The sequence below is a fragment of the Clytia hemisphaerica genome, unplaced genomic scaffold, assembly GCF_902728285.1.
Source record: "Clytia hemisphaerica strain Z4C2 unplaced genomic scaffold, Clytia hemisphaerica genome assembly, whole genome shotgun sequence".
Taxonomy (NCBI): domain Eukaryota; kingdom Metazoa; phylum Cnidaria; class Hydrozoa; order Leptothecata; family Clytiidae; genus Clytia; species Clytia hemisphaerica.
This window is the reverse complement of record NW_027103728.1, coordinates 472,554-532,712: the sequence shown is the minus strand read 5'-3', so window position 1 is coordinate 532,712 and position 60,159 is coordinate 472,554. Positions and strand designations below refer to the sequence as shown.

The following is a 60,159-nucleotide window of genomic DNA, read 5'->3' as shown; positions in this document are numbered from 1 at the left end:
AAAAAAATTTCCCGAAAATCAATAAGCGGGGGGGTTGGAATAAGAATGTCCTGGGTGGAAAATTTTCGAAAAATTAATTAGCGGGCCCCCCCGGCTATTAGGTACCCGAGAGTATTTGCTCAACAGAAAGAGGAAGAAATATCACTTCAATTGTCTGTGTGTTTATGCACGAATGTCATGACCTTGGATTCAATAAGCCGCCAATTATCAACAACACCTGATATTGCGTCGACAACTAAAGCTAAAATGCGAATAAGGAGTGTACACGATCTTGCAGATAGCTTTTAATATCTAAAACCATTTGGAGTCAAATCTCACAACAAGGAATACGTCGATGACCATTGCAAAATTTACAAAAACTCTAAAGCCAAAATTCTTATGAATTTCAAGGAGTTTTTAAAATTTTAAAGGATGCAATGGTACCATGAAATGACAGGTGTTGGAAACAGAAAGGTCAAGGAACAGAAAAAAATTGCAAAAGAAGAAAGGTATAGAAGAATGTTAATCAGTAAATCTGGCTCCTACAAAGATGCTATTGACCATCTTATAAGTGTTTGACAAGCCATATATTGGTGTAACAATGCAATGCGCCAGCACTTAAATGCCGCATTTTGACAGGAATAACAATTGCTTGAACTATAATGTAAAATTAACTAGTAATGCCCAATAACTTCCTAATGGAAGTTTTTATGAAAAAAAGTAGTCGTAGTCCACGAGTATGAAAGGTTTTGTAGTGAACCAGCCAAACGTATGTGAGTTATGTTGGAACATATAAAAAGGATCAAAACGAGAAAAGGATCAAAGAAGAACGGGAATCAGTAAAGTTGGACAGAGATGGATATTGTATTACTTGAAATCCTACCCCATAAACGAGCTGGAACTGTTCGCAGCAAAGGAACACACTGCTTACTGTTAATGAAGAAATTCATGAAATTTCATTGAATTACACTCACCATCCAAGCCGTAGTGGAGACACGCTTCAAAAGTTGAAAAGAGAGGCTGTAAGCCTTACAGTCAAGTTGGTTAAAAATTTAGTAGCCAACATCAACGGCCAGAATCAATCAGGAACCGTCTTTGAATATCGATCTGCTTTTGATTTTCATAGAAAAATTACTTTTGAAGAGAGATGCGAGCTGTTGTCAAACCTTGGCAACACACACAAGGTTAAATCAATTGAAGCAGATGATATTGGAGTTACGATGTTTTGATAAAATATCCTTCAAAAATCGAATCTGTTGCAGATCTCATGACATTCTATCTTTCCAATCTGTATTCGAAAGTGGGCTGCAGGTGATTATGCTAAAGATCTCAAAACAGGAAATTTCTTATTCTGGAAATACATTTCCTCGATCGTTTTATACAGTAAGTCATCCAAACTTCTGCAAACTGCTGCATTTTCTCTACACCATCCCGTCCCCCACTTGTCCCTTAGAAAGGTCCTACTCCAAGTTGGCAAAACTCTACTACAAAGATAGAAATAAACTGACAACTAAGCACATGGAGGTGCAATATAAGATAGCATTACTGAAAGACCACTCGTTTAACTACGAGGCTGCACGAAAACACATGGAGTCTTCAGTCATTGCTTTGATGTGAGTTTGATCTTGACAATGATTGTTTGTGTTTTTGGCTTTGTATACACATGGCTCCGCCCCCCCCCACTTATTTGGGGGGGGGTGTAAATCTCAAATTGGCTTAAAAGTGGGTGGGAGCTGTCTCATTTTTTAAACTCAGGGGGGACCTAAAAAAGTGGGGGGAGCTGAAGGGCTACACTAAAGTTCTGGGGGGCTAATTAGGAAACTGTAAAATACCCCCTCACTATTGTTTTGGTTAATAAGTTAAGGATTTTTCTATTGAATTTATTATCTCTTACATTCTATTAAAATATAGGCTAAAATGGCAGATTTCTACCCTTAAAATTCCAAAATTTTCTCGTTGCCCAACCTTGGTGGGCAACATTTATTTAAATTTTCAATTTGGACCCCCAATTTTTTTTAACCCCGCATTTTAGTGATGTGCATGAATTCTTTCTTCTCTCCCTCAGTTGGTTGACGTCCCATGTTGATACGTAAAAAAACTAGTAATAATACTACCAGAAATGACAGTAGCTTTTTTTGCTGGGACCTGAACCTTGAAAGCAATTTTTGCAGGGACCTGAACCTTTATATTTCAACTGGGACCTGAACCTTTCTGAAAAGTGGGGGGACCTAAATCGTAGGAGGGACCTAAATTTGTTGGGGGGACCTAGAACCCCATTCGGAGCCATGATACAACTAAGAACAAACCCAACAAATGTTTCCACAAAAAGCAGCTATTTTGGAAATCCGAATTATAGCAACGTAAAGAAACTGAAACGGAGAAAATCGGGATAATCGTCAACGTGGTGGAATCTCACATTATAGAGATAAAAAAATTGCCTCTGAAAAACCCTGCAATTTTCGAGTAATTCGATGTTGAAAATCACATTTTACTCGGTTTAAATCGATTATTGGTAGTAATCAAGTTTTGCTTACACGAAGGGTTTTCTCAACTGTACTCAATGGAAAAAGAATAAAAAATACCAGAATGGATGATAACATTGTAAAGATCATTTCTATAATCATTAAAAGTCTCTGGAGAAAGCCTACTGCTGACGTCAGCACTTTTCCAACAAGGAAGTGTGCTTAAATTAGAATTAAAATCGCTAATCGATAGCAATCAAATCGAATCTTGCTTACACGAAGGGTTTTCTCCATGCAAAAACTTTCTCTATGGAAACTTTTTTTTGGTTCTACCACCCATAGAAGACATACACACGAACTTTGTCTGCAAATAACATTTAAAACAGATTCATGCCAAAAAGGCACCCTCGCATCATTGGAGAATAGCCTTTAAAACGTCAGCAAACTTACATACGAGATGGAATCAAGACCAACAGTGAAAAGCAACAAGTTAAAAATAGTTTGAAAGCCTATGGAAATTCAAGAAATTGAAGTAGAATCAAGCCCCTCTGAAAATAACAACCTTTTCTGAACAAGTAATGACAACAATTTAACCAGAAACAACTGCTCCAAATGAAACATTTGGAGCAACTGAAACAACTCCAGATGAGTTCATGTTAGTGTCAACTAATCAAGGAGCACTCAGGAAACACAAATGAAGATGGAGAAGGAAATCTCAAATTCTTTTACGTTGAAGGACGATATAATTAATTACTCTTGTCGGGAACTGCTAATCGAGTAGCTCAATATTGACCGCGTGGTTTGGAGGATACTTCACAGATAAATCATCACACATTTCACAGCGATTCTTGGAAAGAGAAACATCACTGGATTTTTGCATGTCGAAGTAAATTTGTAGAAATCATAATTTGCGATTCCTTACATCAAAGTAACAACTACCCAAAGAAAGTAATCAAAACACTAAGACAGATGGCCCAATGTTCCAAACCGTCATTAAAAAAGATCGCCCCAACCCAACGACAACTGAATCTTGTAGATTATGGGGTTTTTGCAATTTCAAAGGCCGTTGAATTTATCTTTGCAGGAATAGATTTTTCTGCATATTTTGATATTTTCAAAAATGAGACACCACCTACTTAAAAGAATCAAAGCAAAGTAATTCTCTCCATTACCGAAGACAAAAAAGCGAACACGGAAACGTCGCTCAGGGTTCATTTTCTACAATGTTTAATGTGTGTATGGAGACATATTCTTTGAAGATTATTCTAATTTTGATCATGGCAAGTTTATGGCAATGTGCTCTCTTCGCAAAGACTGGTTTCACAAAAGTGCCAGAAAATACCAAAAAGGTAGTTTTAAAATGAATAAAATAAGAAAATTTGGAAGTGCTTGGAATGTAGCTCATGATGCATGAATTGTTCGACTTTGTTCTTGATGTTTGAACTTTTGACGCTTTGGTAGTAGTTCAAGCTTGGGGAAAGTTGATTTTCATATCCGAGGCAATCTTTTGGATCTTTGTACAAGGTTGAAGGTCACCTTCCTCATGAAAATGATTTTGAAGGGAATGTGTTAATTTCAATACCTTTTCGTTTATCTCATCAACAAAAAGGACATCTTGCTTAATGTTAAGGCATTGTTCACTCAATATTCTGAGGTTACTACATAGTTCAGCTTTTCGCTTTCTGAAGTTTGTCCTGGCTGCAGGAAGTAGTGGATCAGCATTCTTTGGTAAAGAAATGTCGTCCTCGCGTGGAGTGTTTGGTTCATCTGGTAAATCGATATCATTTTCGGTGTTCAACTCGTGTGTATTCTGTTCATATTCTTCTGTTGATGATATAACAAGTTTCTGTTCAAAAATAGTATCGTCAATGATGTGGAGTGGATGGTTTCTAAAAATACTGGATACATCATCAAAACTTTCCACTCTGGCTGCAATGACAGCAAAGAAATGCTCACAAACTATTCTATTCCGTCTAAAAGCCGGGCAAGAACATCTGCAAGGATTTTCGTCATCTCCAAAGTCAAGAAGGTCATGGTCGTCTGTGATGAAAGTAGAATCACTTTTAACAGCGTACTGTTTAGAATCTGTGCTTATAAGTTTAACTGAGTTGATCATCCTCTGTGTAACTGATTGCTGCTTTTGCATTGCATATTTGACCAGCTCTTTTGGACGATTATACAAAAAGCTTGGAATGCTGGCATGGTAGCCTTTATAACCTTCTGCTGATTTGACATTGAGTTCAACATATTTATTGTAAATTTTGGGAATAAACGTGTCTATGATTATCGTCAACAGTTCACTCAAGGAGGAATTTGCGTAGCCATTCAATTCCTCGTACTTCAGGTCCTCGCTTAGGCGCTCGGTGCCATTGTTTGTATTGCAATGATATAAATCATCTGGGCGATATGCAAGGGTCCAATGTTTAATCACAGGCTCCCAAGTTCCTGGAAACGTAAACACAAATTACTCATTGAATAAAGCTAACAAATAATTCAACAAAGTTTCCTTTTTAATTTTGACGCAACAGCACAATTCACACTTTTAACAATTTTTTGGAGTATTTTCCCTGAACAGAAAGTCTCTTGACTAGGTGGACAAATAATTCTATATTTTATGAAAACCCTATAATTTACTGTTGAATTTTTATCTTTTACTAGTGGTAACACTAGTAATGATGATGATTATTTTCGTTAGCTTAATTTTGAATCTTGTTATCTTTTCCTTTCAGTGAGAAAAATAATATCTAACCAAAATCATAATACCCTTAAACCAAGTCTTCAATTTCCCTTTGAACATGTCCCATTCCTTCAATGATGCGACAGCTTCATCGATTTGACTTTGATTTACCGAGTGTGCAATCCTTCGCAGTCGACACTTGACATCGTCGACAATATTCGAGACGTTATTTTCGGATGCATTGACCCACCTATAAAAATTGATGCTGAAATTATTTTGTTGAACTTTGTCTGAGAGCGTTGCGAATATCAGAAATGTTAAATTAGGCTCTTCCAGAAAAAATCCGTACACGGGGGGTGGAGAGGGGTAGTGAAAAATCTACAAATTTTCCTTGTCCGGGGGGTAAAATTGCTCTGTTTGAGGGTAATTTTGAATGTCCGGGGGGTCAACTGATGCTAGTCCGGGGGTTAGACCTGCTGTCCGGGGTCAAAAGTCATGATGTTCAGGGGGGTAAATTTCAAAAAAAGTTATATCCTATTATAAATAGCCAAGGTTCTATAAAGCTAATAGTATAATTTGAAAAGATATATACTATTAGTTTAGTCGCAAACGAACTCGGTAAAAACGTGATCGCCTAGATAGATTGTCGATATTTTACGTGGATAGCCCAGTAATCTAGGACTTTTAGACAAGTCTTTCGATTGTTTTCACGGGGTTCACGGCCAGCCGGCTCGGCTATCTATGAACTGAACGAAACCCCTGGTTTGAGATGCTGAAGCCTTTGACCACTTGGCCATCGCTCGCCTTTGCCGAGAGATCTTTCCTATTATCAAGACAATAAAAATGTTTTGTTATCCAAAGGGTAAAACAATAACATCTACGTTATTTACAAAGATCAAAAAATATACCAAATCTTTTCTTTGTTTGAAGCGTATTTTTACCAAAATAATCAGAAACGAACAGTTGTCGTTTGATAGACATGAAAAATACTCAAATCTGATGAGATGTGGTAAAACGAGCCTCAAGTAGATTTGTTTGCCATCAGACGTCTGTATAAAGTTTAGTTGAAAATCTTTTGAACTGAGTTAAGACATCACACCAGACACTCTGGCTAGATTGTATATGGTAACGCCTACCTTGTCCACGATTGTTCACGATGGAAATCGCATAGAAATATTTGAATTCCTGGGAAGACTTCCTCAAGAGCTGTTATCTCTGCTGTATCATAACCCACCATTCCATACTTTGGACTGATATCTGGATTCCAACCTAGATTGGAATATTTGGATTGGATCAATTACAATCATCGGGCAAGTTGTGCAAATGAAGAAAAGAAACAAAAGAAACAGACTAAGTTATAGAAAATGCAAGTTTAGACTCAAATTATTCATACATTCTCTGTAAAATGATTTAAATATTCTACGAGATAATTTTTAGGTATTTAAAAAAGGATGAGAACGTAGATTTACCTTTCACAATTTTAAGGGCTTTCTTTATCATTGCAGTCGTTTCGTCTTGAGTAACAATAACAGCAGCAACCTTAATTAAAGATTTAGTAAATTAATCTTAAGAGCAATTTGTTTACACTTCAGAATGCCTTTGGGGGATAAATTTTAAATTGCCTTCCTTCCTGTACGATTATTAGTACGTTATGGTAATTCTAGAAGACAAAAATACTCATAATTAAATTAATAAACAGTGGTATCAGTACTGTGAATAAGCGCCCCCTCTATTTGTTATTTTTTCGAATTTTGAGAGGAAAATCTATATAAAATCTTGTATCATTATATACCCTTTTCGGTTATTAATATAATATGATATTGTGAAAATACTTATGACAATATAAAATCTTATTTTTGAAATTAATTCAAATTTGATTTTTGCTAGAGAATTCAAGCAAATCAAGCACTTCTACTAGAAAAATGGCTAGAACTAAGCAAACTGCTCAATTAAAGGGACATAAAAGTACTGACGAAATTTGTAAACAAACCGTATGCAGCGGGATACAAAATCAAAACAATGTCAAAATAAAAAATGAAAACAAATATGGCTGATTTTGATTGTTTCAATTGTTTTACAAGTTTGTTTTGGACACGTGATTTTAATTGTACTCTTTAATGACACGTGGTTTGCGCAATGTTTACATTTTACTACTTTTATGTCCCTTTAAGTAAGATCATAGTATTTTGATTAAACTTAGAAACGAAGAATTTAGATACCTGATAATTGACATTGGTCTGTACAACAAGAAAATATAAAGGTAAAGTGTATTCGATCGTCTTGTACATGGCGTCAAGTAGAACAAGTTGTTTTGCATAACGTCTATATATTCGTTTCATTTTTCTCGACTGGTAAACAAAGATCATCTTTCCTTCAGTCCTCTCATCGTTAGAAGCCAAATCTCCTTCAAATCTTTCATCGTTATGTTCATCGTTGTCTTGGTCATTGCCATTGTCTGTTACGATTTCAATCTCCACTTCTCTGATAACAGAGGTCCCAGACGTCCTAGAAACGTCAAATCAAGTCATTAAATTTTTGGGAAATTAGACTTTACCTTGCATTAAATCGACTCCGATCAATTTATGTACATTTTTAATTTACTTTAATTTAATTTACAGGTAAATAAATTTAATAGGTTTTAAATAAGAGTGATATTGTTTTCTTACTCATCCATTTTGATTTAAAAGCTTTTTCACATTGAACTGACACGGATGTTGAGTAAGATTGGTCAGAAAGTGAAAAGAAAAATATTTTTTGTTTATATCAACACAATGTAACAATAAGGAGACACAGACACCGTCCTGATATGAAACTTGTGTGTCTGATATGAACCGGGAACACTTATGTAAAAATAAATGCTTATAATTCTTCGGGATATATATTTTAGTTCTAATTTTTCATAATTCAAACTTACTGGGAATGTTTCAAGAAACTAAATTGATTACCAACCGATCTACCAATAATATTATGTTTACCTTGGTGTGAAAACAATATCAGCATTTTTCTGCCATATCTCTTTGAGCATCTCGATGTTCTTCTGATCAATTTTCGAATGGCGAAGCTCCTTTTTGACTCGTGTTATCATGTTTTTTACCATTTTCTCTGAAGGAAAGAATCTTCTCCTAAATGGATTGAATTCCTCTTCGTTTGAAAATTCTTTTAGCGCATATTCTTTAGCACGGTCTTGTAAGTCCCTTGGCTTTCGATTTCCAGATCTGATAAGAGATTTCAAATGCTCCGATACTAAAGGGTCTAATGGTTCAATAATTCCCGCAGCTTCTCCAGAGTTATGAAATTCATGCCCACCTGAAAAAGTAAATATTATACTCTATTTTATAACCGTAACTTTTACAAGCATACTGAAAGCAAAATTTAAGAAAAATTAAAAACACCTCGAGGCTTTATCAATATTGCTTCCATACTTTAGACAAGGACGAAATTCACCACTTGTTATGCTTATAAAAAAAGAGTGGCTTTCATAATCATAGTTTCATTCTTGAAATTCTTGGTAATCACTGGAAAAAGAGGAGAAAAGACAGAATGGAATTGATCATTGATACCTTTAGGGAATGAAACTATGTAGATGACTCTTCCTATGTCTTGGGATAATTGAGTATCTCCTTTCGTCATTCGCTCTAATAGAGTTGCTTTCAGTTTAGAAGTTGTGCTGGTGCGCAAATATCTGGTATTCTCAGAAACATTGAATCCATCAAATTTAAGGAGCTTCTTAACATCGAATTTGACGGGACAGCCAACTTTCTTGGATGGTTTGGAGAGCTTCTTAGTCTTCACAAATTCAATTTTCTGTTCTTGTTTTAGTTTATGTTTCTTCTTATTACCAATGTTGAAGTCTTGACCTTGGTGACATTGATACTGACAAGCACCAAGTTGGATATAAGGGATTCCATCATATTCAACATCACCTTTCTCCCAACATATCGAGGGAAGTTTGCTTGAATTCTTGTTTCTTAGTATGTCATCAATTCTGGTTACTGAAAGAAAGAAAAGCAAAATGAATTATTTTAGTAAGAGAGGTTTCATAAGCTTGAAATCTAAATGCATTGTCAAAATTGTAACAGTTAAACTCACCATGTTTGGAGAAATCTTTTGTTGCCATGACGATAGTGTATTTGGCGAATGTTGCACGTTCGATCTGGGATAATTTTTGACGGAATGCTTCATATGATGAAAACACCTCCTGAGAATTGAAAAGACAAATTGAAAATGGAAGTTTACCCGTATATTTTTGTAACAAAAGGAATGAGAGAAAAATAATATAAATTCTATACATAAGAATCTATCGTTCCCCTTCTGAGCTTTCTTCTTCACAAATTTGAAAACAGATACAATTAGATCTGATAGACTTGTCAAAAAATCTGCTAAATGCTACAAAACCAACATTTCAAGATTGCTCTTCGACTCAAGGAGCAGTTGGAGTAGAAAACGACTGAATGTATCAAGCTGTTTTTAATCATCAAGAAAGCACGCAAATATAAACGACTTTTAGAAGTACCTTTTTTTGTAATTTTCAAACACTCTTAATCTAAATGCTGCAAATCAACAATTTGAATATGATAAGACCCTAACTCAAAGTCCAGGTATAATTAGATTACCAAAGGCCTTTCTCAACTTCTCAATAAGAGCCCTGGATCTGGAACTGAATATCAAATATCGGCTTAAGATTGTTAGTCTCTGTAGAGCTCTTTGTTTATAGAGTTAATTTCAGCTTTGATGAGCAGATTAGAAGTGATTCCAAAGCTTGTTATTGACTTTTCCCTACAAATGGCATGGTATACTGATAGATTACCAAGATTTCTACTTGGCCATTAAAAGCACTAAAAGAAAGTCTCAAATAGCCAAAAATCTAAAAAGTCTTAAGTTTAGAGCAACCTTCAGCTACCCAGCAAACAGTTGACAGTTGTTTGTTAGGTTTCTCAGAAAATCATTTCCAGCTTTTCATTCATTGTGTCTAAAAATTCGACTAAAGTGCCGGAAAGTTTGTAATATTGATAGCAGACCCCCTAAATTTCTTGAAAATCCAGTTACTTTAGGGCCTAGCCAGGTTGAGTGAAAGACTTCAAATTTTCAACATTTAATATTTGTTAGTAGGTGACCTTTTGGCAAAAACAAAATTCCTAAGATACTCAAAGGCTGAGTAATCAAGGATTAAATTTTTTGAAAAGTGAGGTTTGTGCCATATTTACAGTAATGCCATGCATGTCCTTTACTTGACTTGCAACCAGAAATCTGCTGCAAAACTTCTTAAGTGTTTTATGAAAAAATAAACCGGCGCTTTTTAATGAAATCAACATTTTCATAAACTAAATTTTGAGCCATAGATGAAAAAAATTGAGCCAAGCCAACTTTGAGTTGAAAACTTATTTGAAGAACAACTTCTCAAGAAAAAGATCTGCAGGGGAAATCCGCACACCATCGGATAGGCTTTTTCCCAGAAATTTAGCCGGACCTCAAACACTGGCCCATTTACTTGTGCGGAATCATTTTTACTTCAGCATGTAATCAAGGCCTAACAAATCGAAGCGCTGTCTTGGGCATTGAATGACAAAATCAGTCATTTTGCAAGTTTTCAAGTTTTATTTATCTTGGGATCTTGAACTTGATTCAGGTAACTCTCAATCCTTGTTGCTACAAATACATCCTGTAGATGACTGATGTTATTTTTTATGAAAGCTTAAAATTTTGTACTGTGACTCACTGATCTAGGCTACCATTATAGAAAGTGTGATTAACGTCACATGGTTTTTTTTTGGATTTTTTGACACTTTACTGTGAGTACTCTCAGAAAATCAAAAGAAACTTGTGACCTTAGTTGCAACTTATATTTTCTCTCAAAGTCAGACTTTGGGGACAAACTAAATTAGTCACCACAATCCCTTACAAACCCTTCAAAAATTCTATATTTACAAATCTTTGGTTACAAATTTGAGATTCAAACACATTTACCTCTTGAGCTACTTTGTTTAGAGATGTGCAAATGTGCAAATCTTTGGGACATTCAAAGCGTAATGTGTAATCAGGACCACTGCGTGCTAATGAACTTTTCATTGCTATTGGTCCAAACTTTTGAAAGATTTTGAAGGTTTTGGCGTCCAGCCCAATTAAGTAGAAGCTCAAAGGACAAGGTAGGATTTGAAGCCGCTAAATTCTACCTTTAAAGGGGACAGCAGCCCAAAATTATACTATAGTTTTTTTTTTAACAATAAAAAAATTTAGAACGAGACGATCAAAATGAGCTATATATTAATGGAAGTTTTTTTTTCAATGCCCAATAATACACTTTTAAAAATTCCCCTTCTTTTTAAATCTGTGACGTAGCTTGTGTTATTTCAAAAAATGAGATTTTTTAAACAAAATTTGTTAAACAAGATTTTCGATCAAAAGAGAGAGTTTTCACCATATTTTTTTAAAAACGTTGGAATCGAAAAAGATACCCAGTACGAGAAAGGGAAAGATGCCTGATGAATCAAGTGATACTGATGATACTTTATCAACCAACACTTCGGATGAAGAATCTGAGGGGGAGTCAGACTTTAAAACTTCTGCAATCCAAAAAATTTCAAAAAGATTTCTCTCACTCTTCGTATTCCATTATAGACCAGGTGGATCTGGGGGGTCTGCGTCCCCCAAGAGGTGAAAAATATTTGATGGTGGTTTTGGGTTGCTAAGATGCTATATTTTCAGGAATGAGACGGTAAATAGGCTGTTAAGGGGTGTTTTTAGCCAAAATACCAATTTGTAAGGGATTTTGCTTGAGACTTGAAACACCATGGTAACTAAGAAGTGCGATTCTGCACTATCTAAAAATCGTTATTGCTTGAATCTTTCCAAATATGTTACAAATAGGTAAAATAAAATTTTGAAAAAAGAAAAATTCAAAAATATTTACCAGGGGGTTCTGTACCAAAGAAAACAGGGGGTAAAACACGAAAAGCCCCCCAAAATCGTCTTTTTTCAGCAGAAAAGTGGTCCTAGGCAAACGAAAAACTGTATATGATACTTCAAAGGTTATATGGTGATAGATCCTGATTGCTCTCATCATAATATCAGGATTAACTTTCCCCTGGGGGCTTAATTTTTTATTTTCAGGGGATAAAAATTGCAAAAATACTCATTTTTTGACCAAAATTCAAATTTTTGAGCTAATGTCTCGCGATCCACCCCTCAAACAGTCTAAAACTATTAAAATTCCCAATAAAAAGCCTTTAAACTAATAAATTTATCTGTTTCTAAGTTAGAAAATTTCGAAATACCTCAAAATCCGGGGTAAAATGTCCAAAAATGTTAAATTTTTACAAAAAAATCACTTTTTTTCAAAATTAAAGACTACCAAAGAGACTTTAATGACAGCGCGGTTCACACAAAATCATTGAATTACACCTATTAGGTACAAATTTGGTTGTAGTCAGTTTAATCGAAAGAAAAATATGACACCTTTATAGATTTAGAAACCTTTTGTGACCAATTTATATCTAATTATCAGCAATAATCAGCCTTATCTCATTACACAATGTGTTACGTTGGATTTTCAATGCAATCTAGAGAGTGTTTTCAGTTATTCAAAACGTTTGTAATGTAAATTTTGTAACATTTTTGTTAAAAGAATCTCTGAAAAGTGCCATGTTTAAGTTATCATGTTTAAGTGCGTGGGTTGCGTGAGTGTTATTTCAGAAAGCTCCGAAAGTGCCTGATTGTTTGTACGACATCAGTTCTGACCCTGAGAGCTTTGACGGCATGATACTTCTGAATTGGAACGAATTCTTACAAAGATACAAGCGCTATCGTCAAGATGTTCGAGATGGGAAAGTCGCCAAAACAGCCCAGTTTTGGATGATATACCTGAACATCATGAGAATTCAGCACAAGATTCACACAGCCGTCCAAACAAACAACTTCGAGATGAGATTGCAAGCGTGGGATGAGATGCTGCCTTTCTATTTTGCATTTAACAAAACCAACTATGCAAGATATGGCTTGTGGTATGTCCAAATAATGAAGGAGATTGATCTGTGATACCCTGGCTTGACAGAGACCTTCAAAATGTCTGGAATTTCTGTCCAAGCTCAATCAGCTTATCATCCTTCCACCGATCAGCTTGGGGAGAACAGTCGATCAACCGCGATGCTAAAACCTCAGGTAAATAATTAGATTAATAGGGAATTAGGTTCAATATGAAATCTTTCCCAATCAAAATCAATATGTATTTACCTCGAGTTTGATCACTGGAGATAAATCAAATAGAAGGGTTACTACAGAAAAATTCTTTCGTCATTTTCAGGTGGAATCAAGTTTTTTGCGAACAAAAAGGACGCGGTTCTAAAATGGTGTTTGAATCGAGCTGACATAGCTAAAAGAACCTCTGAATTAAAAAAGATGGCTGGCACTTTAAGACTATGTGATAAATACAAGCCTATGAGACCGTCCGAGATTCTTGCCAGTGAAAAGCATGTGACGAAAACTATTCAGGTGTTGAAAGGGAAATACATCAATCCCTTTGACTTGGGTCTGGAGGAGCTATACAACTTTTCTTCTCTGGGGAAATGGTTGAGGAATCGTTTGCAAGCAAGATTTTGAAAATAGAAGAAGACGGGAAGAGAATGCGAGACGAATTTGAGCAGTCAAGTGTCAAAGGAAATTCAAAGAACGACAGATTGAGCCGAGTTCCTATCTACACATTCAAGGCATATTCAACATCAGTCATTAAATGTCAACATTTTGCAAATACAATAGAAGTAAATCGGGATATCATTGGTACCCTTCTTTCGTTTTCAATTAGAAATGAACGCACAATTGATATTCCATCAGCTCTTGTCTACCCATTGGCTCCTGCACCTCTCAGTCTTGCACATGGAAATGGAAAAAAACGTGAGACACCAAAAAGCAAGCTAATGAAACTACTGGTTGCAGATACGACAAAGAAAGATCCTAGATCAGATGTTTCACTGAAGTCTATCAAGAAGAAAGATAAGTCCTTTGTCATTGACCTGATTGCTGCTATTCGGACTATGACGAAGTTAATTGGAGACCTGCCAAAAGGGTACAACCGTATTGATAGTGTTACTGACACATACAGATCCAATTCGATCAAAGGTGCTGAACGTAATGAGCGTGGTAAAGATCAAAAGGTTATGATCGCATCCAAGGAATCGATATTTCCCTATGACTTCGGAGACTTCATGAGGAATGGTGAAAACAAAACAAAATTGGTTGAGCTGATGTCAGAAGCATTGATAAGATAAGATAGCAGTTATCAGAGAGTATTGCAGACCACAAATTGTTCGAAGGTCTATTTTTCTCAAGAAGGTGTTACGTATTGTCTTAGTCGAACGGGTGTCACTATTTCAGAGGATTTGTCATCTGATCAAGAGGAAGCTGACACAAAAGTCATCCCTCACTGCAGTCATGTCCTGAAAGAAAATCCCGAAGCGAAAGTAATCTTAAGATCTCCATCTGCAGACAGCGACATCTTTGTTCTTGCAGCATGTCTTCTAAATCCAACCAAAATCTTTCTTGACTACGGCAAAAGGAAGACACGGAAAGGGTTTTGGACAGGCAACCTTGGCAAAGATGCTGTCAAGTACAAAACATCTTTGAGTGGTTTCCACGCCTTTACCGGAAACGATTACATATCATCATCATTCTTCAAAGAAGGAAAATCAACCTGCTTCAATAAAATGAAGAAGAATAGAAATTTCGTGGAAGCTTTTCGCCGCTTGGGAGAATCATGGGATTTGGAAGAAGAAACTCAAAATTACTTGGAACGATTCGTCTGCGCCCTTTATGGTTATCCTTAAAAAACATCAGTCAACGTAGTGAGAGCAAAAATGTTTGAAAAGAAATAAACCAAAAGCGGAAAAATTATCGATATGGCCATGCTTCCTCCGTGTCAGTCAGTTTTGATTCTCCACTCGAAGAAGGCAAACTACGTTAGCAAACTTTGGAAATCATCATTAATGGTTAACAAGGAGATATTACAGAAAGTGGTTGGTCGAACGACGGATCTACAATTTGGGTTGATGAGGTCTTTCCCCTTGAAGTTGAGGAGATACTTTGTGATGCGACCTACAACAGCAAAGAAGCTGAAGTTGGAGAAGATGAAATTTCCGACGACGAATCAGATGAGGACGAAGATGAAGAGATCAGCTGAGGAAGACGACGAGAACTAAATAATATGAAGGTGTAAGATTGGTTGTTGTTTAATTTGACATCGTTATGATTGGTTTATTATGGATAATTCTAAAGCTATTGATATTATGATAAACTTTTTAATTACGTTGTCTCAGTATATTTTTCATAAAAAGCTGTTACTTTTAGCCGATTTGTCTTATGGACTACCAGTTTTTGTCGAAAAGAAGGTGTTTTTGAAATTTTCGCTCTAAAATCAAGAAAACTGTTTATGAGTTATGATTTTGTTTTTTTGTCCAAAAATTGATTTTAATTTTTAAAAATTGTGATATTTTGTAAAAATTTAATATTTTTAGACATTTTACCCCCGGTTTTGAGATATTTTGAAACTTTCTAACCTAGTAACAGATAAATTTATTAGTTTAAAGGCTTTTTATTGGGAATTTTAATAGTTGTAGACTGTTTGAGGGGTTAATTGCGAGACATTAGCTCAAAAATTTAAAGAATTTTGGTCAAAAAATTATTATTTTTGCAATTTTTACCCCCTGAAAATAAAGAATTAAGCCCCCAGTGGATAGTTAATCCGGATATTATGATGAGAGCAATCAGGATCTATCACCATATAACCTTTGAAGTATCATAAACAGTTTTTCGTTTGCCTAGGACCACTTTTCTGCTGAAAAAAGACGATTTTGGGGTTTTTTTCGTGTTTTACCCCCTGTTTTCTTTGGTACAGAACCCCCTGGTAAATATTTTTGAATTTTTCTTTTTTCAAAATTTTATTTTACCTATTCATAACATATTTGGAAAGTTTCAAGCAATAACGGTTTTTAGATAGTGCAGAATCGCACTTCTAAGTTACCATGGTGTTTCAAGTCTCAAGCAAAATCCCTTACAAATTGGTATTATGGCTAAAAACACCCCCACTTACCTAGCTTACCATTTTAGTTAGCCCCCTTAACAGCCTATTTACCGTCTCATTCCTAAAAATATAGCATCTTAGCAACCCAAAACCACCATCAAATATTTTTCACCTCTTGGGGGACGCAGACCCCCCAGATCGACCTGGTCTATTATAAGAAGAGAAAGAGAAGGAGGGGAGATAACAAAATCTACGTCATAAATTCACTCTCCTTCGTAAGTTTTCTCCTTCGTAGAGCCTAAACAATAAAAGTTAAAAATTGAATAACTCAGCAGAGAAAAAAGATTTTTTATTCGTTCTTTTTACAATCAATTTTTTTTCATCGTAGTCTATCTTCTCTAAAAAAATGGCAAAAATGATATCCTAAAGCAGACGTCCCCTTTAAAGTTGTGCAGCAATAAGCAGCCTTTGTAGTTTTTATACAAACTCCAGATTGAAAGTGAATTTTCCACTACCTAGATTTCAAAAAATATACCACTCGAAACATAGTCAGAAAGTCTGCCGTATACTATCTTCGCTTTCTGATTTGAATGATGGCGCTGCGATAGGACGTCAGAGGGAACCCCTCGACCGTTTTCGGTCGACGCATGCGTCAACTTTTGAAAATAATTCTAAATTGCGCAATATCTGTGGTTGTTTGATTAAAAATAAAATGCCTGTATTGTTTGTCTTTAAATAATGTTTTTATCTTAGTGAGGAAAACCACAGCTTAATTATTGATTTTGACTAACTGCCGTTCAAAACAAAATCTAATTCCGAGAATCTAAAAGTTTACGAAGCAATTCTACAATGAAGATCTTAAAAAGAAGAAAACCAATCTAATCACATTGAGAAAATAATGGAAGTCTTTCCTTTTGCCATTAAGAAAAAGTAATATTCGATGCTGTTGCTAATATGTATACTCACTTTCTTTTTCATACGGCTGTCCTCCTATAATTATCTACTTTATCTTTTATCTACGTTGGAGTGCAATTTCTACGCTAATACGGCAGAAAGTATACTGAATAGAATGCTCTCTCATTCCCTGTGTTAAAAACAAAATAGAGAGAGTTTCGTGGTCGCACGGCTTTTTTAAAATACCCTCTCAATATCTTGATTTTGTTTGAGATATAGATCTTTAGTTGATACAACCAAGGGGATGTAAATAAACCTTCGAGAAGTCGAAGGCAAAATGGTAGATAAGATACGGTAGAAATGAACGAAGATCTGATCAGTGGGTGGTAAAAGATGCTTGTTTATTTTCAAATTGGGTGATTAATTTTACACTTTTTGAACAAAATCTTTTGGTTTTTACATCTGAAAACACAAGTGAGGAAGACATTGTTGTTCATTATGTTTTATATACAACAAGAAAAGAAAAAACACGTTATAAAATAGTGATTTCTCTTCTCTTTTTAAAAATAAAATAAAAGTTTATGTTAAACTTTTATGTTTTTTTTCTGCCATTTTAGAATGAATAATTATGGTGTCAGCCCCTCTAATTATGCGAAGACCTTAGTTATAAATTTAAAAAAGAGGGAATTCTGATTGGTTTTAAATTCAAATTTGGTGTGACAGTTAATAGTTTCAGTTACATAATTTGTGGGTTCCACTGGACTCTCTATTTTTTCCACCATCAGATTATCAAAGGCAAAAAATAGTTGAGCTGAGCTCCAGACCCTGGACTACTCGAAACAAAGCGCAAAGAATTTGTTAAAGATTGGCTCTAGTCCTTCGAGCTTATATATGAGTTCATACCATAAGTTGGCCTAATATCAACATCACTAATTTTCTTTGCTTAGCCATCAGAGAGGAATAAATCTTTTGTCTATCAGTGATTCCGACCTTCCTATTATTCCTATCTCTAATAAGGGTGTTGAAATTAGAAGAGGGATGTCGACATTAGACCAACCTACAGTACCGTCAAAGGCTCTAACTTGGGACGATTGGTCTGGACTGGATTTTCACTTACTGTTTAAATCTCTTTGACAACAAGTTTTTTTTATACTTCAACCAAGTTTATCAATCAAACTTTCACCATCCCATAATCACAACCAAATGCATTTTTAAAGTATTATTTTAAAAGTACATAATTTGAAGAAGTAATTCACAATTTAAAAAATCACACTCATGCTGCTCACATCTTAGCACCATCTTTTGTTTTGACTTTATGTTGTTTTTCTCTAGAGACTTTTTTCCAGGGTGCACAATTGATTGATATGTCAAAGTTAGTCAAGTGTTTGTTGATAACAAATCTCACAATTTTGGAAGAACAGACTTGATAATCTGTGTTCGAATGCTTGTGCGAATGCGCACGATCGCATTTAAGTGTTTCTCGTCGCAAAGATTTGTTTCTTTTTTGGGTGTGAAAGCCTACCTGGTGAGATTAGCATATTCACATTAATTGCTATCTATGATTCGCGGTATGTTAATTGAATGACTTTGGAGGCCAAATAATGGTGCCGAATTACCGTCCCATGATTTGTCAGATAGTCCCAAGTTAGAGCCCTTGACGGACCGGACTTTAAAAACACCGGACACACAATTTTGCAAAGCCCGGTGTCAGATGAGGATACTTTTAACATCAGGCAATCTCAACACCGGCCTTGAGTCTGGTGCGATCGATGCACATTATTTTTGAAACACAAGTGTCTGGTGTCCAAAACGCAAAAGTTTGAAACACCGGACAAAAGATTTCTAGTGTGGCTGAGGGATACTCTTTGGTACCGGACAAAATGTCGGACTGTACAGTGCGTTGGCAGGGTCATGACAAGACAGTCTTTTGAATAATAACTAATTACTCCAGCAGTGATTTATTTAATGATAACGTCATAAATTCATCCGGCGCATCTTTGCTACCGTAACTTGGTATAATGTCGACATCCCTCGTCTAAATTCGACACCCTTTTCTGGAGCTGAAAATAAAAGAAAGGTCGAAACTATTTTTCTTTGCTTACAGTAGTGGTAAGAGAGGAAAATTTCTTTTTCAATCACCGCTTCCAACTTTCATATTATTCCTATCTCTAAAGAAGGGTGTCGAAATTAGAATTGACGGATGTCGAGATTAGACCAACTTATGGTAATAACTACAAGATACTTTATCTTGTTTTATTGGCTGGAGTAATTTGTTATTCAATAGGTTGTTGCCGTTCTCCCAAATGATTAATTGGTCTAGCTTACAGGAAGTTGCTACAGCCAGTCCTAATTACCCATGATTCATTTTGACTGTGAAATGGTTTAGTCCATTGTCTACCAGATACGGTGCCAAAAATAAAGGTAAACTAAATTTTGTACTAACCAAGGCTCGAAATAACGATCAGGTTTGCTTTAGCTTGAAAATTATGATTTTTGGGTTGGACATGAAGCTATTTGGGTTGGACAATGTCCGATGTCATGTCCGACCGTAATTTTGAGCCCTGCTAGCACCACCTGCCTGGTTCTTAGAGAATATATGGTGCTCTTAACTCTTATCTTGAATATTGATTGGGCCATTCCAGAAAATTTTTGTTTTACATTTCTTTCTCTCGCCTTGGAAATTTTGAATTTTGGTGAAAACTTTTGCCCTTGGAAATCTAGTGTCATCTGCTATTATACTCCCCTGTTACAGACAAATAGACCTTTTTTCAAAGAGGCCACCCTGTTGAATAATTATGTAGTCCAGCAGAAAAACAATGATAAAACCATGCATATAATTATTACAATATGCATGATACAGTAATTATGCATGGCTCTATCATTGTTTTTATGGCTGGACTACATAATTATTCAACAGGACGTCCTCTTTGTAAAAAAGGAGATTTCGCTGATTAGTCAGAGCGCGACGAGCAATTTTTTTCCCCGATAATTTTTCCTATCCGTCATTCCGTGATTCAGGGGGTATTCAGGTAGGGTCAGGGTTGCTAGTAACGGCTTGTCACTGTGCCGGGTGCATACTCGGCGCCTTGGGCCCCGCAGGGTTGCTAGTAACGGCTCGAATTTCAGTCAGGTTTAAAAAAGGGGTACTTTTACCCATATTATAATAACATTACCCCCGTCTTTTGCCAGTTCGGTAAAATATGTTATGAATTGCGTGATTATGCTGTGCGGCGATGGCTCAACGGATAGAGCGCTGGCTTTTGAATCCGAAGGTCTTTCTTTGGTGGTGGTTCGAATCCCACTCGGTGCGAAAATTAGTCTGGTCGAAAAATTGATGGACAAATGATTGACACATAGTTTGCAGAGGGGTATGAACCCCCCTAGGTTTATTTCATCCCCCCCTATATACCCATCCCCCCCCCTTTTGTAATGAAATCTTATCCCCCTTTTTTTTTACAGAAAATCCGTTTCGAAGGAAACTCGCTTTCCCACCTACCAGCAAAATTAGACTAGAAGTGATTAGTCAAAATTCGATTATCAAATAAAAAACAGAAACAAATATGGCAGACTAGAAGAAGTGATTGGGAAAGTAAAAAGTTGTGTTTTGTTTTGATAGTACATATTTTTTTTACTTTAAACACAAACTGTGACAATTTGTATTTGATTAGAAAATTGACCAAAATTTCCAAACCCCCCCTTTTTTATTTGATCCCCCCCTACATTCTCATCCCCCCTAGTTTTTTCGGCAGATCTCGGTACCCCCCCTACAAAGGCCCTCCAGAAAGTTGGCATCCCCCCCTATTAAAAAGGGGGGTGCAAACTATGTGACAGGTATGAAAACTCAGTCAGAAATGAGAAACTAAGTCTCGGAAAATAGAATAAACAGGTAAGGTGAAAGATAGGAAAGGGAAAATGGGCCGTCGCGCTCTGTGCATTTAGCGAAATGTTAAAAAAGGTCTATTCTGGAATGGCCCATCGAATATTGATTGATTATTGATTGTTTTTATCATTAATTGGCTACGATTGTGAAAAATGTATCATCTAGAGCCAATCAATCAATTGATAGGCAATGGAACCACTCATGAAATCTTGATAATCGATTACTGATGACTGGAATCAGTTGATATCCCCAATCCAATCAATCCATCGATTGCAGAAAGTTATCGATTGTAGTGGGAGAGTCTGGATGTATTATGTCTTCATGCAAATACAAACTAGAACTAAAAAGGTCAGTATTAGTAAAGAAATTGAAAGTATGCCTAAAATCATTGCTTACAGTGTCTGAAGTTGTAGCATTTATCTCCATATTGTCCATATTGCCACAAATACAGCAAGCAAGTTCTCTTGCATTCTTGAAGTGGTGATGGCTTCTTCGTAAAAGCGGAAGACACAAATATATTTTTCGGATCCGGCGTATGGGAAAAGACCTTATCGGAGAGTATTACAATAGAATTCCCTCTCGAGTATGGCGCGCGGAAGCGCCATTAAATACGATCTTTTTAAAACAACACCATCTCGTTTAAAACGATACTATCTTTAGTTTAAAACAATACTATCTCGTTTAAAACGATAGCATCTCGTTTAAAACGATACTATCTCGTTTAAAACGACCTAGTAGGAGGGGGGGGGGCGTACGTAGCCCGGGGTCCACTTAAAGCTTTCTTTTATAGACTGGGTGGCGCGATTAAGTGGCCCGGTAGTATATGGTAATATGCTTTTGCTTAGGCGGACTGTAAAACAGTCCGCCAGATTTTAGCTGTTTTTGGAAGGTAAAAACAGTATGAAGCAATGTTTTTATTTGAGAATAAGGGATTGCAAATCTGTTACTGATGTTTGTTTCTTATTTTTGGTTATATCTTTCAACTCCAAGTAGTTTTTTTGTTATTTGGATTTTAAACATTCTTTTTCAAAATGGCGACCTCGCCAAACGCTCCTAGTCTACTTCACTGGACTCAGCGTTATAAAAAATTATCAAAAAGCAAAGTTCAGCCAAAAGTAGACTCTAGTCTAGGGCGTACGGGGTTTGCTAAAATTTCCGAGATTCCGTAAAAAAATACTTGCAATTCCGATTCCGATTTTTTGGGGCATTTTTCTATGGCGCGCCAAAGCGGAAATAAATACTATCTCTTTAAAACAATACTATCTTCGTTTAAAACATACTATCTTTTTATTTAAAAAAATACTATTTTCGATTAAAACATACTATTTTCGTTCAAAAAATATACTATTTTCGTTGAAAAAATACTATTTCCGTTTGAAAAAATACTATTCTCGTTTAAAAACATACTATCTTTTGTAATGATACTATCTTTTTTTAAACAATACTATCTACTTTAAAACGATACTATCTTTTTTAAAACATACTATCTTTTCGAAAACAGTCTGGAAACGAGGTTGGCACGTCTTGCCTCGCTCATTTTAAAGTTTGCATGCAAGACCCGCGCATGGTGGGACGGCGGGACCATGCTTGCTGGATGGAAAGAACAACATGCTTTATATGGAAATGGCGGAACAGAAAGTCCAAAATGTGGTGAAAACACCACTGTTTTGGTTTTGATCTCAATGTTATGTGGTCATGTCCTTTTTTCCAATAAGATCAGCAATTTCCTTCCATTTGAACCCTATTGTTTTTAGTGCAAGGACTTGGTCTTCGTTGATATCTTTCAATGGTCTGCCACGAGTAGCCATTTTACTGTCAGTCAGGTCAGATCTTGTAGGGAGCCGGAAGCCATCTTGTTATGTTGGTCCTGCATGTGGGCGGATGAGGCCATATAAAATAAACACGAAAAACCAACGCCCATTACACGCCCCTCAAAATGAAAATTACACAAATTTGAATAATCGAGGCAACCTATATTCGAAAAAAGATAGTATTTTTTAAAAAGATGGTATTTTTTAAAAGATAGTATTTTTTAAACGAAGATAGTATGTTTACAACAAAGATAGTATTGTTTTAAAAAGATAGTATGAAAGATAGTAAAAATAGTATTATTTTTTAAAGATACTATGTTTTAAACGAAAATAGTATTTTTTAAGCAAAAAATAGTATGTTTTAAAAAAGATAGTATGTTTTAAACGAAGATAGTATGTTCCCGGGGGGGGGGGGGGTACTAGGGCAAGATGGGTTACGGGGATGCTCCGCTGGTCAGGGTACCTTTTTTAACCTCCAAGAGTCCCAGGTAGGGTCGCAAAAACACCAATATAGAAAAATCAGTCCCTCGTAGGGTGCCTATTTTTGGAAAATTTGGGGAAAAAGTAGAAAATTTGAGAAAATTTTGGAATTTCAGTCCCATTCAGGGTCACTTTTTTCGCAAATTTCGAGTCCCACGTAGGGTCCAATTTTCGAACCTCAGCGGAGCACCCCCGTCGGTCGACAAGGGTAGTACCCCCCCCCGGGGTATGTTTACAACAAAGATAGTATGTTTTAAACGAAGATAGTATTGTTTTAAAAAGATAGTATTTATTTCCGCTTTGGCGCGCCATATTTTCCCTCGTTTTGACTAACTTTTCATCAAATTTGATTTTTCATGTATGAATTCAATTTTGCCGAAATTCCGAAGAAAAAAGGGTCGATTTCCGCAATTCCAAAACACCGTACGCCCCCCACCTAGTAGTGTTGGGGTATGGGTCTGATGGCGTGATTGGTGTGACTATATACCAGACTTACTAGGAATTGGGTTATTATCCAGTTAGGGTTGGAAGTTTTGAGAAAGAAAAAGATTTTCCGTTTATTAGAAACCTTTAGAAACAAACCCTTTCCAATTTCATGTCTTATGTCTTGGAGAAAGAAAATAGTGGTAAGATTCGGAAAAGTGACAAGAATCTTAGTGCGGAAATGGGAAACGTACACAAATAAATTTTTCGATCCAGCAAGCGGAAATAGTCAGAACCTTAATATAAGGCCATTTTTGGCCAGAGTGTCAGACACGATTCTTGTCTAACTTTTTTCTTTTCTTTTTTTTACCATAAGAGAAATATATTTTCTGATTAGAAAATTCTCACCATAGTATAAAAGAAAGGAGTTAGAGTTTAGACCTTTAAACTTTTCCAAAATTTGTAAGATTGTTAAGAATATGTCTATCTATCTTCCGTTCTACCTCAACGCAAAGAGATCAAAATCATCAGAACAGAAAGAGAAAAGCAAAGTTCAGTCAGAAGTAGACTATAGAAGTCTACACTTTTCTTGCTTGGCAAAAGGGGTATTGGCATGTGCCGCTGGTCAGGGTATCTTTTTTTCAGAAAACAGGGATCCCACGCCTGCCTGACTATCTTAATTTTAGGACAAATTTTAGGAGGATTGTGGCCAAATTTTAGGAGAATTTTAGGAGAATTTTCAATTTCTTAGGAGCATTTTAGGAAAATTTAAGAAATAAATTTCTAAAATCGACCTGAAGTCAGCCATTAGAAAGATGTTCTACCGAAAAAAAATCATCCACAGGAAGACTGAAATAAAATTACTTTACGTATCATATTATTCGTTCTAACAAAGCCTATGCATGGGATCGTCCCCCCCAGGAAGATGAACAAGAAGATCAATTTTTGCCCTGGAGGGGGAAGTGAATATTTTCTCCTTGATGGGGGGACTAATGCAATTGGGGGATTTCAGGAAATTTTATGGGAAGTGGGGGTAGAAAGCGCAAAGATCAGGTATAATAATTCAAATAGATGATTAAATGTGTCATTTATGCGTTCATTGCAGGAAATTGTTATATTTTTGTTAAGTTATTACGTAAAATATAGCGAATCGGTTGGTCACAAAAATATTCTTCGATAGGGGGGACGCCCGCAAAAAGGGTAGGTGAGGGGAGAAGACCAAATGGGGGTTTTAGGCCCCAGATGGGGGGACCTGAAAACCTGAAGGACACCATGCTATGCCATAGTGTGCAGAGGGGTCCAGCCCCCAGCATTTTTCAGGGGGGAGGCTAAGGAAAAAAGGCCCCAGAAAAACTCTTTAAAACTTAGCCTCCACTTTTACAAAACAAAATATTATAGAAATTTCATATGCAAATTCTTAATAAATTTATTGCGCGGCAGGCAAAATTTTTTTAAGAGGGATCAAAACCTTCCCTACAGCATAGATTTTTAGCATAATTTTAAAATATTTGTAACCTATCAGCTCTGACCCCAGTTCTATTACTTAACACTCAACCCCCTAGCAAGCTAGCCCCGGTATTTTTTTTTAAAATACAGCCCCCAATCAAGCAAAAATGGTTTAGCCCCCCCCTAAGTTCAGGGGGGTGCATTCTATGCTCAAGTAAAAAATTCACAGATGAGGGCGCAAACCACCAAACCTTGCTCTTAAACATTTGAGCCCTCTTTGTTGAATAAAGTCTGCACTCTTTCAATGTTCCAAATATTTCAGTGCAAAAATATATTTTAAACATGTTGTTTCAAGGTCAGGTAGCTTACTACTCCCAGTTTGTTTTGACTTTACTGAGAAAAAAATTTTAGTTTCTTGTCTGATTATACAAATATACAAACAAAATCAGCTATACCGTCGTGCTTGATAAAGTTTTCAGATTTTAGGAATTTAGGAGAATTTGTTGAGTTTTAGGAGGATTTTAGGAGTTTTAACTGATTTTAGGATTGTTAGGAATTTTAGGAGGAGTGGGATCCCTGAGAAAATTTATTGGAATTTCACGTCAGTCCCATTATGGGTCACTTTTTTAATAAAAACAAACAAATCTCACGTAGGATCCATTCTTCGAAATTCAGCGGCACACCCCCGTCGGTCGGGAAAGATTCCTCTCTAGCTTCTTTAAACTCAATGGTTTGATTTCTGAACATCGGAACTTTGCATCTAGTGGAATCAAATCGGTGGTGATCTTTCGAAAAATCATTCAAACTGTTCAATGAAAAGTTACAAGAATCTGAAAAGATACGGACTATAGATGGAAAAGTACGAAATAAGACGAGAAATGTGTTTCACTACTGTGAAGAAGTCTCGGACATTTTAGAAGTAAACAGATAGTTTTCCTTTTTCCCGCGTGTAAAAAAAACCGAGTTCGTGTAGAGCAAGCACAAAATATTAATTTGCATAATTATTAAGCAGATATTCAATAGCACACCGGTATGCAAACGTCATAATTATTTCTTACAACATTTGACCGAAATTCAATCCCACAATCCTTTTCATCTTGATTCGTAATGCGTGCAAGTTATTACTTTTGTACAGGGTGTCCCTAATAAAAGTATCGAGTTTGAACATGCGATTGAGTAAAAAAGTTTGTGTGTGTTATCGCTAAAATATAAGAACGTTCTCCATCACATAGGCTCATTGCAAAAGGTAGTTACAACGTATAAATTAATCAATAGCCCTTTTACTATTCCCCTGTTGCATAAATGTACGTCTTTAAAAATCAAAATTAATAAAAATTCAAATTCCCTCGTTTTACTTTTTTATTGTTTTTACAAACATGTTTTAATTGTTGCGTTTTTCTCATGATCGTAATTTCGTTGCATTTGTAAACAGGCAGAGTATGTTTTTATTGTTACGTAATGACAAAAAAAAAAAGAGGGAGAGCTTAAAATACAATTTTGTGAATACACACTTAAAACTTTCTACTCAATCGCATGTTCAAACTCGATACTTTTATTAGGGACACCCTGTATTGTCACTATGTGTAATTGACTTGCAAAAGCAATTAATGCAAAGGATGATGGGATTAAAACTCGGACAAACAGTAATTTTGATGTCTATTTTTAGAATCACTACGGTATGCTATTCATGATATTCATGATGTAATCTTATGTAATCTTTTCGTTGATTGACACTCCGAATCAAAACATTTGGCCGCCATTATTGGTGGCAAAACAAATGCGTTCCCCAATGTTTTCCAAGCAAGGACCCCCGGAAAAAATAAGAAAAGATTAATACAGAAGTCCAAATACTCCAAATCAAAGAAAATCAAAGTTGCTACGTCACATCCCCTATTGTTTAGGCTCAAAGGTTACATCATGAATATCATGAATAGGTGAGAGTTGGGTATTCAAAGTCTGTTTTTTTGCCTACAGGTATATAATAGATATCGGCCCAGCGGCCGAAAGAGCAGAGGCACAAAAGGGGACCTCTATAATTACTTGATTTGGACGCTATTTTGCTTTTTACACCTTAGAATCAGCCGTTTTTAGTAAAAAAAGAGAGAAAATACCCGAAAATTCTCAAATGTTTCCCTGAATAAGGTATTCCACAACAGGTGAAATGATGATGAAAAGCAACAAGGGTTTTTTCAATAAATATTTTCGATATTTACATTTTAAAAACAAAATATAAACTAACAAAACCATGGCAATACTCAGGTAAAATAATATGTGGTTTGCTTTTTTTTTAAACACTCGTTTAAGTACGAGGCTCGGATAATATGACGTAAAATCTGAACTGAAAAAAAATCTGATTTAATTAATCAAATTTAATCTCATATTAAATTATCTCAAATTTTCTCAAGGTACTCGGTACCATGCGTATCTTAAGAGCAACAAAATGGCTTTATTGATTTGAAATATTAAAAAAAGAGAGAAAAAGACCAACGAAAGCAAGGCCAAAATTTATTGATCCCTAAAAGCGTTATCTCCCATCACCCATGAAGGCATCGCCTTAGTTTCGATTATCATTCTTCTCAAGCAATGATTTCTAGAACACATTTTGAAAAAAGTATGCTTTGAATTTGAAATTACCGTGTGTCACTAGGTTGTGTCTAAAATATAACATAAATCAAATCAAAAACTATAAAATGTATATTTCAAACTTACTAAGAGTCAAAAAAATGTCCTGATATGTTAACTTTTAAAGTTTTCTAAATTATTTTCGAATATCTATGTGTAAATTCCTAAAAAAAACTTTAATTACCTTCAAAAACGATTCCAAATATGAAATGTATAAACTGTCCATTATATATATACCAACGAAAAACTAAGCAAAACCACTATACAAAACATGGATCAAAATCATACCTAACTTTTCTCCTGGCAGCACGAGCTAGAGATTATTTTCCATGTTTGACTTTTAACTTGCATTTACAGACTTGTTCATATCATGCTCAACGGTTTTTCTTGTGGAAGTTGTCCATCCGTTCTTCGACGTCACCGCGACATAAGATACAAGTGTACGTCGTCTGACGGTCTTTCGATAGTTCGTTGTATCGGTCCTCGTCGATACCGTCACAATCTAAAGTTAAGTCAAAATGGTTAAGGGAATATATTGTATTCTGCGGTATGTAAAGTCAAAATCGATGATATAAAAACCAATCATGCTTTTTGAAAAAAAGGGTTCAGAGAATAATCTCATGGCTGATTGAAATTCGATTGACGGTTTTGCTTACGTTCATTTGTAATTTCCCGCGAACTTGTAATTTCCCTCCTAGATTTTGTAATTTCCCGCAAAAGTAAAATTTCCATTTTTTGGAAATTCATCACCTTTTTTCGAATTTCTTACTAACTTCGAAGGCTTAAGTAAATGGAACACTATCCAATTAAAACTCGATTCGTGTTTCTATGACTTTTTGAGACCTATTTTCAAAGTTTTAGATTGATTTCCAGTGTTAAATTGACGTCTTTCAGAATTATTAGTAAGAATTTCAATCCAACCCATGAGATTAACCAGGAATCCCATGCATGTTTTCGTGAAATTCTGGATAAATTACCCTCGGTCAAATTTCGAAATGTTTTAAATTTCCCTCGTTGCACTCGGGAAATTTATCCCGAATTTGTACTAGTAATCGTATGGTTTGGAGTGCAATTAACGATTAATCACGAGTAACAAAGGAGAAAATAGTAATTTGCACGAGTCCGAAGGATGAGTGCAAATTACGGTATTTTCTCCTTTGTTCCGAGGTAATCGACAGTAAAAAGTTTTGAAAAAGAATCTTTTTCTAACTTTTATATTTTTGTAAACATTCGAAAACCTCCGTTTTTCTTTTGTTTGAAAAGAAAACATTGCAGTGTAATTTTTCTTTGTTTTCAATTAAAAGAAGCTATTGTAACGTAAAATTTCTTTGTTTTTTATTATATAGTAAAAAAAAGTCTCTGACACATGACTTGGGAGAGAAAAGAATAAGGGGACAAAAGTGTCCCCCCGCCGAAGAGTGCAAAAAGTGGTAATAGTGCAATTAACGATTAATTGCACTCCTCTAAACCAATCAGATTCGAGTAATTTTGCACGGCTGACGATTACCCTCATAACCATGAGATTACTAGTACATATTTTTGAAACGAATTGAAACTTTTTGACTTTAAATAAAGTAAGTAAACGATATCACTCTTATTTAAAAAGAAAACCTTTAAGTTTAATAATCTTGATAACTACTAAGCTTGTATTAGTACTAGTAGGACAGCCTAGATTAGTAGGATACATGCAACATAGGTGGCGTACAGTACCTAATCTAAATTACAGATCAAAGCCATCGGTATCGGCACGTTAAGTCAAGCTTGACATTACTTTCTAGGCTTTAAAACCTTTTCCTAGTTCTAAAGTAATACAGTTTTTCGTCAATATCTTTAAGACACTACTAATGCAGATTTTGCTGTATCAACTTAAAGAGAGTATGGTGGTATCCGTAACCCAGAAAGATCACTAAAATTTTTACTTGGGGCCTTATACTACATCAGATATAATTTTTTTTTGTATTTATCGGGTATCTCCGAACAGACCCTAGTTGATCCACTAAGTTGTACGAGAGATCACATTCGCAACATCACTTTAGATTAGAGGGTTGAAATGGCGATCTGATATGAGAGATTTATCTGGGAACTTGTCTAAAAAACCTTTTTTTGAGCTGGTTTTTAAAAGGTTTTGTATTTTTAGCATAAAAATCTAAAGAAGAAAGTAGCTCCAGTCTACGCTAGGTTATGCGGTTGATTCTCACTCAGGTCTTTTTATTCAAATCAATCTAACCAGGACGGGATGGGATGTTGCTTACGCTAAACTGTGTAAAGGCTACCTCCAACTTTTATACGACCACCTTAGACCTACATTTACTGATGACTACTATGAATCTGATCGCCGAACTCCTTGAGACAACGTTGAGATGTGCTTTTTCTAAAACATTATCTTCCCAGGCGAGCGATGAGAAGAATTCGGTAGTAGCGGTCAAGGCGCCAGCCTGTACTATGACTCACCCCTACACACCAAACCAACTGAGCTAACAGCCACTAAGCTAACCATAGCCACCAAGTCTTAAAATACTCCTTAAAAGCAAGAGATAGTCAATCCCATTGGATACTTTTCTTAACCATATTCCCAATATTTGAGAAAAAAAGGAAATCCACCGGGAAGTTTTTAAAATCACAATCGATTTGTAAGTGCTCTAAAGTACGTTCGAAAGGTAGAGTTTTAACTCTGAGTTTTAACGCTAGACTTAAGACTTAGGAGGACCTTAGGATATGAGGATTCAAAAGTTCAAAAATAGTCCAATAAGGCTCAGAATATAGCCTGGAAGTCTGCCAACCCCTCCCTAATTGAAATATTCGATTAAATTAAAGAGATAGCCCAAAATCGACTTTCTCGCCTGAGCTTTAAATCTAGAAAAACGTTAAAAAAAACGGAATTCTCATTATATTTCAACCATGATTGTAGCGCAACATTATTCTTGGTAAGTTTAAACTTAAGATTGTATTTCTTAAAGAAATAAAAGAAATAGCAGATGTTTTAGATGATTCACGTGCACGGTAGAAATATTGACATAACGAGACCAGCACGAAGGATCGCCGTAGGTCTTTTGAATCGAACAAAGGTTACTGAAAATTTACAAAATTGGGTGAATAATGATATTATTGGTCATATCTATCCTACAGTGTGTCCGAAGGATAGTAGAATAACAAATCCTCAAGTTCCTCAGTTATCTATTAGAAAAATCCGTTGAAGCAACAGATCCTGAGGATTTTTTTGTACCAATCTGTTCCCCTTTTTTCCGGATACACTCTACTGTTTGTTTTTTACATTATTTTTGGCATATGTTTTGTAACAGTGAAAAACACCTCAAGGAATCAAGATTAAGATCCAGATAGCGAAGTTTCGAGATGACGAGTGTTAGAGATAGCGAGCACTTTTAGCCTAAATTTGCTAAAAGTGCTTTATGTGACGAGCATCAACTGCTCGGGATATGTATTTTTGGTAAGCTTGATGAAGTCAAATGTATGCTTACGATTATCATTTCACTATTTCACTATTTAAAGTTTTATTGATGGAAAATGCCTTATATTTTCTGGTCTGTAAATTATTACATTTTCCGAATTTCATCTAATTAAAAATAAGCAGAAACGCATTTTCAACACATGACAATTTTAAAAGCGTTTCAACTTTGATTTACATGACTTGGTGACAAGTGAGATATATCAAATTGATTTAATTTTATTTAAATCAAAAGTAGCCAGAAAAGTGGTCTGTAAAATACCAAAGGCACTTAACATCTGTTAAGTCAGACTTCTAAACTAAGAATGTATATAAAGTTATAAATATTATCAACAAAAATGCTTCAATTGATTGAAAATATGAGTCTCAGACAACGTTTGAGGTGTCAAAACTAAGGAGAGATCTTAATTTTTATGAAAAATTCGCAATATTCTGGTCTGTAAAATACACATTTTTCATCCCAACATCTCGAAACTTTACTTGAATGTTCCTGGCCTTAAAAACTAACATCTGTGAAATTTTAATGAGGTTTACTTGGCCTTTTGCTGAGCTATAAAGAAAAACGTTAAAATTTGTAAATCTGTAAATCAATAAATAGTCGTATAAAATCAATAAAACTTTCCACAATGCTACCACTATACTGACTACGAGCGATGAAAGCATAAACATATATTTCATGGAAGAATTTGGCCCTGTGTGAAATTGAAAAGTTTTATTTTTTTTTTTAATTAGATTTTTTCACAAAATTTTGATATTAAAATACACATTATTTGTGCTACCATCTTGAAATTTTTCACACACAATCTTTGATGCTTTATCTAAAACCCTGCAAAGTTTTAATAGGTTTTGATATGTAGTTCATGAGATATCTTGAAATGCAGTACCCTACCCCAGGCAAATCGGCTCCAAAAACGATTGCCACGTACTCTCGAAACACCCCCTCTGAAAAGTTATCGCCCCCTGGTTAGCCTGAAAACCATCGCGATTCTCAAAATATAGATGTGTTTGAACCCAAAAACAGTTTCAAACCTTTTTCGCCGTCAAGGTGGTACCTCATGCCCCATATTGCCTGGACTATTAAGAGTGCTTGTGCAAATTTTTAGGGTCATAGGTCTTCTAGGTCAGGTTTTATGACTTTATTGTAAAACATGACATAAAACCAAGCTAAAATCGCTTAAAGGAATAGTGTATTGCTACAGTTGAACTCGACAGCAAAGAAACTCGCTCATGTTTTTCCCGCAAAAAGTAAAACTACCCGAGTGAGTATTTCCCGTCAAGGGCGCGAGAAAACCGAACGAGATTTTAGTCTTGCTCAAAAAACGAGCTAGAAGAAAATGGCGACTGGAAAATTTTTATTGAGAAAAACTGTAATGTTTACGAGATCTTTATTGATCATTTTGTGGCTGAGCAGTGTTAATATTAACTGAAATAGGTCATATTATTATTGAACTATCATTATGGAAAGTTTCAAAGCATATTTTTCAGTGATGCTCGAGATTCAGCTGGATATGATTTTTAATGTGAAACTTTTAAGTGTCAAGCAAATAGGTAAAGCACCAAAATCATGAAGTGTTTTTATTCAACTATCTTTGTGCAAAGTTTCAATGTTTATTTTTCTATGATGCTGAAGATACAAGAAGATATTTAATATCAAGGTTGAATTCTTTTGCTAACCAATTTATACAGAACTATCTCTTCTCTTATGCTTCTTTCAGTTAAATAACAATGTAGTCAATTTTGAACACTCAAGAGGAGAAAGAGATTTCTTTTCTCTCGAAAGTGTGCATATGGATCTGAGAAGTGAAATGAAACTCATCAACAAGACAAGAAAGCCTTGTTCAAAGAAGATTTTCATGGTTCGTAGTTCAATATGGGACATTTTTGTCTGTTCATCCAATGACTTGAAAAATCAACTCTGGTGACTGTAGTCTACATAACTTCAGAATACTTTGATAGAATCATGGAACGCGGATAATATTTTCTCGATAAAAGCACTGTATCATGAGATTTTGCACGAACCAAATAAAATGAAGCGAAAAGTAACTCTACGCTACGATGAACGAAAAACATTGGTTCTGAGCATCATATTGTACTGATTTGGAATTTTATGAAATAATGTTGAGGAAGTAGCAGTAGGACACATTGATTTGATTAAATTTAAAATCCTGTGACTATCATTGAAAATTAAGATAAAACCATCGATCAAGGGACTTTGTCTTCTTGTGCTTCTGGCGTGGTTCGACTCTGAAGCTACATATCCTTTTTGAAAGTCCTCGTACATACTATGATTTGGGAATAGTTGAACATATTTTTCATGTACCAGTTTGTCGAAACAATGGATGGACATAGCTGCATTTTTTACAGTGGTATGGATATGCTGCTGTAAGAAGAACTGTTTACATTTTATTTACGTTGTTAACTTGAGTGAATGTGGAATATTGTGACTGGTGTTGCATGAAGTGACGACAAATACATATACTCAATGATAAAATTTTAAGATATTAAAACATTTTCTGCTAAAAAAAGGAAGTATTTTTTCACCAACAGTTTTGATAAAATTTTATTTTCTAGGCAACTTTTTTCCCTATGAAGTGCTACTGTGTGAAAAATTCTGAGGGTGCTTTAATTGAGAATTTTTTTTTGAATGGAAAGAAATATTTTGGAAGGCAACTTCAAAGAGGAGGTCATATTATTATTCAAATACTTTTGCATCACTCTTGATAAAAGTGAAGCCATAAAGAATTTGTAAATACTTTATATAGTTTTCAAAATCCAAATGTATATTCAGGAATTTTGTAATGTGATGTTATTTTTTTCAAAAAATGTTTTATGCATTATTTACTATTTGTTATTTTGTTCATCTGCTCTTGATGAAACACAAAGAACACAGGAAAACAAAAAAGAACTGTTTATATATTCTCATCTCACAATCTCTTTGTGTATAGAAAAACTCTTGTGTAGTATTTACATTTGTGAATCAATTTTGGCATAGCAAAACAGAAAATTTCCTTCATATAAGTATGATAGAAGACAGAAGAAATTACACGAAAGATTTTTCATTCCCCTCCCAACTTTTTTATCGCAAAGTATTTTTCGGTTTGTTTAGATTACGAAAACGAAAGTGAAAATCCCGTTCGACCAATCAAATTGTAAACTTTTATCGCGCTCGACCAATCAAATTCCAGACACGTGACCATAATATTTTGATTTGCGTAGCAATACACTATTCCTTTAAAACTCTTTAAAATTGCAATAACTTCTAAAGTATTGATTCAATCATATTCAAATTTTATCAGGTGATAGGTATTAAGAATGTGATTTAAAAAAAAATCAAAAAAAAAAGTTAAAAATGATGACGTCATCATTTATGACGTCATCAAATTCTGAAAATTTTACTAATTTTCAGCATGGATTTTAAACGAAAATCTTAATGGAAAATACAAAACCGGCGCTTATGTTAAAGAAGAATCTTTTATCTTTCAGAATCTTCAAACAGAATCTCAATATCTTTATTGCTTCGACCGTGAGAGACATTTTTGTAAACCATATATTTTTGCTTTTTTCTAGTCTAGCAAGCTAGACGACTAATTCAAACATATTAGAAATAAAGCAAAAAAGTAAATTTTAGTCGTCTAGAAACCTTTGTGCACTAACTCCAAACAAAAAAAAAGTGTCAATATCGCAATTAAAATTTTTTCCATCTCAAAAAAAATTCTTGAAAATAAAATGTGTGTGGATTTGTGTGTTAAAAATGTTTCATTTGAGTTGATTTTATTTTGAGAGTTTGTTGTTGCTTAATAAATTGTTTTCTCGCTACGCAAGTTTCTGCGTAGCTAGGCCCGGTATCTATAAGGCTGGAACACCGGATTCTTCCAGTCGTTTATACAAACTAAATCCCGTATTATTATTTGTGTTTATTATTAGTATTACATGCATTATAAACGACTCCAGTCTACTTTTTTCCGACAGATGGAAATTCTGTGATGACGTCATCGCTTTTTGGATGACGTCATCAAATTTTTTTTTTGCTTCCTGGAAGTTTGTGTCATGATGGAGAACATCCCTACCAATTTTCATGGCCATAGCTCTTCTAGATAAAAAATAATCGAGGGTGGTAGATTCTACCCCCCCCCCCTGGAGCTACAAAAATAAAAAAAGGTTGGGGTTAATAGGGTTAAGGCTTTTCTTATATTAGTAGTCCACCGAGCAGTGAATTCCGCAGGGAAAGAAGACGATGGAATAAAATCTACGATTCACCTACCTCACTTTTTTATTCGCCGATGCAAGGAGGGGGGCTTGTACTTTCAGAATCTACAAGAATCACCGCTTAGTTTCGTAGTGGTCGGAGTGAATCTGACTTTTACTTTTACAAAGTAAGAAGACCTCTTGAGATCAATTTCACTGATCTAAAAAACGATTACTTACCAGTATGAATCCAGCGGTCACAGATATCACACATTACCATTGGATTGATGTGGTCTTCTTCAATGCGATAGACTTTTAAACACACCGGACAAAAACTACCTTTACGAAACAGCCTGCAGAAAAAAGAAACGGGTACAATGTTTTTAACTTTAGGTTACGACGGGAGAAGCCACTAGCCTCTATATATCCGGGACCCTACTACTTTGAATATCTTGAATAGAAAACTTAATCACAGTAGACGCTAGCACCCACTCCCCTTGAACACCAAATTCTAATTTGAATAAACAATGTAACTAAGGTTCTCTTCGTATCAGAGATTTTAAAAAGAATTCTCCAAATGAAGGTAACTCTAGGGTTTAAAATTTTAGAATTTGACAAATATTGGCATGTTTGTAAATCGACTCAGTATTAAAATAACGTAAATTTTGTCAGAATGTTTTCTTTCAGTACCGGAAAAGCAGTAGAAAGAAGATCCAGCTTCGATCAAAAAATTTCTCTGACTAAATTTCCACAAAGTGTAAAATCCGAGCAACACTACTTTATTAAGAATTGCTAAGTGGTTGTTGGAGACTCGCCCACTTCTACCCAAAGTCAAAGAAACGGTCAAATTGTATCTCGATCAGAAAATAGTTTTCACCGGTAACCTTCCCCAAAAAACACGGTTGTACCGTTTTTTGAAGAATCGACCGAAGATTAAGATGCGTACAAAATGCAAAGAAGCGAAAACAACTCGACAGTTCAAGATCAACCCTCAAACCAAAGAACTTTAATAACATTTTTATTTAAGTTTCTTGGTCAAACAAAAACAACAGGTTTCAATCTCAACAACTTTATCCGAGCTTAAACTCTGAGAAATCACAATCGTCGTGGAAACTACTATTGATTCGAAGCAATTAACACTTTTTCGAAGTTGTGTTGAAAATGGTTACAATTGACCCCATTTGCGACACTTTACGACTTGGTTTGGACGATTTACACCCACAAACAACGTCTATTTCTGAGCGCAGACATTTTTTGCCACCGCAATTTAGCAAAGGAAGTGAGGGAAATATCAAGGGAAGAGAAGTAAATAGAAGACATCACAAAACACCTTGTTTGCCAGCAAAAAAGCCAAGGCAAAACGCAACAAAGGAGTGACACTATACTAACTGTTCATCCCTGAATAAAAATTGACTTGTAACGATTTTAGTTTCCTTTTTTTTAGTGAGACAAAATTCAAAGAGTTAGGTAAAGTTAGGAGATTTCAAATGCAAACTCAGTTAATCTAGACTATATTTAAGCCAATTTAGCGATGCTTATAAGTTTGGGCTTTATTAAAGCCGCTAATTAGCTTTAAGTCGAAAATTTGCAATGGCGGGCTGAGGGTCGGTGTTGAGAGGGTCGTACAAATGTTTTTGTGCTACGTCACTAGAATTTGAAATAAAAATTGACGTCAAATATTTTTCAAAAATTATCTTCAACACTTTTTGATCAACCTTCAAAGTTCATTCATCAGTTTATCGCTTTTTGGAGCAGTCGTTGTTCTGGTGAAGTTTTGTATTTTTAATTGTATTTTGTATTAATATAGGAGAAATATTTTGTTTGCAATTTTATTCATTTGGTTAGAAGAATATTGCAAATTCGTAGGATTCCATTGATTGAGATTTTATTTCCGCAAAGTTTCGTCTTGGCCGTTAAATTTGTATTTTTGGGAGAATTTAGCAAGTTGTTGTTGTTGATTTGTTGTTTTGGCATTCTCAATCACTGTTAAAATTATTAAATTTGATCGGTTTAAAATTATTTCACTTAGTATTTTCCTTTGCTCTTTAAATCACTTGATTGAGTTCCTTTTTAATTTTTGGGGATTTTTGAGCGGTATTGTGAATCGGGAAAGATGCGTATCAAACGCTATTTCCAGAAGCCTCGTTACCACATTGGCCAGGGAATGTTGAAATTCAAAGGTAGGTCTCTTTAGGTCTTTTGAGAATGATGAAAACAGAGGAGTGGGGATTTTCGGGAAGTCTGCAATCTATGGTGGACTGAAAAACACTTCGAAAAATACTTCACTAATACACGTATTCAAGTAATGTTACATTTGTCACGAATGATGACATGTGGCTTTCCCTATCTACTTCGTGCTATACAAAGCGTAACAAGCGACGACTTACACAATTCATACTACACTTCCATGGCTATTTGAAACATAACCTCACTTTATTATGAATGCGTGTCATACTATCATACTAAACTTACACATCACCCTCTACCATGAAAACATATACAAAGTGAGTGTTACAATATACCCCTCAGGTAATGGTAATTGCAGTAATTTCGGTAATCACGGTAATCACGCCCTTACGCCACAACATATCGCCCTTTAAAGCGCCACACCATAATAAGACAATGTATACAATGTACCCCTCAGGCAATGGTAATTGCAGTAATTTCAGTAATCACGGTAATCACGCCCTTACGCCACAATATAGCGCCACACCATAATAAGACAATGTATACAATGTACCCCTCAGGTAATGGTAATTGCAGTAATTTCGGTAATCACGGTAATCACGCCCTTACGCCACAACATATCGCCCTTTAAAGCGCCACACCATAATAAGACAATGTATACAATATACCCCTCAGGTAATGGTAATTGCAGTAATTTCGGTAATCATGGTAATCACGCCCTTACGCCACAATATATCGCCCTTTATAGCGCCACACCATAATATAAGACAATGTATACAATATACCCTCAGGTACTGGTAATTGCCATAATTCGGTAATCACGGTAATCACGCCCTTACGCCACAATATATCGCCCTTTATAGCGCCACACCATAATAAGACAAGACAATGTATACAATATACCCCTCAGGTAATGGTAATTGCAGTAATTTCGGTAATCACGGTAATCACGCCCTTACGCCACAACATATCGCCCTTTAAAGCGCCACACCATAATAAGACAATGTATACAATATACCCCTCAGGTAATGGTAATTGCAGTAATTTCGGTAATCATGGTAATCACGCCCTTACGCCACAATATATCGCCCTTTAAAGCGCCACACCATAATATAAGACAATGTATACAATATACCCCTCAGGTAATGGTAATTGCAGTAATTTCGGTAATCACGGTAATCACGCCCTTACGCCACAATATATCGCCCTTTAGCTTTATAGCGTCACACCATAATAACACAATGTATACAATATACCCCTCAGGTAATGGTAATTGCAGTAATTTTGGTAATCACGGTAATCACACCCTTACGCCACAACATATCGCCCTTTAAAGCGCCACACCATAATAAGACAATGTATACAATATACCCCTCAGGTAATGGTAATTGCAGTAATTTCGGTAATCATGGTAATCACGCCCTTACGCCACAATATATCGCCCTTTATAGCGCCACACCATAATATAAGACAATGTATACAATATACCCCTCAGGTAATGGTAATTGCAATAATTTCGGTAATCACGGTAATCACGCCCTTACGCCACAATATATCGCCCTTTATAGCGCCACACCATAATAAGACAAGACAATGTATACAATATACCCCTCAGGTAATGGTAATTGCAGTAATTTCGGTAATCACGGTAATCACGCCCTTACGCCACAACATATCGCCCTTTAAAGCGCCACACCATAATAAGACAATGTATACAATATACCCCTCAGGTAATGGTAATTGCAGTAATTCGGTCGGTTATCATGGTAATCACGCCCTTACGCCACAATATATCGCCCTTTAAAAGCGCCACACCATAATATAAGACAATGTATACAATATACCCCTCAGGTAATGGTAATTGCAGTAAGTAATTTCGGTAATCACGGTAATCACGCCCTTACGCCACAATATATCGCCCCTTTAGCTTTATAGGCGTCCCACCATAATAACACAATGTATACAATATACCCTCAGGTATGGTAATTGCAGTAATTTTGGTAATCACGGTAATCACACCCTTACGCCCACAACATCTCGCCCTTTAAAGCGCCACACATAATAAGACAATGTTACAATATACCCTCAGGTAATGGTAATTGCAGTAATTTCGGTAATCACGGTAATCACGCCCTTACGCCACAATATATCGCCCTTTATAGCGCCACACCATAATAAGACAAGACAATGTATACAATATACCCCTCATGTAATGGTAATTGCAGTAATTTCGGTAATCACGGTAATCACGCCCTTACGCCACATTATATCGCCCTTTATAGCGCCACACCATAATAAGACAAGTTCAATGTATACAATATACCCTCATGTAATGTAATTGCAGTAATTTCGGTAATCACGGTAATCACGCCCTTACGCCACATTATATCGCCCTTTATAGCGCCACACCATAATAAGACAATGTATACAATATACCCCTCAGGTAATGGTAATTGTAGTAATTTCGGTAGTCACGGTAATCACGCCCTTACGCCACAATATATCGCCCTTTATAGCGCCACACCATTATAAGACAATGTATACAATATACCCCTCAGGTAATGGTAATTGCAGTAATTTCGGTAATCACGGTAATCACGGTAATCACGCCCTTACGCCACAATACATCGCCCTTTATAGCGCCACACCATATTATAAGACAACGTATATAATGTACCCCTCAGGTAATGGTAATTGCAGTAATTTCGGTAATCACGGTAATCACACCCTTCTTACGCCCCTATATTTTTGTGTTTTTTGTTGGATTTCTTATTGTTATCCAGCTAATCACCCACAATCTACCAGGAATACTATTCTATGTATTTATTTCTCATTTAAAACAGAACTCCGAAAACATACTGTAATCATAAATAACTGAATTTGTTCTGTTTTTCAAAGAGAAATTAATCTTTTTTTAAAAGAAAGGGGGTGATTTTTTCAACCTCTTTTTTTTTAACTGAAGTTAAGAGAGATTTTCATGATTTTTATTTGAAAAATCGGACTGTATATACTTTCTTTCTCGTTTTTACACTGATTATTACAAGAAATTAGGAAAAAAATGGAAATGACAAATTTGTCGAGTTCTGCTTTAACTCCAAAACGAGGCTAAAACCTTTCTTTTATAAATAAAAAATTTTACTTTTTGGACCTACCACGGAGATCCTTTAAATCAACTGATGTTCGTCCGTTCGTTTGTTCGTCTGTTACGTTTTTCTCGGGATTGGCTCATTAATTTTTTCTTTTCAAATTTGGACCAAAAAGTGTCTAAAAATGGTTTTCTTCAGGTTCAGATGTCAAAACGCCTTCGCTACGCCCTGACCGACGCCCGTTTTAGCGCCTAAATATATATCAAAATAATAATCATGATTTTGATAAATACCAAGATTGCTCACGGGAATATTTATGAATTACTATATATAGATTACTTACTTAAGAACAATCTCGATTTTTATCACACAGGGAGTACTTTTCAAATCTAGCAGATATTTAACCCTATTATTATCAGGCTTTTTCGGATTTTGTATTCTCAAGGGGGGTGTTTATCACCAGCCTTGCATAACTTATGATGTAGAAAATATATGGACTTGAAATTTGGCAGAAATGTTCTCTACCATGAAAGGAGTTCATAGAAAAAAAATTGGGTTGATGACGTCATCATAAAGGTGTTCCACAATTATCACTGACCAATGAAAAAGTACTATTCAATAAAATAGCAATTCAAGTTGAACAAATGAGCTTTTTCCTTTGTTTTTTTTTCACCATCCCCCCGCTATCTTAACTCTTTGCTGTTTTTAACTACTTAATCAAATTGCCTTTTACATCCTGCCGAATGTGCAATTTTCAAAAACAATGAGTCTTTTTGCACGTAGCAGTTTTTAAATTTTTAAAACTATTTTTCAAAATCCTTATAGCTCCCTGCCAAATTTGGTAAGTTGGCTGCCTAGATCAAAAGTTATGATCAATTTAAGATTTGGGATTTACGTTTTTTTAGCTGGGATTTTATGATATGCTGCAAAAAAAGTCATAAACCCGATCTGGTCGGGTTGTTAATTGAAATTTGCTATATGCTGCTCATCTATATTAATGGGTGCTTGTGTGCGTTGTCACCACTTTCGTTTTCGCTTGTTTGTGTTTTATTATGACTTTTAGTCTCTTGCTCCACAAATTTGTTCTATTGGATTCGCGCCATTTGCAAAAGATTTCGCAAGCAATGTTTTGTTCTCGATAGTTTGTTTTGATGACGATCGGTAGGCCTGGTTTAGACTTATTCGCCTTGTTTTGAAATTAAAGGTCCATTACATTTAGTAATTCTTTCTGCACAGCTTTGCCTGATCCTGTTTTTCTCTTTTCTTTGTTTGAATGTTTCGAATGTATTACGATCGTATCTTTATTATGACATTCGAATTCTTCCAAAACAAAACAATTTTCTTTATAGAAAAGAACATTTCAAATGTAAATCAAACATTAAATTTAAAAAGTTTGTCGAACAATACGCATTCAAAGGGCGATACAACAAGCAAGAGAAGAAATCACTCATCTCTCTTCTTCTATAAAGATAAAAACATTCCGTGGTCGATACTGCTAAAATGTGTGTACGTCATTTCTCATGTTTAAATTCGAAAGTTATGAAAACGAGTTAAAAAAAGCCATTAAAATTGACTTTATTTATCTTTTTAATGTTAAAAACAAGTTCACTATCTTGTGCTTTCCCGCACTTTCCTAAGAATTGTCCTTCTACAATGCCTCTTACCATGACATTCGCTAATTGTCGAAACCTGGACGGCTCCGTATTAATGCGACGAAGAGTGAAGATCTCGGGGGAGGAGGTCGTGTAAACTTGCATGATATTCATTTGATCGTTTTAAGCCAGCTTAACTCCAAAGGACTTTTGTGCGTTAAGCTACAGCTTAACGGGGCGACGGGGTACGGCTAGTAGGATTATATTAAAAGTCAAAAACTTTCAGAGTGTTAAATTTTTTTTCAGTAAGCTATTAGCAAAAGAGTGCCAGCCTGGTGGAAAACACCCCCCCCTGATAAAAATAGGGTTAACGTATTTTTCCTGTTCGACTGTAATTTGATAAAGTGTACCTACAGTGCTGTTCCTTTGATGAATGGTAACATCCATGATAGTAGGGGGAATTTTGTTCGATTTTTTGGAATCAAATCAAAAAAAATTAAGATTAGAGATATCTTTCAAGTATAGGTGATTTCAGTACCTAACTCGAGATATTGAGCTTCAAAAAGCGCAAAAACTGGACAAAATAGCTGTTTCTGGCTGAAAAACACGGTTTTCAAGGGTTAATATCTCGAGTTAGGTACAGAAATCACCTATACTTGCAATATATCTCTAATCTTAATTTTTTGAGAGCTTTCGAAAAATATACAACAGGTCTCCGTTTTCTCAAGCTTAAATTTTCATTAATTTTTAACCCTATGATTTTTGCCTGAGACCGTCATATTTGTCCGAAAATCACCCCAATGTGTCCGAAAAAAAATTGGAAACATTGTAATTTCGATTCCCTACCCTTTAGCTTTCCAAAAATGTATAACAAGTGCTTCTAACAAAACATTCGAGCGATTTTACAAAATGCCCTCTAGTATGACTCACAGCTTACTCAGCTTCTTTTAGTGAGTTTTGTCACACCTCAGTAACTTTTTACTTTGCAAGAAGACGTTTCTCGAAATTGCCAGGCCAAATTCATCATGAATATTCTTATTTAAGTAAATTTTTATAAAAAAAGCGTGCAATTTTTCAGATGAAATATTATATTATGTTGACAATTTTATCATAACCTTTTTAACAGTTTTGCCAATCTGACTAAAACAGAGCTAATTTTTTAGAAATAGCTCAAAATATTCTTCAAGTATAAATGATTTATGAAAAGATAACTAAAAGAACTTTATCCTCGTGAAGTACTTGAGCAGACGCTTCATTTTTTCTGTTTTACTCGTGAAGTAAAGATATTCCTGTAGACCAGCGGCCGAGGTAGTGAATTGTGTCACTTCGTAGGATACCCCTTAGATCAGGACAAATTTTTGATATGATGCCCCTAATAGGGTGTAGAATTGACAAAATTGACCTTCGAATCTCCTGCAGTTTTCGAGTAAATCGATTTTTAGTTAATCGATAGAACTTATCTTTTACTAACGGTTATTTCAAAGTTTGAAATTCAAATATCTGAGGCTACTAACGGATTCAGCGTGAAAAGATTATTTGCTACTAAAATTGTTAACAAGTCTTTTGTATTAAATCCAATCAGGCCATACTTTTGACCACTTTTACACGTAATTTATATTTTTAAGTTCAACAAAAGTTCGACATAAATAAATTCGGCCTAAACTCAACTTTTTCATTAAAGCCAGTTATATTCATGAGTCTTTTTGCTTATTCTGCAAAAACATTCCACAGCTCCAACTTTTCCAGAAATGTAACAGAACTATAGAAAGATAAAAAAAATCTAAAAATAGCCCAGGCAGGTGGGGGTAATATCAGCCACTATCAAAATTAGTTAGAATATCTGCTGTATAATATCTTCGCTTTCTGATTTGAATGATGGCGCTGAGATATCTCTACCCCCCATCAGAACTAGTAAATGCAAAAAGCAGTCGAGCTCCTGGACTATATCAAAATACTATGGCAGCGTTTTGGAAAAATGTATTAGCTATCAGTTCTTTCAAAATTTCATTCCAGGGGGTCTGGAACCTAAAAAATGGAAAATTTGAGTTTTAAAATTGAAAATTGATATTTTTTGAAAATAAAATCCAATCATCCCATAGCAAACCATAAGTGGAGCGACTTCTGAGAATTTCCTGATCGTGACTTTTTCCAATCCTAGATCTACGTCTATTTCTTTGTAATAAATCGATTGTTTTATAATTGTTTTCTGTGTTTTACTAAAATGAAATAAAATACTACTTTATAATATACTTTAGAAAGGGCTTTGAAATACCAAAATAGTCCAGAAATTTCAAATTATCACTTTCACGTGATGCGCCAATCTATAAATTTTGCGTCAAAGTCCACGTCAACTTTGATTTAGTCGATTTAAATTAAATTTGTGTTTTCACTGTATTCACAACAAAAACCATATTTTCAATGTAATAGATCATCCTAGTATATTTTCCTCACTACATTTGTCAGATATAAGTGGATCTGAAGTGATACAAGAATCCACTTGGACATCTAGCCATGGCACAATCCGTGAATATAAATAATCCAGAGGGCGGAGGGAGCGTCGCAGACTTTCAATAATTCATCACACAATTATTAAAACAGCCTCCAGGCTTTAAATTTCTGTAACACTTGGTACTTTAAATAGATACATCATTGACTATGCTTTTGGTCCTTTGTATGGCGTAAGGGCGTGATTACCATGATTACCAAAATTACTGCAATTACCATTGCCTGAGGGGTACATTTTATACGTTGTCTTATAATATGGTGTGGCGCTATAAAGGGCGATGTATTGTGGCGTAAGGGCGTGATTACTGTGATTACCGAAATTACTGCAATTACCACATAGTTTGCAACCCCCCTTTTTAATAGGGGGGGATGCCAATTTTCTGGAGGGCCTTTGTAGGGGGGGGGTACCGAGATCTGCCGAAAAAACTAGGGGGGATGGGAATGTAGGGGGGGGATCAAATAAAAAAGGGGGGGTTTGGAAATTTTGGTCAATTTTCTAATCAAATACAAATTGTCACAGTTTGTGTTTTAAAGTAAAAAAAATATGTACTATCAAAACAAAACACACTTGTTGATAATTTTGCTGGTAGGTGGGAAAGCGAGTTTCCTTCGAAACGGATTTTCTGTAAAAAAAAAGGGGGGGATAAGATTTCATTACAAAAGAGGGGGGATGGGTATATAGGGGGGGATGAAATAAACCTAGGGGGGTTCATACCCCTCTGCAAACTATGTACCATTACCTGAGGGGTATATTGTATACATTGTGTTATTATGGTGTGGCGCTATAAAGGGCGATATATTGTGGCGTAAGGGCGTGATTACCGTGATTGCCGAAATTACTGCAATTACCATTACCTGAGGGGTATATTGTATACATTGTCTTATTATGGTGTGGCGCTATAAAGGGCGATATATTGTGGCGTAAGGGCGTGAAGGGCGATATGTTGTGGCGTAAGGGCGTGATTACCGTGATTACCGAAATTACTGCAATTACCATTACCTGAGGGGGATATTGTATACATTGTCTTATTATGATGTGGCGCTATAAAGGGCGATGTATTGTGGCGTAAGGGTGTGATTACCGTGATTACCGAAATTACTGCAATTACCATTACCTGAGGGGTATATTGTATACATTGTCTTATTATGGAGTGGCGCTATAAAGGGCGATATATTGTGGCGTAAGGGCGTGATTACCGTGATTACCGAAATTACTGCAATTACCATTACCTGAGGGGTATATTGTATACATTGACTTATTATGGTGTGGCGCTTTAAAGGGCGATATGTTGTGGCGTAAGGGCGTGATTACCGTGATTACCGAAATTACTGCAATTACCATTACCTGAGGGGTATATTGTAACACTCACTTTGTATTATGTTTTCATGGTAGAGGGTGATGTGTAAGTTTAGTATGATAGTATGACACGCATTCATAATAAAGTGAGGGTATGTTTCAAATAGTCATGGAAGTGTAGTATGAATTGTGTAAGTCGTCGCTTGTTACGCTTTGTATAGCACGAAGTAGATAGGGAAAGCCACATGTCATCATTCGTGACAAATGTAACATTACTTGAATACGTGTATTAGTGAAGTATTTTTCGAAGTGTTTTTCAGTCCACCATAGATTGCAGACTTCCCGGATTTTGGAAGCGAAAAAAAAAATGAAAAGAATAAAAAGGTTAAACTTGAAAAGACACCAGATATAATTAAAGTTGAGGCTTTATTCGATTTTGAATTAGATTTTCATCGAATAAGTAAAGCGTCGTGAGAGTTTCACGATGACGATGACTTTAAACATCATCGAATAATGGAGCATATTGAATTGTAAAACGTCGAATTAGAGTCAACTGTAAAGAATGTTTGAGATTTAATTTAGGTTAGCTCAGTCAACTTTCTGCCGACCGTCTACATCACTAAGTGGACATTAGCTTCCCATTAAATTAGCGTTCCTAGCATTTTATATCAATCTTGTTTACACCAATAGGTAATCGTCACTACACATTGGGAGAGCTAGCATCTCACACGCTGTCGTTTATGACCAAAAGGTTACCAAAGTGGTATGGTGATGACAACGAACCATTTCAAACTGGTAAGGAGATTGTATTACTTCAATATGGATTAAAATCATTATCAACAAACACTAAACAACGGCTACGAACGGTCAAACGACGGGGTATGAGCGTAAACGAGCGGCCAGGACCGTTCGAAAGCAGATTTTCTACAAGACCGGTCTGATTTGGGGGGTCAAATATGATGATATTAAAACCAAGTAACAAAGAAAATTATAGTTACTTAGCCGGGGATAGAAGTAGTTACTTAGCCTAGGAAATAAATACCACCTACACGAGACAATAACCTGGAACGCTTTTTATTAACTATGTTATGATGTAGTACCCTTAAAGAATTTTGATCAAATTTTAAACATAATATATTCTCAATGTAGGCTTCTTTGACAAGGAAGGAAGTTTTCGTCTCCGAACCGAAGAGGCGCAAGTCAAAGAGCAAAAGAGAGGTAAAAATCACTTTCTTTGTTGTTTTTTTTCACTGTGAGTTTGCAAAGATGATCACAAAAATAATTTCTCTAAACATGGAGGGTGATGTAGCTGTGTAGTAGCGAAACCCCAAATCAATTTCAATAGCAAACAAATTAACTTTTTGAGCTAGCAGTCTGTATTTACCGATGAGCAATAAAAACTGTAACCGCGATACATTCATTTCTCATCTATTCATAGTATAATAAACACTATCGATTTATTTCATTTCGCAGTGCCAAAGAAATGGATCGATGGCGACATTGCCGATGAAGGATATTCATCAGACATCGAAGAATGGGACCAGGAAAATGATTTCCCTTTAACAAAAACAAATCCTGTACCTCTTCCCACAGTCAGAAATTATTCGTCATTTGAAGCTCTTCCTTACCCAAAATTGGTCCAAAGCAGCTTCGAAGCTGTTCCTGACTATTTAGCATTTGGCATCCCTTCCCTGATCGGCAAACCATACATTTCTACCCCGATCGGTAAACCATACATTCCTACTCCAATCGGCAAACCATCAATTGCAACTCCCAAGACGTCCTCTAAATCACCACCATCTGTCAAATCCTTGAGCGATCAAGACAAGGATTTTTTCTGCGCAACAAACTACGAAGACACCCTGCATTACTACCAAACTCTATCCAACCAATATTTTTAAATCTTTTTTTTTCTTTCTTTGGGATATTATAATTCAATAATATATGTATATCATTATAAATGAAATAAATTCGCAGAATACAAAACAAAAATATTTGCGATCCTTTGTATTTCGGAACACACTTTCATTATTCTAACCCTAATAACCCTATAACTCCTAATCGTGTTAATGTTAATGTTGTTAATTGATGGGAATCAATTTTCGTGTCCCATAAACTTTAGAAACTTTACATCGCCAGGAGCGTCAGCACTGTCATTCAAAATAAATTTCTTAGTCTAGCAAGCTAGACGACTAATTCAGACATAGTAGAAATAAAGCGAAAAGTAACAGAGGGAACAATTTTATACAAACTGAGTCCCGTAACAATAATCATATAACGCCTATACTGCTGTATTACATGCATTATAAACGACTCCAGTCTATAAATTTCTAAGTAAACTAACATACCTTGAGCAGTCGTGACAATGGATCTGTAAGAATTCCGGTTCACTTCCGTCCGTTGGTTTTGTGAACTACCAAGAAAAACAAGTGATACTTTTATGGACCTACCTGGTTATGCATTTAACACATTTATAATTGATATCTACATAAGCGTGACCATTAAACAATCATTCAGAACACAAATAGTGACGATCTATTAAAATTAGGCGTTTGTTTCTTATAAAAAAACACGTTTAGAAACCAAAATTTCATGCTCTTGAAATATTCTTTCATATAATATTCAAGACTTCGAGTGCAAAAAAATATATATCTCATCGAAAAATTCAGTAATTTTAAGAACATTGATGTTTGCTTATTAATAGTGATTCTTATAAATAAATATGCGTTTTTTGAGCTGAAAAATTCTTTTTTTACAAAAATCTGCTTGAGCCATCTTTTACCTACTTTCATGCAAAAAGTCCAAAAAACCCTTTTTTTAGCCGTTTTTTAGCTGAATTTTACCCCAAAATTTTTTTCCAAAAATCGAGCTCCGTCACATTCGAGGGTTTATAGTTATGCATCTTTGTGCAAAAAATCGTAAAGAATGAAAGAGCCAATCTCGAGAAAAGCTAATACCTTAAGTAATTGATAATGTGTTTATAAAAAAATATCGAATTTGGCCAGTTTTTCTATAAAAATACGCCAAGCAACCAAAATTTCATATCGAAACACACATATTCTTTAAAAGAAAGCCCTCCTGAGCAAAAAAAACATCGATCTCATAAAAAAATTGGGTAATTTGACTAAGAACATCGATGTATGCTTATTAATAGTGATTCTTATAGATAAACATGCGTTTTTTGAGCCAACAAATTTTTTTTGCAAAAATCTGCCTAAGCCATCTTTTACCTACGATGGTCTGCGATGGTACCCTACTTTCATGCAAAAAATCAGAAAAAATTAACGACCTAATTTTTCACAAACTCCAAAAAACCCGTTTTTTAGCCGTTTTTTGGCCCAAATTTGCCCCCAAATTTTTCTTTTTTGAAAATCAGGCTCCGTCACATTCGAGGGTTTATAGTTATCTCCAGGGGATTAAGGCGGGTTCGTGGAGGTCAAAATCCTTGCAACGTTACAAATCATTTTCAGAAGCTCGTTTTGGGCTCAAACGAAGCGTTTAGCTAATTAGAATAAGATTCAGTCTAGGCAGATGTTTTTTCATTTTGAAATTTTGCGTAATTCGCAATAATCCTCAATTTTGCGCTATTTTGATGACGTCATAAAAATTGAAATTCCAATAACTTTTGATAGAATCATCAAAATAATTTCAAACTTTCACCAAAGATGCATTTGAATGCAAATTTTCAAAAGATTTCAAAAAATTTTCAAAATCTTGATGACGTCAGCATTTTTTAAGGATTTTAGTTTTTTGGCTGAAAAGTGATGACGTCATCAAATTTTATTAAAATTTTTTCCTAATCTTAAAAACATTAATAATATGCATCTTTGGTCAAAATTTGAAATTATTTTGATAATTCTATCAAAAGTTATTGGGATTTCAATTTTCATGACGTCATCAAAATAGCGCAAAATTGAGGATTTTTGCGAATTACGCAAAATTTCAAAATGAAAAAACATCTGCCTAGACTGAATCCTATTCTACTTCGTCATACGCTTCGTTTGAGCCCAAAATGAGCTTCTGAAAATGATATGTAACGTTGCAAGCATTTTGACCCCGCCTTAATCCCCTTGAGATGCATCTTTGTGCAAAAAATCAGAAAAAACTAACGAGCCAATCACGAGGAAAGGTAATAACGAACGAACGAACGAACGAACGAACGAACGAACGAACGAACGAACGAACGAACGAACGAACGAACGAACGAACGAACGAACGAACGAACGAACGGAACGAACGAACGAACGAACGAACGAACGAACGAACGAACGAACGAACGAACGAACGAACGAACGAACGAACGAACGAACGAACGAACGAACGAACGAACGAACGAACGAAGGTTAATTTATAGGACCTCCACCGGGGTAGGTCCAAAAAAATTCAATCAGAATCAGACCCGGAACAGCTGGGTGAGAATGCAATAGAAGCATTACCCCTTACTGCTTTAGATGAAGTTCTTAGTCATATAAAGTGAAGTGATAGTTGATCTAACTTGATATAAAGATATTCCTCGAGCCAGAAGCGTCATGTTTTTATTTAAAAAAACTGGATATATTAAAAAAACTACATATGACTTTTATCAATTTCAAAATTAAGTTCAAATAAAAATTGTGAAAATTATTCTCACAACAAACCTCATTTTTCCATCGACCGGTTTCTCCATCAGGAACAGGTTTGCGAATCAAACATGACGAACACTTGCCACACTTCTCGCATATCCAACGCCCTGAATGTAAATGAAACAGAACAGACATTAGAGACATTTCTTTATAACCCTTTTATATGTCTGTATTACCCTTCGCCCTAAGTTAACCCCCTCAACTCATAACGAGGATCAACTTTTAAAGTGTCGTCAAATATATATTTGACAGTTTGTTGATTAGTAAAAATGTATGAGCAATGTCAATAACACAGTTTTGATATAAAATGGTCCTCTGACAAAAGGGAGGGAAAATACTTTCTTTACCTTTGGGAATTTCCTTTAAACCAACGCAATAACTATGATAACCACGATCACAATTATCACAAAACATCATTGCTTCCTAAAAATGACCAGAAAGAAAAGAATTAGTAAAGTTTTTAATTTGAAATCACACCTGATCACACTACAAAAAAACATTGGCTTTGATGTTCATTCAGTGTAATCTCTCCTATTCGATATCCCATTTAAAAGGGCCAACGGGCCAAGGCTTTTAGTTGAATGAGAGGGTTTGAACAAATGAGTTTTTCGAGCTAATAACTGACCTCTCTTATCAAATTTCAAATATTTTCAAATTATGATTGTTTAAAACGTGACAATACAACAAAGCATATACCTCGTCGTGTGGAGCTGAGCACTGCGTACATGTTTTACACTCCATACATTGCCAGTCATAACCTTGAATGACTTTCACCAGGTGTCGATTCATATCCAAACACGACGGGTGACCTGTAAATTTTGGAAAACAAAGAGAAAGTATAGGGCGCAATCTTCGGCTTTTTCTTCTATTATAAGTTTGTTGCCCCTAACGGCAACCCTTGGCAACCCTAACGAGACTCCATTTTATGTTATTCGTCAACCCTGGCTGACATCGTCTTCCTTCGTTGTCTATAAACCAAAAGAATGGACTGGATAATGAATGCTAGACAAGTATCTTTTCCTTTGACTGATTTGTTTCCAATGATACGATTAAAATTCAATAACTAAACCAAGAATACGTTCGACCTTTTTATATCCCTGGACCAAGTTACTCAATCCCGGCCAACCAAAAATCTTTGATCGGAGTTTTTTTGAAATTGGTACCCCTAATGGCGGCACTACTCAATAGCAGTGAAAATGCATCGAGAGCGCTATATTTACAATTCCTCGAATGGTTTTGATGATGTAGCGCCGTTAGACGTTAATTTTTAACACTGCAATGGCTCCTTTACGGGTAGCAATTCCAAAAAAACTTCAATCAAAGATGGCAGATATAACTTGGTCCAGGGATATATAAAGGTCCGTGGACGTACCACTGTTTTCACATTGCGAGCAATGAATCAATTTTTCTGGTAATCCACGTTTGTTCATTTCAGGGCCTTTCTTGCAAATACCACAAAATGGATCTTTATCCTTGGCAATCTGAAGTGATAGAAGACATAGAGGTCAATGGGTAAATTTCGAAAATTTTAATAATCTGGACCTGCTTTGAGGTGAGATCTTTGGGTAGCTTGTCCCGTAAAACAACTAATCAAATTGGTCTCGCCTAATAGTGTATAGAAAAAGAAAAGAAACATACGCCGTTTCATTGCGTCTACCTTTTGTTACAAGTGGCCTTTCAACAAGCCAAGATCTTAACTCAAAACAGGTCCAGATTAATCCACAAATTGCACGCCACATATGTCGTAGGGGTTCAGCCTTTTAAAATGTTAATTCCGATCTTAAATGGATACTAAATGATCTTTTCCAGTTTTGTATTGTAATTAAGCGTGAATGTATCAGTGTAGAAACGTGTGATGCAATTTGCTACGACAGGTTTTGTGGCTATTAAATTGTACAACATGTTTTTGGCTATTAACGCCATTTTAAACTATTCCGAGTATAAACAAAAGAATAATGCAAATGGCAACAAACCGTGTTTATAGATTCCTCTTCCATCATCTCTGGTTCTTCCTGGCTCTCAGTCTCCTCTGTATCCTTTTCACCATCCTGAAAACAATGAAAAATATTTGCCAGTGATAACTAACGGTTTACAAAATATTGACAATAGCATTTGCATCTTTAAACAGAGTTCTTCCTCATTTCACTCAAGATTGGTGCCTGAGCACCATGAAACTCTGATTTTGAAACAGATATTGTGTCAACTCTTTATTATATTCTATACATAACTGGAGGTTTTGATCAAACCTTCTATTGTTAAAATTGTACTCCATGTGTAAGATCACATTTTTTTAAACCCTCGCAATTGCCAGGATTGGATTAGTTAATTTTATTCACTTATCAAAGGAGTAAGGTTTAGATTTTAAACGATTTATAAACGATAAATAATCTGCGGCTAGAGTTTGGAGGAGACTTATTGAGAAAGAAGTGAAAAACCTCTTCGTCTTTTTCTGCTTGCGGTATTGCCTTCAGTTGGACAAAACTTTCAGTTATAGAATTCAACGGAAGCTTTCTTAATTCTGATGGCGTATATCTGAAAAAGATTAGAAAGATATGAAAAAGAACTGGGTAGCTTGAAATAGTTTTCTCGAAGGAATCTCACAGATTCAAGGCTTTATTTACAATTGCAATATCTAAAATCAAAACATCAATTTTGTTCGAACAATTTATAAATATATCAAAACACCTCTCGATGTAGAAAAGAAACTAAATTACCGTTTGAAATAATCTTGATATTGACCAGGTATCAAGGCTAAAGGGTACAAGCTTTTCTCTGGTTTAAAGTCTGGGTCATATTTACGTTTCTTTTGAGGCAAATGGATTATCTGAAAATAAAAAGAAGAAATATTGACAGCGATGCATTTTAAGAAGTAGGTTTTTTCATAATAATGTGATCAACTTAAATCAAACAGAACAGACCTATTGACCATCACTTTGACACCTGAACAGTAATTATTGGAAAGTTTAAAGTAAAAAATTGCATAAGTTGTCTTTAAATATTTCGTAGATAAAACTCCACTGAACTTCAAGCACAAGTTTTCATGTATCCTCCCTGAGCTGAGTAAAGTCTTTGATGTAAGGGTAAGTGAAGCAATCCAGAGCAAGGAGTGGTGCCACTTCTTCCTTCGAGTAGCTAAGGAAAGAGGATCCTTCGGATTGCCTCTAATTCTGCAGTCAGAGACTCCCATACTTACTTATCTATCAAAGAGTTTACAAGAATATCCTTGTTTTAATAACAAGAGAAAAGAGTACAACCAGACAGTGGTGTTGTGGGAAAATCTTTCTGCAGGGGCCAAAGTCAATTCTTTTAGATGACGGCTCAATTTTTTTCAAATAGTGTTTTTTCAAATAGTGTTTTTTCCCAAATGTTTTAATTTATATGCAATACTTTCGATTAATTAAGTTCTTTCTCTCATCACAACACACTTAACTCTTATAGGTTCACTCTCACTACTACCACTGGGCTTCGTAATACGTTTTGGGGCACTAAACCTGCGTTTTAACAACCAGGGGTATATTGTAAAAAAATTTCAAAAGAAGATATGCTGAAAACCCTCTAGATCACATTTCCAGACTATGGTCAAAATTTTGTGTTCATATTTTAAAGAGATCTCGAGAAATTGCCAAAATTGCAAACCTACATTTTGGGGGTCATTTGAAAAAAGTTACCTATCTTTTTAAGCGATTGAAAAATATTGTTGAAATTGAAAAAAAACTTCTGTTCACCTGGATTTGAGAGAAATTTTTTAGATTTAATTGACGTTTTGGGGGCCACAAATTGTATGCAGTAACTATAAAATTTTGCTGCTTATGAATTATATGGGGCACTAGCTAGCAAGCTAAGGGCGTACAGGTTTTGAAAGAAGAAATAAAGGTTATTTTGTACGTAGTCTCATTTTTTGGTTTTGTCGCCCCTGGTTTTTCGGCGCCCCCTCGAAAAAGCCCCCTACCACAACCCCACTGTAATCAGAATTAATGAAAAAAGGCAGCTCAAGATGAAAATTACACGAAAAAACTATTTACAAACATAAGGCTTCAATTGCCAAATTTCTTAGAAAAGTGAAAAAAGAATACCCACAAAATGGTGAAATTAAGAACATTTTTAGGCGTGTAGTGTAAAAAGAGAGCTCAAGATGAGAATTACCTGTGTTTGCAGGTCAAAGTAAGCACGTCTTTCTTCTATCCTCTCTCGATTCAATTGTGAATTGTATCGAACTGTTTCTCTGAGAGATCTTTTCATGATATTTGGTATGCGTCCTTTGATAACATCAATCTGACAAAATCAGAAATTTAGTTAAAAAATAGATTGAGTAGTGATGAACGTAAAAAAAATGGTAGAATTAAAAGTAAATTACACACTTAGACACATTTTTTCCAAAAGAAGAAATTCTTCCTAGACGCAATAAACTCAAACAGTGCTATAGACTTATGCACAGTTAGGAAAAGTTTTGCAAGTGGAAGATTACTTTGGTTGTTTTGTTGTCTTTTGTCTACTTTTTAACAACGTTTAAAAAATTAATTGATATAAAATCAAAGAAAAAGAGAAATTTCAAAATAACAACTAATGAAGCAATTCATAGTGAGTCGAGCAAGTTTAGATTTGATTCTAAAGTACATTTCAAATTAGCTGGCAGTAAATTTTCAATTGCGTACGTATTACGTATTACTTTATTGATAGATTTCGAATTAGATAGCGATTTTATACTTTTTGGAAAGGCAATCCGGAGTGGAATATTATGCGTATAAAATTTTTCTAAAATTTTCAAACACGAAGATGAAAAACAAAAAAGAAAAAAATCAGCAGTTTATCTAGCAATGCTATAACCACCATTTTTTAACCTGATAACAGATTGTGTATTTTCTGGCCCAGTACGCTGAAGCTCTAAAGACGTGGGCGAAAATATACAATCTGAAGAATATGGTCGCGCGCCTGTACGCGGACCGCGTAGAATTTTATTTAAGAGGAACAGGTCCGAGTGCAATGTCGACAGGGAAGGGTGTCATGGCCGACAACTTTTGGGTTGGGAGATATGTCAAGTTCCCTCAAAGCAAATTCAGAACTTTTTTGGAAAAGAAGCATGCAAAACATTATTGTATTTCACAGACAAGGTTCTTTAATGGATGAATATATGCTCAAAAAAGAATCTTTTTTGCTTTAAACTAATCACACAAGAGAAAACAAGCATAATAACATCATACACAAATATCACTTAAAAAGAAAGGAAAATCATAAACAAACATCTTTATATTATCAGTAGAAGAAAACTGAAGCTATAGAAAATGAATACAAACCATTACTGAATACTTTTATGAAGTTTATAAAGTATAAAGACCAAAAAACTTGAGTTTCAAAACAATAACAAACATCCATTTTCACCTTCCGCCTCCAATTTGAAACCTTTCCACTCGCAAAGCATTGTGGGACAGAATTTTAATTCCTATCTATAAAACGCACTTTTCATGGAGCGCCATTTTAATTTTTAAGTTTTCGGCACTAAACAAAAAGTTTACTCAAAATTTCTGTAGAGATAGGGCCATTTTCCTCAGATGTTAGTTTTCAGCGATCTTTAGAGCTTCAGCGTGTCGCATAGAAAACTCCACAGCTGCTATCAGGTTACCATTTTTGGACTTGAGAAACTTCAATCTTTGCCCATGTCAGCTGTGAAAGTTTTTTTTGAAAAAAATAATTCAGGCAAAAGATATTGGACACGAAAGGAGGCTAGGTAGGCTTTTCCAACACTTTTTAGTTTTACAAGAAAAGACGAAAAGACGGGGTTAATGTTTCTAGATCTCATGAGAAATACATTATATGTTAATTACCTTACACTATCGTATCAGAAATTTACTTACCCCCGGATTTTTCAATAGAAACAGAAAATTTACTTTGTGGTGAAAAGCCTACCTAGCCTCCTTTTGCGTCCAATATCTTTCGACCGAATTGTTTTTTTCGAAAAAAACTTTCACAGCTGACAGCTGACAAAGATTGAAGTTTCTCAAGTCCAAAAATGGTGGCGTTTTTCATCTATGTGTTTGAAAATTTTAGAAAAATTTTATACGCATAATATTCCACTCCGGATTGCATTTCCAAAAAGTATAAAATCGCTATCTAATTTGGAATTATATCAAAGGTAATATGCAATTGAAAATTTACTGCCAGCTAATTTGAAATGTACTTTAAATTGCTCTCCTTCTTACACTCCTATTATGCCAATTTAGTAAATCATGTTTTGAAAGTTAATTAAGATTTTATGATATTATACATGGATAGACTATAGAAATACTTACCCTTTGCGATTCTTGTTTTCTCACTAATTTTTGTATTTCTTGATGGTGAACAAATTTGTTATAAAGCTAAAAAGATATTGTATAAGAGCTGATAAATTTGATAACTAAAACTCAAAATTAGAAAAACAGAAGAATTGAATTCACAATTTGTAAAACACGTTTAAAAACAATTTTCTTCTGATGGTAAAGTCAACTCCCTCTAATTTTAAGCTCTATATTATAATACAAACCTTTCTTAAAGTTGTTGAAAACCAAGATATATAGAGGCAACTGTTATCAGTTTTTTAAGAATAATTTGGTCATGCCTCATTCTAATGTTTCCTACCACATGGTGGGTTAACTTTTATATTGTAATACACTTTCAGAATGCGGAAATCCTTTTCCCTAGTCTCCTTACTTTCCTAAATTCAAAAACCGAAACTAATATGGTTAAAAAAAAATCCTTTTTGTTCTGTGGAGAGACAGCTGTAGTCTATAATTGTAGGCCCTTTAAATTAGTCAATCTTTTGAAAAAAAATATCAAGTCTCAGGCATGATGAAAGGCATAATAAGGATAGTCTAATTGTAAAAGGTTAGAAAAATGGATCATCATACCAGGAACTTTTCTGGATACTCTTCCGCCATTAATTGATATGCATCCTCCACTTGAATTGCTTTTAATGCTAAAAAATACGATTAGTATTCATTTGTTTAAGACAAACATTCATGACCGACTTGCTTTTTGATACAATAGAACTGATTCAGTAAAGTATTTTTTAGATGGCTTTATATAAATCTTTGCCTCAGTTTCAGTGAGATGAAAAAAATAGTAATACTAATAGTACGCATTGTACAGAGTGAACTTGGTTGTTAGTGGTTTTGAGAATTGCTAAGTTCAGACAGTAAACATTAGATACTTATGTTTTCCTCTGTCTGGATCTAACAGAACTCAAATTGAATTTTTGCCATAAAAATGAAGTTAGTTTATAATCTAATATAGATGATAATGAACATAAGGTTTACGTTTAAAACTTTCAAATTGATGTCCAAGTTGTTCTGTTATGTGTCTCCATTCATCTTCAGAGATGCTCCTCTTTTTCACTTCTAATGACAAAACAACATTTTTTTTTAAATTAACCCCTTTGATTAGAGATCATGCTGTAATGAATAAAGATATTAAGAACCATAGAATATGATCCAAAACACTGTACTGAATAGCTATGTAAGTGCTGAACTCAAAGGTCAAGGTAAGGTTCAAAATCATAGCATAAGCATCAGAACATTGAAGGTGATGATAAATTTGAATAAAAGAGAAAAAACTCAAAATTTGATGTTTTCAACAGATTATTTTATAGAACAAATTAAATCTTGTTTTACCAGGTAGAACTGACACTTCCAAAAATTTGGCCAATTCACATTCAATTACGAAAAAGAAACCAGATCGATTTTTGGGCCATTCATATTCAAATATAGTTGGTTGAGCTGGAGGTGCTGTAGTTAATGGAACAGGTTTAGATTTAACAGGTGTTGGAGCCTCATTGATACTGTCTGAAGAACTATCTGAGCTTCCATCGTCATCAATACTATTTTTTCTTGCAACAAGTGAAAGAGGAATATCATCATCACTTTCAACCTCCATCATTATTTATTTTCGTTGTAATTTGTAAAAGCTGAAAAAAAGAATCATAATTCTACTTTTAAGCATCTCATAAGCATCTACCAAAATTGGAAAATCTATGTTATTTTCCTAGCTGATTTTATAATAAATCCTACAAAATGTTTTCAACAAAAATTTGGATAAGTCGAATTGAAAAGTTTGGGGGTAATTACCCTTCCCATTGATGGAGTGTCTCCTGTAACTTATGGTATGTCCAAAAAGAACATAAGTTTGGCGCAGAAAACTGGGGGTCTTTGGCATGGTTATTTATATGTCAAAAAAAGCGTATTAGGATGTAGATTTCAGATTTCAGGCTCTTATAAACCACATGACAGGGATGAGAGCTCATTTAGGCCAATTCTTCCAGCAAGGACACAAATGAGGACAATGGAGATCAAGAGACTCTTCAACATGCAAACATGAGATCTTGATAAAGTTTTATTGTTAAAAAATTATATCGATAAATTCTATCGCTAAAAGTGATAAGGCTTTGTTGACAAAATTGTAAAGTTTGCTTTTCTATTTGATTAGTTTTCTTTCTGAAATTAGTCTTAGAAACACTTTTGGAAATCACGTAAAAAACGAGTTGTTTTGATTAAGCACTCGTGAAAATTATGAGGAAAGCAGGTTGTTAAACTAAGCATAAAAAACGTTTGTAAAAGTTAAAAAAGCTACAAAGAAAGTGAGTTGATAAAACCATAGTCCGTATAAAAAACCATAGTCTGTATAAAAAACCCTGGTCTGGAAGCCTTTTGTTTCTTTCTATTGTTTCTTACTTGAACTTGTGTTAAGAAATTAGTTTGTTTTGCTCACTTTTTGATCATGTGATTAAATCTTAAACCAATCCGAAGAGGAGTATTTGGTAATGTGATCAAAAGCTGAGTAAATCAATTTTTATCTTTTGATATTAACAAAGGAAAAGCTAACAAAAAGTTAAAACAATAAGCTTCCAGACCAGTGTTTTTTATAAGGACTATGATAAAACTAAGCATAAGAGGTTTTTGTAAAAGTTAAGAAGAAAATTAATTGAAAAGACTAAAGCATAAGAGACGCTTGTAAAAGTTACAAAGAAACCGAGCTGATAAAACTAAGTATAACAGGGAGACAATCGTGAAAGTTACAAAGAAAGCGAGCTGATAGAATTAAGCATAAGAGACGCTCGTGAAAGTTACGAAGAAAACGAGTTGATAAAACTATGTACAAGCGTCTCTTGTACTTAGTTTTATCAACTCGTTTTCTTCTTAACTTTTACAAACATCTCTTATGCTTTATTTTATCCACTTGTAAAAGTTACGAGGAAAAGCAAATTTAGAAAAATAAGCATAAGAGACGCTTGGTAAAGAAATGTAGAAAACAAGTTCACATTTGTTTCCTATTCTTGTTAAAACTTACAAAGAAAAAAAAGTTGATAAAAGTGTGCATTAACATTAGAAATTCTAGTGAAATTTATGAGAAAAACAACAAAGCTTTAGAGAAGCTCTTTAATGTAACAAACGGAAAGGCTAAACAAAAGTTTTGGCTAAGAGACAGGGGTGTTCTGTTTCTTAAAAAGGTCTGTTATATGTACATGAACAACCTACTTTGTCTTTAGACATTCTTGTTTGTAAAAATTCGGACAATTAA

General features: G+C 35.1%; 3 protein-coding genes across 3 annotated transcripts; 1 reads left to right on the top strand and 2 right to left on the bottom strand.

The window, feature by feature from the left end:
* Positions 1 to 491: 491 nt before the first annotated feature.
* On the bottom strand, positions 492 to 21,424 carry LOC136804915 (uncharacterized). The gene is made up of 9 exons (XM_067061439.1): positions 21,294 to 21,424; positions 9,208 to 9,316; positions 8,679 to 9,110; positions 8,094 to 8,424; positions 7,338 to 7,623; positions 6,588 to 6,657; positions 6,255 to 6,387; positions 5,205 to 5,368; positions 492 to 4,886 (listed from the first exon to the last, which is right to left on the bottom strand). The coding sequence occupies exons 1-9, from the start codon at positions 21,330 to 21,332 to the stop codon at positions 3,907 to 3,909; spliced, it is 2,544 nt and encodes an 847-aa protein (XP_066917540.1). The 5' UTR covers positions 21,333 to 21,424; the 3' UTR covers positions 492 to 3,906.
* Positions 21,425 to 27,534: 6,110 nt separating this feature from the next.
* On the bottom strand, positions 27,535 to 58,549 carry LOC136804922 (PHD finger protein 10-like). The gene is made up of 15 exons (XM_067061451.1): positions 58,257 to 58,549; positions 57,903 to 57,983; positions 57,495 to 57,562; positions 56,901 to 56,966; positions 54,760 to 54,888; positions 53,331 to 53,440; positions 53,052 to 53,148; positions 52,590 to 52,664; positions 51,989 to 52,097; positions 51,313 to 51,425; positions 50,964 to 51,039; positions 50,632 to 50,723; positions 48,343 to 48,407; positions 35,568 to 35,680; positions 27,535 to 28,181 (listed from the first exon to the last, which is right to left on the bottom strand). The coding sequence occupies exons 1-15, from the start codon at positions 58,519 to 58,521 to the stop codon at positions 28,054 to 28,056; spliced, it is 1,587 nt and encodes a 528-aa protein (XP_066917552.1). The 5' UTR covers positions 58,522 to 58,549; the 3' UTR covers positions 27,535 to 28,053.
* On the top strand, positions 37,441 to 47,895 carry LOC136804986 (uncharacterized). Its single transcript, XM_067061523.1, has 4 exons — positions 37,441 to 37,507; positions 46,685 to 46,789; positions 47,144 to 47,212; positions 47,468 to 47,895. Exons 1-4 carry the CDS (start codon positions 37,441 to 37,443, stop codon positions 47,893 to 47,895), a joined length of 669 nt encoding a protein of 222 aa, XP_066917624.1.
* Positions 58,550 to 60,159: the final 1,610 nt, after the last annotated feature.

What these genes read in the sequence shown, in the direction of transcription:
- LOC136804915 (XM_067061439.1), bottom strand. Translation starts at nt 21,332, where the DNA reads ATGGACAATATGGAGATAAATGCTACAACTTCAGACACT. An exon ending in AAAAGATTTCTCCAAACATG is followed by an intron (nt 9,111 to 9,207) that starts GTGAGTTTAACT and finishes TCTTTCTTTCAG; the next exon opens with TAACCAGAATTGATGACATA. An exon ending in CGTGAACAATCGTGGACAAG is followed by an intron (nt 5,369 to 6,254) that starts GTAGGCGTTACC and finishes CAATTTTTATAG; the next exon opens with GTGGGTCAATGCATCCGAAA.
- LOC136804922 (XM_067061451.1), bottom strand. Translation starts at nt 58,521, where the DNA reads ATGATGGAGGTTGAAAGTGATGATGATATTCCTCTTTCACTTGTTGCA. An exon ending in GAAAACAAGAATCGCAAAGG is followed by an intron (nt 54,889 to 56,900) that starts GTAAGTATTTCT and finishes TGATTTTGTCAG; the next exon opens with ATTGATGTTATCAAAGGACG. An exon ending in TTTAAAGGAAATTCCCAAAG is followed by an intron (nt 50,724 to 50,963) that starts GTAAAGAAAGTA and finishes ATTTACATTCAG; the next exon opens with GGCGTTGGATATGCGAGAAG.
- LOC136804986 (XM_067061523.1), top strand. Translation starts at nt 37,441, where the DNA reads ATGCGTATCAAACGCTATTTCCAGAAGCCTCGTTACCACATTGGCCAG. An exon ending in GGGAATGTTGAAATTCAAAG is followed by an intron (nt 37,508 to 46,684) that starts GTAGGTCTCTTT and finishes TTACACCAATAG; the next exon opens with GTAATCGTCACTACACATTG. An exon ending in CAACGAACCATTTCAAACTG is followed by an intron (nt 46,790 to 47,143) that starts GTAAGGAGATTG and finishes TTCTCAATGTAG; the next exon opens with GCTTCTTTGACAAGGAAGGA.